General features: G+C 36.3%; 1 protein-coding gene and 1 non-coding gene across 3 annotated transcripts; both read right to left on the bottom strand.

Annotated features, from left to right (window-relative positions):
• Positions 1-39,273: 39,273 nt before the first annotated feature.
• LOC140964352 (2-oxoglutarate and iron-dependent oxygenase domain-containing protein CP2-like) lies at positions 39,274-52,273 on the bottom strand. 2 transcript variants are annotated; one of them, XR_012172876.1, is made up of 10 exons: positions 51,718-52,273; positions 50,725-50,772; positions 49,734-49,910; positions 49,482-49,632; positions 49,309-49,395; positions 48,014-48,138; positions 47,390-47,508; positions 41,004-41,115; positions 40,205-40,434; positions 39,274-39,515 (listed from the first exon to the last, which is right to left on the bottom strand). XR_012172876.1 is itself a non-coding variant. In XM_073424049.1 (9 exons), exons 1-9 carry the CDS (start codon positions 52,090-52,092, stop codon positions 40,396-40,398), a joined length of 1,233 nt encoding a protein of 410 aa, XP_073280150.1. In that variant the 5' UTR covers positions 52,093-52,273; the 3' UTR covers positions 40,152-40,395. The 2 variants fall into 2 exon arrangements, 1 of the variants encoding a protein (XP_073280150.1); XM_073424049.1 differs by lacking the exon at positions 39,274-39,515 and having other exon boundaries at positions 40,152-40,434.
• A 9,900-nt stretch (positions 52,274-62,173) lies between these two features.
• LOC140965351 (small nucleolar RNA R71) lies at positions 62,174-62,280 on the bottom strand. The gene has a single exon (XR_012173045.1). It is a non-coding gene; the product is annotated as a small nucleolar RNA R71 (small nucleolar RNA).
• Positions 62,281-72,089: the final 9,809 nt, after the last annotated feature.

Below are 72,089 nucleotides of genomic sequence, written 5' to 3'. Positions count from 1 at the left end.
AGAAGATGATCTACAAATCAGCTCTATAATTCAAAGTCTGAATCGAAGCTTAAGATACTGATAAATGACGATGAAGCTACTGGTACTGCACAAACTGAAATCAGCTAGACCGATTTCATCACAGCAGTTGAAACTGAACTGAACCAGCAGCTAACCAACTGAACTGAACTGAACCAGCTGCTGACCAACTGAACTGAACTGAACCAGCAGCTGACGAACTGAACTGAACCAGCTGCTGACCAACTCAACTGAATTGAACCAGCAGCTGACCAACTGAACTAGTTGAACTGAACCAGACCAGCTGAAAATGAACCGAACCAGTTGAACTGAATCAGACCAGACCAGCTGAACTGAACCACTTGAGCAGTTGACCACTCGGGAAAAAGTCCAGCAAGGCGAATTTGACCGTTGCAATCTCAGAAACAGTACATAAACTTTCCAAATGGTCATATTCTTGTACCTAACGAATATATCATTGTTGGAGCCTATAAATACAACATATTGAAGATCAACAAGAGCTTTTGAAGAAGATTCAAAGCATGGACAGTCATCATGAAGAAATCAGCTAGTTGAGAGCACAAGCCCTTGTGTGAGGATACATTTGAGATGTACACTGTAACTGATAAATTTCTCACACACAATCACTCACACATATACAAGATATTTGAACTTCAAAGATTAGTTGAGTGATTCTTGCACAAAGACAATATACTTGTGTATGTAGTCTTTGCATATGAGACCTTAAACAATATGCTGATTGTGAGGTGCTGCCTACAATCTTGAGAGCTAGGAGTTCAGTTAGGCAGTAGTGTAAGTCTTAAGCTGAGTGGGTTTGTACAAAGAGTTGTATAAATCAAAAGCTTATAATGAATCCTTCCCAAGGGGAAGAAAGGGTGATGTAGGAGCATTTGAAGTCTCCGAACATCCATAAACAAATTCGTGTCTATTTTTTTTATTGCATTTACTCATCATTTCCATTTCTTTTAAAGATGCATTTTTAAGCATTTTATGTGTTCTTCAAATACCAAATTATTGCATACCAAGTGTTTGATAAAATGCTTCAATTAAAATATTTTTACTCATTCAACTTGCATATATTTTAAATTCTTTCCAAAATATTTAATCGGTTTCTACGAAATATTATTTCGAGTGTATTCCGCTTGGTTTGAACACCAAACTCGATTTAATTCATCGGTGTTCAATATTTCAAGACCCAAGCTATTGTAGCTCAACGATTTTCTGCCTAACAAACGATCTTTCAACTGGTATCAGAGCTAGTTGTTCTAAGAAGAACATTTGAAGAAAACTGTGTTTTAAAATTTTTTTTAAAATGCTTTTTAAAAGTATTTAATACTATTTTCAAAACTATTTGAAAATATTTATATCGCTCTTTAGTAAAGAGTTGAGAAGATTTGCACTGGAACTAACATTGTCGCCACTTCTCTAAACTCTTAGCTTTTGGGTTTTAATCAGTCTGCTGGGTACCGAGCTTCGTCTGCCAAGATGTACAGTTAAATTTTTCAGTGAACAAGATTTCAGTTGCAAGCCAACCAGTTCAGCTGACTTACAAACGAAGCTTAGCCATGCTGGGATGTTGGATGATTAGAGCGAAGGTTAATCATCAACAATATTTCGTCGTTTCATTGATATATCATATAAATGCGGTTCAACATCAGTTGAGTTAATTTGAGTCTGCTCGACCAGTTTGCCTGCGAAGAAATCAAGTTCAAGGCAGTTTAACTCGTTTCTCTAGCGAATTGAACTCACAACCATGCAGCTATTCAAATGATAAATGCAACCAGTTGCTGAAGTATTCAGTTCTGTCTACACAAACTGACTGATAACCGATGTTATTTAAAAAGCCATTGTAATTTTCTTTTCAATAGATGTATTGAAATGTAAAACTCATTTTATCTGTATAAATAAACATCATGTTTATCCAGTTGAGTTTCAATGTGACTTAATTGTTATTTTCAGACTTCTTTCCTACATTATTTGAACGATTGAAATTTGCCAACTGAGCATAATTTTGTTTTTCAAAAGGGGTTTTCAATTCAGTTTTGGAGGGGTTTTTTTTTTTGTGTTTTTCAAACCGTCCTTTATTCAGTTTTAGAGGGGGAGTTTTTGTTTTACCCTCTATCTTTAAATGGTTTTCAAAACTTTTTTAATTCAGTTTTTGAGTGGGAGCTTTTAACGATGTTTGAATGTACCAACCCTTGAAGTGAATATATTTTGCTTAACTGATCAAGTTTTGGGATCATCAAAAAAAGGAAGATTGTTGGAACTTTACAAGTTCGCAATCTTTGTTTTGATGCTAACAAAACTTGTTATTTTGTGTTACTAATTATCTACCTTAAGTGTGCAGAAGCTAGATCAGTTTTGAGGAATCTTAATCGCATCCGAAGACTCAACTGTTCGCACAAACTGAATCAGGCAAACTGATATATCAATCGAGATGTTCAGCTGATCATCCAGGTTATAGGTGGACCAACAGGAGAACCTCAGAAGCCTGGCCAACCGAAGAAGTGTTCAACTTATGTAGAAGTCCAGCTGATCAATCACTCTGAATGAGAGTGAAATCAGTTCAACTGACGAGTCAACTGATTTCCCCAGCCCAACTGAAGATCAGTTCAATTGACTAGTTCGGAGCATCAGTCAGAATCTTTCAGATGTAGATCAAGACAAGCTCAGTCTAGTGGATTCCAGCTATACACAAAGGTACAACGCATTTGTCCAGTCAAAGAACAATAATAGACGTTGCATCAGAACATTAAAGACAAAACGCTTCAGATGGACAGTCGTAAAGTCGAGACACAAAGTCCAAAGAGCAAATTCAAGATGCAACGGATGCAATAATTGAGTCTCACTGTACGATCTAACTTCGCACCTATAAATAGAAGATGAAGATTAGTGAAGACTCAAGACTCTCAACAAGCATCAATGAAAATACAAGAGAGATTGTGGTAAAAGAAAGGGCATGCATATTGCACATCAGTTTTCAGAAGCAATCAGCCCATAGAGAACACTTCAACGTGTTATCTGCTTAGTTTAGAAGCACAATTCTCTCAGTGTGTGAAAACACCTTTCGGGTTATTTTTCAGATATCAGTTCTCACACACACACACCCCACTACCCAAATACAGTCTTGCACAAAGACGTTAAACTTGTGTATGTAGTTTTCTCACATAGACTGCCTTCAGTCTAGACTAGGAGTTCAGTTAGGCAATGGGTAAGTTCTAAGCCGAGTGGGTTTGTACAAGTAGTTGTATAAATCAAAGTCTTCTAGTGGATCCTACCCGAGGTGGTAGAAGGGATGACGTAAGAGCAGTTGAAGTCTCCGAACATCCATAAACATTTCTTGTGTATTTAACTGATTAACTATTGTTTTCAAACTGTTTGGATCAGCAAGAGTATCTGTCAGTTCCGTTGTCACTATAACTGAACTGATGAATGCAAAATCTGATCTAGCCCTTTTCAGTTATTCAGTTTACATAAGATAAATCGTTTTCAAATATAACAGCTTTCTTTACGATGGATTACTTCGAGTATTTTCCACTTGGTCTTAGAACCAAACTCGATTTAATTCATCGGTGTTGACATTCTTAGAACACGAGCTATTGCAGCTCATTGAAGAATATTGTGTTTAAAGCATCTTCGAAAGTGCTAGCACAACCAAACGATCCTTCAAGTGGTATCAGAGCGGGTTGTTCTTCAAAGAACATTGAAACAGATTTTGATGTTTAAAATTCAAAAATTTCAGATTTTTTAAACATATATATGCAAAACTGAATTTTCCTGCAGCTTGTAGCGACCGTAGGAAAAATGGCATATCTCCTTGCTCGAGTGTCCAAATGACAAACTGTTTTTTGCATTGCAAACTAGACTCATAGATATTTATAGCGGTATAAAAGTTGCAGCCTATTTATGCCCGAGAAAAAGAAGTGCATTCGTTGAACGCAAAGCATATGTGCTGTAGCAGAAAATGAGCCATGGAGAAAATTAGTTAGTCACTCCTCTAGTTTTATGAATTTCAAACTTTCAAAAATGTAGGGGGAGAACTCATTATAATTTTAATGGAGAGATTATTTTTAAATAATGAGAGAGAGAAAATTTTGTGCTTAATATTTTTTGAAAATATGATTTTATGATTCACAAAAAAAGAGGAGAAATATGTTAGTTGAATCGATTGTTTATCCAAGTTTTGTGATCATCAAAAAAGGGGAATTGTTGGAACATTTCATGTTTCCAATCTTGATTTTGATGTTAAAACTGGTTATTGTGTTTCTAACATAATTACTCAAGTGTGAAGTTATTGACACAAGAAGAAAACTAAAACTGAATTTTGCACAAACTGAATTTCTAGCAAGCTTCGGTGTTTTGATGATATCTCTCAGCTGGATGATTCAAATGACAATCCGCTAACATGACTGATTAGAAAACTCAATTTGGAACAAGTCGTATTTCATGTCAATTGGGCAAAATCGGATGTTATCAAGTTCTAACTGATCGCTGAAATAACAAACTGATTGCACAAAAACAACAATCAGTTGGGTATGAGCAGTTGCGGTATTTTGGTCATATCTCTCAGCTCGATTTTTGGAATGAAACGATTCAGTATGCGTTAGAAAGATAAGACGATGATCTACAAATAATCTTGATGCTGATAAATGACGATTAAGCTACTGGTTCTGCACAAACTGAAATCAGCTAGACTTATTTCAGCACACCAGCTGAAGTTGAACTGAACCAGCAGCTGACCAACTGAACTGAACTGAACCAGCTGCTGACCAACTGAACTGAACCAGTAGCTGACCAACTGAACTGAACCAGCTGCTGACCAACTCAACTGAGCTGAACCAGCAGCTGACCAACTCAACTGAACTGAACCAGCAACTGACCAACTGAACCAGACCAGTTGAATTGAACCAGTTGAGCAGTTGACCACTCGGGAAAAAGTCCAGCAAGGCGAATTTGACCGTTGCAATCTCAAAAACAGTACAGAACCTTTCCAAACGGTCATATTCTTGTATCTAACGTATATATCATTGTTGGAGCCTATAAATACAACATATTGAAGATCAAACAAGAGCTTTTGAAGAAGATTCAAGGCATGGACAGTTATCATGAAAAAATCAGCTAGTTGAGAGCAAAAGCCCTTGTGTAAGGATACATTTGAGATGTACACTGTAACTGATAAATTCCTCACACACAATCACTCACACATATACAAGAGAGTTGCACTTCAAATATTAGTTGAGTTAGTCTTGCACACAGACAATAAACTTGTGTATGTAGTCTTTGCATACGAGACATTAAACAATATGTTGATTGTGAGGTGCTGCCTACAATCTTGAGAGCTAGGTATTCAGTTAGACAGTAGTGTAAGTCCTAAGCTGAGTGGGTTTGTACAAAGAGTTATATTAATTAAAGTTTTCTAGTGAATCCTTCCCAAGGAGAAGAAGGGGTGACGTAGGAGTATTTGAAGTCTCCGAACATCCATAAACAAATTCGTTTCTATTTGTTTATTGCATTTACTTATCATTTCCATTGCTTTTAAAGATGCATTGTTGAAGTATTTTATGTGTTTTTCAAATACCAAATTATTGCATATCAAGTGTTAGATAAAATGCTTCAACTAAAATATTTTTACTCATTCAACTTGCATATATTTTAAATACTTTATAAAATATTTAATCGGTTTCTACGAAGGGTTATTTTGAGTGTATTCCGCTTGGTTTGAACACCAAACTCGATTTAATTCATCGGTGTTCAATATTTTAAGAATCGAGCTATTGTAGCTCAACGATTTTCTTCCAAACCGATCCAAACAAAAACTAAAAATTATTATTACTACTACTATGTGTGTGTGTGTGTGTGTGTGTGTGTATTTCATATAATAATAAAAACTAAGAGAAGAAGAATAAGAAGAGATTATTCATACCTTAAAAATACATTAAAACATACCATTCAATCACAAGTTTAGCATCACATAAATTGTCTTTTCTGACTCTTGGATGTTGGCCAATTAAATTTCGATAAGAATGGATCTGGTTCATGAATAAATCTTTGCAGTAAATCAATAAGTTTGCCCTCAGTTGTAGTAGAAACTAACATCCTTCGTGAAACTAATGAAATAAATCTTTGTTCCACAACATCATCAAGAAATGATAACAGTTTATCATAATAGTTGTTAACATTTAACAAACCAATTGACTTATGGTGGATATTTAATTGTGTCCAGAAAACAATATGAAATATTTTCTCCAAAATACCGGAACCTCCTGGCAAAGTAATGAAGACATCTGAATGTTCGATCATTTGAGTAATTCGTTCATACACGTTGTCCACTTTCATTTCTTCTCCTATTGTTGGTCTAGTAAGATTGGCTAAAGTAATCAGAATAATGCCTAAGACTTCACTTCCACCTGTATGCGTAGCTTTTGCAACTTTTCTCATGAGACCAACTTCACCACCACCATATACCAAATGAATCTTTTTTTAAGCAAGTATTATTCCAAGCTTTTCTGTTATTCTTCATAAATTGAATCTTTTCTTGCACTAGATCCACAAAATGCACAAAAATTTTAAATTTTACTTAACGTGAACGTTGAAATGTTAAGAAATATGTTTTCTTTAATTGTTATATTACAACATATGAATTTATACGCGTAACTTATCAAAAATCAATATTTGAACATAAAAATAATATTCTTAATAGAAAATAAAAATGACATAAAATGAAAACACATCTATACAGCGTAATTGTGATTGTAGCTCACATCTTCCTCTGATTTTACGTTAAGTAATGGCTTCAACGTCTTTTATGAGTCGATGATATGCTTCTCATCCAATTTTATTATAAAATTGGCAAACAGGTTCTTTTAACGTCATATTCCCAAGACTAAATTGTATATATATAAAATTGGCAAACAGGATCTTTTAACGTTATATTCCCAAGACTACATTTATATATATAAAATTGTATATATTTATATAAAATTGACAAACATGGTCTTTTAAAGTAATATTCCCATCCAATTTTATTATAAAATTGTATTTATTTATTTATTTATCTAAATAGACATGTGTTAGGATCTATGTAAGGCTGATTCCACCGTTCATATTGATATTCCTCACGTTGAAATTGCCACCATAGTTTAAAAAGTTCATTTTGCACGTACCCACTAGAATGTGTATCAAGAACCTCTAGAAAATTATCCAAAAGCTCTTTACTCAGATCATTCTTAATGAATAAAATTTTATCTTCTCTATTCATTGATATCATTCCAACATTTTTCCATTTCCCCTTACAATTCCACCTTGCACATTTATGACATCCACCTATACGTTTAGCTCTTCGCTTTTTGGCATATGTGCTTTTACTGAATCCTGGCATATATCTTATTATTATTTCACTTGCTTCCCAAACCAATTGGACTTTTGCTTCATTATCAAACGGACATCATTCGATATGCCATATGACATCATCAACCTTATTCACTGACATCTAGCTATATAATTTTTTTTCAACGCATTATCAGGTAAACAAGAAAAATATTTACGAAGATTCACACTACAAGCATTCATATTCATATTCATATTATTATTATTATTATTATTATTATTATTATTATTATTATTATTATTATTATTATTTATATTTCAATTATTTTGAGAAAACTGAAGAAACCGAGAAATGAACTAGAGAAATGAACTAGAATCTGCAAAAATAAAATGAAAATATCAAACAACTATTGTGGATCATATAAAGGTATAAATTCATCGTTAATATAATTTCATTTTCTATAAAAAGCTTAAGTCTTTGCCCATTAACTTTAAACATATAATTATTTTTAGGATTTTCAATATCAACAGCACCATGAGGATAAACAAATTTAACTGTCAATGGACCTGACCATCTCGATCTTAGTTTTCCTCAAAATAAATGCAAACGAGAATTATAAAGTAAATTTTTGTCCAATTTCAAATGACTTTCTCATAATATTTTTATCATGAATGGCTTTAGTTTTATCTTTATAAATCTTTGAATTTTCATATGCATCATTTCTTAATTCTTCAAGTTCTTTTAATTGAAATTTTCTTAATTTAAATGTATCATCTAAATTAATATTAAATGCTTTAATTGCCCAATAAGCTTTATGTTCAAGTTCGACGGGTAAATGACAATGCTTATCAAAAACTAACCTATATGGTGACATCTCTAATGATGTTTTAAATACATTTCTATATGCCCATAATACATCAGTTAATCTTAAAGACCAATCTTTTCGATTTGGATTAACTGTTTTTTCTAAAATTTGTTTTATTTCTCTGTTTGCAAGTTCAACTTGACCATTATTTTGAGGATGATATGGGGTAGACTTTTATGTGTAATGCCGTATTTTCTTGCTCTAGGTATTCAAAATTGCCAAAAAATATTTTCTTTTAAAAATTTTATAACAACTTTATGATCATTAGTTCTACATGCAATTGCTTCAATCCATTTTGAAATATAATCAACAATGACTAAAATGTAGGGTAAATCCAAAAGACAATGGAAATGGACCCATAAAATCTATCCCACAACTATAAAAAAATTTCAATAATTATGATTGGATTTAAAGGCTTCATGTTTCATTTTGAAATTGATCTCATTTTCTGACAGTTTTCACAAGATTTGCAAAATAAATGTGTATGTTTGAATAAAGACGGCTAATAAAATCAACAATGTAAGATTTTTGTAGCTGTTTTATTCGATGAAAAATGACCTTCACATGCTTCAGAATGACAAAATTTAATAACATTACTTACTTCATTTCGAGTATGCATCGTAGAAAAATTTAGTAAGGACAATACTTAAACAAGTAAAGATCATCGCAATAAAAATTTTTTACTTCTATCAAAAATTTATTCTTATCCTGTGAATTTCAATGAGAAAGCATTTTATTTGTCACAAGAAAATTTACAATGTTAGCAAACCATGGCATAATAGTAGCATAAAACAACAGATCATCCGAAAATTTTTCATTTATTGGTATTTTATTATGAGATGATTTAGTCATTATTCTAGATAAATGATCGGCTACAACATTTTTTTTTCTTTTTTTATCTTCAATTATAATATCAAATTTTTATAACAATAAGATCCACCGTATTAATCTTGGCTTAGTATCTTGTTTATTTGATAAATATTTTACGGTAGAATGATCAATGTAAACAATATTAGTAGAACCAATTAAATAAGATCGAAACTTATCTAATGCAAATACTACTGAAAGTAATTCTTTTTCAGTAATTGAATAATTTATTTGGGCACTATTTAATGTTCTACTAGCATAATAGATTGCACAAGTTTTTCCTTCTTTTCTTTGTCCTAACACAGCTCCTATAGCATAATCAGTTGCATCACACATTAATTCAAATTGTAAATACCAATCTGGAGGTTGTAAAATAGGTGATGTAATCAAAAGATTAATTATTTTTTTAAAAGCACTTTCACATTTCTGAGTCCATTCACATCTTTTGTTAAAAGATTTAAAATTGGTTTAGATATTATGCTGAAATTTTTTATAAACCTTCTATAAAATCCTGCATGACCCAAGAATAATCGAACTTCTTTGATCGTTTTTTGTGATGTTAAATTAGCAATAACATCAACTTTGGCTTTATCAAGTTCAATTCATTTTTCATATATCACATGTCCTAAAACAATCCCAGATTTAACCATATAATGACATTTTTTCCAATTTAAAACAAGATTTGTTTCTTCACATCTTTTTAATATTTCTTCTAGGTTTTTAAAACAATTTTCAAATGAATTTTCAAAAACAATTATATAATCCATAAAAACTTCTACAAATTCTTCAGTTATATCGCTGAAAATACTTAACATGCATCTTTGAAAAGTAGCCGAAGCATTACTGAAACGACCTCGATATTTAATTTTTTTTCCATAAATCTTAAATTCGAAAATACTAAATAAAATAACTTAACATTTCTAACAATCATAAAAATTTAACAATTGAAATCTCGAGTGTACCAAATAAAATCCTGAATAATCAACTAACCAAAACTCCAAAATCGACCTTTAAAAAGATCAATTAACAATAAAATAAAACATAAAAATATCTCTAATAAAATCATTAGCATAAATATTTAAATCTTTTATTTATCTAGCTAGTGCGGAAATAAATGGCTCTCGGGTGTGTACTGCAGCACTCGATCCACTCAATCGCTACCGCCTCCCATAAATAATCAAATCCTGCATAATATAAACATAGTGAGTCTAATGACTCAGCACGTTCTAAACATAAGTAGCAAATAATACATATATAATCGCATGCATTAAAAAATCATTCTTTTATTTAAAATAGCTTTTGGACATAAATAAATAATTTAAAATCATTTATAAATAATTTAAGCATAAATAAATCATTTAAAAATCATTTAAGTATAATTAAATCATTTAAAAAGCTTTTAAGCATAAATCATATATCATAAATCATTTTATTCGTAAAGCTTTCAATCTTTTATCATTTTGGGTGAAGTTTCATCCTCGAAAGTGACTAGCATTTATCTTTTGGTCGACTGCACTCTTAGCTCTACATGGTCCATGGGGACAAGCACGAGGCTCCACCGTGGAAATACGGTCGTCGGGGTCCTATGGGACCTTTTCCCATAGACGGGGTCCCTCTGGAGCCTTGGCCCGAATATGGGCTCCCTCTGGGCCTTGGCCCGAACGTCATCTCCACAAAATCATATATCATGTGCTACAGTCAATTCAGATCCCTCAAAATATTTTTCATTTTTTTTTAAAAACATAAATCATCATAACTTTCCAAAAATAACATTTTAGACAGTGAAAATTGCACAGGTTTTACCATAAATCATAAAATATCCATAAATCATAAAATATCATTGTTGAGGATCAGATTGAGTTTAGAAGGGGGGGATTGAATAAACTCAATGGCAAACTTAATCGATTTTTCAGAATAATATGCTAGAGTCCTGTTAGAGATACTAGCAGATTCTTGTTCAAGTTTAAAGACCAGCAGATCACAAGATAATGTGCGGAAACGATCTGTTGGTTAGTGGGTGAAAAATAGTGAAACAGAAAAGCAGTAGATGGTACAAGGTCTGTTTCTGGAAGTTCGAAGATGAATCTTCTACGTCTCACCTTCTTCTGTTTCCAGAAGGTATCACTAAAGGACTTTGGTGAATACAGTACAACAATTGTACACACCCACTTCAACAGGACTTACCCTTCGCCTACTGAAACTCTTAGTTTTACAACTTAACTACTTGAAAGATCTTAAGTTCTGGAAAGAACTCTTTTCAGTTACAAACTCTTCTATTAATGAAGTGAATAGCTTAAGAAGAGATAAAGAAAATAGCTAGCACAAAATGATCTCAAATGATCAAGTGTATGCAATGAAACGTGTGCTGCTTTTTCAGTGTTGAGCTTTTTAGATAACTGAGAGTTCTAGCAATGCCCGAATGATATTCTTTGATTGAGATTCGTTCACTGCATGTTTCTTGAAAAGTGCTCCGTCTTCATATATAGGCTTAAACCAACGTTAAAATCTGAACGGCTCTTTTGACTTTTCAGTGATTCAGCTTTATTGCTGAAAATGGACCCTGCAAAATACATTAAAGCAATCAGTCTCAGTTCATACCAAAAATGGTAAGCCGTCTTAAATGTTCTCGTTCAACATTTAATGGCATTAAATGAAACAATAAATGCTAGTATCATGTTAATAGATTAACGGTAATATTTATCTGCTAGTGTATATTTCGGGTTTGTATTTTTTCTAGTTCTTGTTTTAGCTAAGAAGTCATTTGTTAATTAGATTAAGCAGTACTTGATAAGTGCTGCTACTGGTTTTAGCGCGATACAAGTGCTTCTGGTTTTCTGCTTATTTACATCTACTGGTTTTGTACTAGCATCTCCACAACAAAATTAAGTCTAACAATTTCCCCCTTTGTGGTGATGCCAAAACCTAGATGTCCCTTAGAACGTTAGTAGAATTGATAAAACAGATTGCGAAGCAATTAGTATCCAGAAAATCAAGACAAAGCAATAAAATTAGTTAGTTCCAATATCTCTAAAAATATCTTCATCTGGATTTTGATCCCTTCCAGAAGAATGAGGTCTGCTGCTACTCGCTCCAGTTCTATCTTCAGCAGTTCTATCTTCTTCCCCCTTTTTGGCATCATCGACAATGACCCTGGCAATTAAGTCATCCATTCTCCCAGATAAGTTGTGGCTGCCATTAGTCAACATCTCTAGATATGGAGCCTGATTAGAAACTCGATCATTAAGAATGGTGAGAGATTGAGATTGAGAATCAATCTTGGCATCCATTAAGTCCATGGTGGTGGAGATTGAGCGAAAAAGGCCATCATGCTCGGTGAGTCGGATAAGTATGTCAGATTGAGCAATCGTGAGCTGACTTGAACTTCTGGATATAGCTTGTCTAAAAACAATGGTTTCAGCATACATTTTATGCATAGATTCCGCCGTTTTATTTATTTCCTTGGACATACGGTCTCGGAAGAACTGAGCACCACTGATTTCTGCGGCATTTTCACGAGATAATCGCTTGACTATATCAGAAAGATTATGTAGCTCCTTTTGTAGAGTATCAATCTGAAATTCTAAATCAAATGGTTCCGACACTGGTGAAGCATTTCGTGCAAAGCAAGCGTTGTTTAATATCTTCCATTCTGGCGATGCGCTCAGGAGAAAGCTGAGAAGGGATAGTAAGAGCAGTAGAAGGTGCATCTTCTGTTTGAGTGATAAAAGCTGGTTCTGACTCAGCAGAAGGACCTTTTGAAGCAGTAGATTGATCTGTTGGCCTAGCTTCTGGTTGTTGAAAAGTAGCAGCAGGTTCAGTGGTAGCTTGCGGCTCAACAGCAGAAGATGAAATAGGCAACAGATTTGCCACTTCAGCTTGATGAGCTTCTGAGAAATGCTCAAGCTCTGGAAGAGATGAAGAAGCAGTAATAACAGCAGTAGCAATAGCAATAGCAGTAGCAGTAGCAGTAGCTTCTGGAATGGATTGGACTGGGGGAGGATCAGCAGAAGCAGTAATAACTGGCAGTGTGTCATCTTGTGCTGCTTGAGTTTGCACAATCGATTCAATCGCTTCATCAATCGATGCCAGATCATGAACAGAGATGAGTGATGAACATTGGGTAGGAGCTTCTTCGGGTGCAGGAGTACTAAAGACCTTGACTTCAGAAGAAGCTTTGGCCGGTTCCTCAACTGACTGCATCTTCAATATGGCGGGGACAGTGTTGACACAAAATTTTGGAGGTTGAGAAAAAGTCTTCTCCTTGGTGACTGTGGGGCCCCGGGTCCGATATCAAATACTAATAATTATAATTGTAACAAACCAAATGATCGAGTAAAATACATAATTTGTGGTTCACAAATCCACATGAACATCGTCAAAAAAATTTAATTGTCTCAAATGTTTGAAATATAATTTTCAACATGCCAAAATAAAGAAATCCCAACATCATAAAATAACTCCTTAGACCCGAGAATCCCACTCTAACTCGTATCTCCTCGCCTTGAGCTGGACTTTGGCATCCCAAGCCTCGCCTCACCTACCGTCAAGCACATGAAAACAAGAGGTACCGGACATGCCGGTGAGTATAAACCCAGTATGATACAATCAATAACATATGAGAATTAAAGTGACAAATATTTCATATTAAATTCATAAAGATGCAATATAATGCAATGCATGATCAGAAGCTGTGGGCTATCAATAAATCTCAAGATCAAGTGAATCATCTGGTCATAGGGTACCCAAGGAAAGAGAATCCCCCAGCAACATCCACCGACTCATCCGCTCGAGGTGGGGTGCTGTGTTCTACAATCCCAGGACTATGGTGCGCATATAGAGAGTGTTCAGGCCATAGCAGCGACCTCCGCATACACTATGCCAACTCAACTATAGCCCCATACGTCCAACAAATCAATAAATCAAGGCGACCTCCGCCATATCAAATCTGAATCAACAAGTGGCTCAATATGCAATGTAATGATGCAAATCAATATCATCATTTCGATATTATAATAAACTCATCTCAAGGCCACAATCATCATCAAATCACAAGTAATTCATCGAGCCATAGAATTTTCAATTTAAAATAAAAATGATACTTTTACCTCGTATGTTACCGACCGTAACATACCTTTCAAATATTACCAAAAGAAGATCGAAATGTGTAGGTGAGAAGTCTTGAACCTTCGAAGTCTACTATAACTCAAGAACTCGGATCATTTATCAAAACAGAGCAATTTCTGTACAAAATTCATAATTAATTCAATAATGCTTCGAATCAAGATCCGCAATTTTGATATTCAAGAAAACTCAAATCCCAACAATTGTGTAAAGAAGGAATCCATATCATTTCTTAACCGTAATATGACATAAAAACATTCATTGAATCATTTTGTCAAACACGTGACGTGCGTGCTAAAGAGTTAGCTCCTCTACAATTCCATTTCTTTTCCAAAATATCAATACATACAATACCATCAATCATTATATTAACAACTTTACCTCAACACTCAAACCAAACAACCCATTGTTTTCCCTTCAATCACTAACCCAAGGAAATAAGCTTTCTTACCTTGCTTCTAAACTCTTGAGGAGAAGAACTTCAAATCTCCAAGCAAAGATTAAGGCTTCAATCAAAGATTAATGTCTTGGAAGAAATTGGATTGAAGGAAAAATGAAGAACCCTAGCTCTAAACCGATAGAGAGAAGAGAAGGAGAAGGAAAATGAGTAAAAAAAATGATCACATTCGATTTTATACCTTTCCAAACACCAAAACACGTTTTCTTAACTTGCTGGGTGCTCGGGCGGACATTTTTTTCCGCTCGAGCGCAGAACTCTCGGCCATAAATCCAAAATTTTCGAACAAGGCCCGCCCGGGCGGACATCTTTTTCCGCTTGGGCGCGCTCTGCGCACAGCTACATCAAATATTGCTTCCGAAACGCCTCTTTCCTTCAGAATTAGGAAAAGTGGTAAACAGGAAAGTTGTAGCCCTATGTCTTGGCTTGCATCTCCATTAGCCTCATGGAATTTGGAGGTCTGAGTAAAAAGTTATGTTCAATCTCCCAACATGTGTCATTGTAGGAACGACGATACGCACGACACATTTCGGGGCGCTTTTGGCTCATCTTCACTAATGATTTGAACAAAACTCCAAACATGAAAGTTATAGCCTTATGTCTTATCTTTTTAATGAAAGTGGCCTCACATCAATTGGATCAATATACAAAACATTATGCTAAAAACCTAAACTACTGCCACTTTTTTCATACCGTTTCTGCACTTCCATTATCTATTTAGCTCAAATTCCACCTTTGATTCTACCCATCTATTATCTATTCCATTCTATAACATTCATTGTCATTCATACCATAACATAAAGCCATAAACCATCACAACTACTGCCACAATTTTATTTTTTTCAAAATTCGGGCATTACAGTTACAATTCGCTCAGACAGAATTGTCAGCTGCTCCGACAACATTTGAATGACATTCTGATCAAGAAAAGCAGTAGGACCAGTAGAGTCAAAATTTGACTTCAACGTTTTCAGAATAGCGTCCATCTTCTGCTGTTTGAATTTATCTAGAATGTAGTTTCGGCGATTGATGGCTTCTATCACATTTTGTGTCTTGGCAGCAGCAAAAACCTTTTTCTCATTTTTCACAGTTTTAGCAAAAGCGCCGGGAGTCCTCAAAAAAATGATTGGATGGTAGATTCTTACCTTGAGCCAATCATCAAAGAATTTCATGTCTTCTCTGGTTGAATTATTAATTTTTTTCCAGATGAAGATCGATTGCTGTTTGAATGGTTGATTTGGCTACCGGTGACTGAGACAACTCGGTAATCTTTTCTTTCTCTTTTTCAGAAGTAGCAGGGACTACTGGTTTAAAAGCAGAAGAACCAGTAGCAGATTCTCTAATAACCACTCCAGAAGTTGGTTTGAAAGACTGAGCAGATGAAGGTGCTAATTCAATGGCTTTAGCTTTGGTGGATGGAACAGCAGGTGGAAAAACCTGTCGAAGAGGAACATCTTCTAATTCAGCAAGAGCTGCTGTTTTCTTGATGCGGAGGGTGGTGCGAGACTTCTTTTTGGATGGGGTGGGAGGCAGTGAAGCTTGTTGAGTGGGTGCTGCTGATTCTTCAGATTCTGTTTTCTCAGAATCAGACAAAACTACACCTCTTTTTCTTTTGATTTTCTTCTGCCCCTCAGCCTAAGATTCCCCATTCTCCTTCTTTATAGCCACAAACTCACCAACTGTTGGCTTTGGCCTTAAGGCAAGCACATTATCAGCATCAGTCATGGTGACTGAAGAGCCATCCTCGTCTGTCGTCCTGGAAAAACCAGCATCTTGCAACATTTTACTGATTTGCACAGCAAATCCAGTACCTTTCCTTACAACCATTTCTTTCATAATTCGAAACAGAAAACGACTCCAATCCACTTTCTTTTCGAAAATGATGGCCACCATCACTTGAACTTTCTCTTTGGTTAGTTTGTCGAATGTTCCAGCCTTGACCAGCAAGGCTTTTGCCACGATATCAGCGAGTACCTGGTACTCGATCTTTAATAACTTCTTGAAGCAGGAAGGTGAAAGTTCTTCTCTAGTGGCAGAAAAGTTTGTCAAAGCAATAGACATCTCTTCCTTTGTAATATCAGAAAGCTCGGAGAGTCCAGAAAAAGGTAGAAAAAAAAGTTGAGCCGAGAAGTGCAGCATCAATGGAGATTGATGCATCTCCCTGTGTATAGTTAATCTTTCCTTCGACAACTTCTGCTTTGGCATAGAAATCTAGAAGAGCAGACTTGTAGATAATAGTAGGTGATTCCAAGAATTTGCGAAGTCCAGATTTTTCCAAGAATTTGAACATCTTAACGAGATTCTCATCCTTAATGGTGAGAACAGATGCGAAGTTCACCTGATAAGCATTCAAGGTATAAGCTGCGGCCATTTCTGAGTTGAAAGAAATTAGAGATAGATTAGAAGTAGATGCGAGAAAGCAGTAGATGCAAAATAATGATCTGAATTCGTAAAGTGCAAAAAAAAAATGAACGGTTAAATGAAATGTACAGCCGTCAGTAAACATAGGGACACGTGTCAATATGTTTATGGATGGTAGAGAGAGAAAACAGGAGTGTCAGTTACTCTACTCCTTTCAAAAAAAAATTTTTTAAAAAAATGGCGGGCTGTCCAATGAGTTACTGAAAATAATCAGAAGAGGATTTGTCGTATTATGATAATATCTACTGGAAGTTATAAGGTGCTGAAGTATTGTCAGCATTCTTGACAAAATCCAGTAGATACTTTGTCTTATCGAACAGACCAAACTCTCTTCTGCTTCTGACAAGGCACGAAAATATGAAAGATTACTGTTCCCCCTGAATCTATGCAATAAATACGAAGATACGAAGTTTGAAGGAATAATAAATGATTCTTGGTATCCGTGCAGACAGTGAGCCGTCGCTTCAGCTTCTATAAATACTTGAGACTCTTCAACTTCTTCAATCTTTAAATGTCACCTGCCTATAAGTAATACAACAAGAATGTTAGATAATAACAGTTCGATATGTCTAGTTCAAGCAATTCTGATGCTTGTAGCAATACGCAGGTCATTGTCACAGATGAAATGTTTCCTTATCTGGAAGACTTGAAGAAGACTATTGAAGAATATGTCTTGGTAAAAGTCATGTCTTTATGGTCCAAGATTCAGGATCTCCAGAATTCTTATCAAAATGGTTTGGCATTTACACGTTCACAGAGAGCAGTAGCGAGAAGATACAAACAACAATTTGATGTCAATAATGTTACAGAGCTAGCAACTGATCAAGTTCTTCTGCATGCGATGCTGTGGCAGGAGGGGCATCAGCTAGAGAAGATCTCTTCTGCTGAATCCTTCACTAGTTTAAGAATCCATGAACTGAATAATTGGATAGTTGAGTGGCAGGATTTTGTAGGTTCTGAACTGGCTGCTGTAACATGGCATAGATTATTTCCTCAATAAAATTTCAGTAGATGTAATTTTGTCTTCTTATTCTTCTGCAAACATTCTATTGTTAAATTTTGGACAAATAACAATTAAGTTAAATCAATTAAACCATGTACATTTCGAAAGTAAGAAAACTTATTCTCAGGCAGAGGTTTTGTAAAGATATCTGCTACTTGTTGATCAGTCGGAACGTATTCCAGACGAATATCCTTCTTCTATACATGATCTCTGATAAAATGATGTCTGATATCTATGTGTTTCGTTCTGGAATGAAGTACTGGATTTTGCGTGATTGCAATGGCACTGCTATTGTCACAGAAGATGGGTGATTCAGAGGCTTGAACTCCATAATCTTTGAGTTGTTGCTGTATCCACAGTATTTGAGATCAGCAACTTCCAGCAGCAAGATACTCTGCTTCTGCAGTAGACGTGGCTATGGAAGTCTGCTTTTTACTGAACTAGGAGATCAACTTGTCACCAAGAAATTGACAAAAACCACTAGTTCTTTTCCTATCCAGTTTGCATCCTGCATAGTCAGCATCTGAATATCCAATAAGATTGAATGATGAGTCCTTGGGATACCATAGGCCGACATTCTGAGTACCCTTTATGTATTTTAGAATATGTTTAGCAGCAATAAAATGAGATTGCTTAGGGTTAGTCTGAAATCTTGCGCAAATACAAACAGCAAACATGATATCAGGTCTGCTGGCTGTGAGATATAGCAATGAGCCAATAAGACCACGATACTGAGTTACCTCTACTGAGTTTCCATTTTCATCTTTGTCAAGTTTAGTAGATGAGCTCATTGGAGTGGAAGCAGCAGTGCATGCTTCCATCCCAAACTTTTTCAGTAGTTCCTTTGTATACTTAGCCTGATTTATGAAGATCCCTGTTTCCAGTTGCTTGACTTGCAGTCCTAGGAAGAATGTTAATTCTCCCATCAAACTCATCTCAAATTTATCCTGCATCATCTTAGCAAACGTTTCATATAGTTTGGGGTTAGTTGACCCAAAGATAATGTCATCAGCATAAATTTGTACTAACAAAATGTGCTTGTTCTTAACAAACGTGAATAAAATCTTATCTACTGTGCCAATGGTGAAATCCTGATTAACAAGGAATTGTGATAGAGTGTCATACCATGCTCTAGGTGCCTGTTTCATACCATATAGAGCTTTGTGTAATTTGAAAACATGATTTGGCAGAAAATGATCGATGAAACCTGGAGGTTGTTCGACGTAAACTTCTTCTTACAGTAAACCATTTAGGAAGGCACTTTTCACATCCATCTGATAAACTTTAAAGTTTTTAAAAGTAGCAAAGGCTAAGAATATTCTGATGGCTTCAAGCCTTGCTACTGGTGCAAAGGTCTCATCATAGTCTATTCCTTCTTCTTGCCTGAAACCCTGAGCCACCAGTCTTGCTTTGTTTCTAACTACATTTCCTTCTTCATTCAACTTGTTTCTGAATACCCACAGAGTTCCAATGACTGCTTGATGAGTTGGTCTAGGTACAAGAAACCATACTTCATTTCTCTTAAATTGATTCAGCTCTTCTTGCATTGCTTCAATCCAACTAGGATCCAGAAGAGCTTCTTCAAGCTTCTTTGGTTCAACCTGAGAAATAAAAGCAGCATGCATATATTCATTAAGAATTTGTCTTCTTGTCCTTAAAGGAGCTGCTGGATTTCCGATAACCAAGGATGGAGGATGTGATTTTCTCCAGATAAAAGGGTTTAGACGGATTTCTTCCTGGTTTGATGGATTTGGACCAAGCTCAAGTGAGGTGTCAATAGATTCTGGAGTGTCAACTACTGGTTTTGGTGCATCCTGTGTCTGTCTTGCTGGTTCTACTATAGGGATGTCTGGTTCTGGATTTTGTGCATCGTTGACACGTGGCTCTGTATCATCTTCACTATCCAGTTCTAGATGAATGTTGTCCAACCTGTTACTCAGATTTGAAGTGTTAGTAATTTCATGAGCATTGCTGTCTTCATCGAAAACAACATGAATGGATTCTTCAACATTAAGAGTTCTATTATTGAAGATTCTGAAGGCTTTGCTCAGTGCTGAATATCCAAGAAATAGTCCAGCATCTGATTTCGAATCAAATGCAGTCAAATAGTTTTTACCGTTATTATGCACGAAACATTAGCAACCAAATACATGAAAATAAGATACATTAGGCTTACTCCCTTTCCATATCTCATAAGGAGTCTTATTACGTCTCTTGTTGATCATGGTTCTGTTTTGTGTATAGCATGCAGTGTTGATTGCTTCTGCCCAGAAGCGCTGAGAGATGTTAGCATCTGCTAGCATTGTTCTAGCGGCTTCTTTAAGAGTTCTGTTTCTCCTTTCAGCTACTCCGTTTTGTTGAGGCGTTCTGGCGGCTGAATACTCATGATGAATGCCATGTTCATCCAAATATAACTCAAGTACCTTGTTAGTAAACTCAGTACCTCGATCGCTTCTGATTTTAATAACAGAAATTGATTTTTCATTTTGAATTTTCTTCAGAAGTTTGATCAGAAGGCCACTGGTCTGGTCTTTTCCAGCAAGAAATATTACCCAAGTAAGTCTGGAAAAATCATCAATAATAACAAGAGTGTATCTCATTCCCCCTAAACTTATGATAGGGATTGGACCAAATAAGTCCATATGCAATAATTCCAAACATCTTGAAGTTGATTTACTACCTTTGTTCTTGAAGCTAGATCTTATCTGTTTACCAAGTTGACATGCATAACATACGTGATTTTTAACGAAATTAATATCAGGCAAACCGTCAACTATGTTCTGTTTTTTGAGAATATTGATTGACTTAAAGTTTAGGTGATTCAATCTCTTCTGCCATAACCAATGTTTATCACTGAGAGATGCAACTAAACACGTAGGAACATTAATATGATCTACATTCCAAGAAACTCTGTATGTATTTCCTTCTCTTTTCCCGGTTAAGATTGCATATCCATCCACATTTTTAATTATGCATAAGTGCTTCTGAAAAACTACTGAATATCCATTGTCACATAATTGACTGATACTGATCAGATTATAACATAGGTTTTCAACCAAAAGTACATCATTTATAGTAATGTTACCATGAGTAATCTTACCCTTACCCATGGTTTTACCTTTTGAGTTGTCCCCAAAAGTTATCTTTGGTCTAGTACAACTTATCACTTCTGATAGTATATTCTTTTGTCCAGTCATGTGTCTGGAGCATCCACTGTCCAGATACCATATGGAGTTGCTAATTTTGACTTTGTTCTGTTCCTGCAAGCACAAGTTTTAGTAAATAGTACGCAGTCTATTTGGGTCCAAGCCTTATCAGTCCCTTTGGAACCCACATCTGTACAATTCTTGGTGACTTTGTACTTCGGGTATCCACCTTTGTTTGTGCAACAGAAGGTCTAGTATTCTTAACATAATGCATCTTTGCATGTTGTTCTTCCCTTCTATTCTTGGTTTCTGGTCTGTATCTCTTTTGAACAGGTATACTATTATAGTACTGGTAGTTTTTAACCCTCATAGAGAGTTGTCCTTCTGGGTTGAATCCTCTTCTGGATCCAGCACTTTGATGGACTCTACTCTCAGGTTTAACATAACCAAGATCATAATGGTTTCTTTTGTCCGTCTGATTTACAAACTTTTCACCTTGAACAGTCGGTACTACAGGTTCATGTACCATACTGGATTTAACGAAGTAAATGAATTTTCCTTTGCCTTTATCCAGTATTGGTTTCGTACTAGTTTCTGAAGTGCTTTCATTGTTACTGAAACCGAGACCACGTCTGTCTCCAGATTGTTTCTGTAACTCATGCATCTTCTCCAAAGAAACAGAAGACTTGTTCCATGCATTTACCAGTAGTGATAGCTTCTGATTTTCAGATCTCATTGTCTGGTATTCTGCGTTTACTCTCTCATTCTCAATTTTCAACTTACTTATCTCAACTTTCAGATCACTCCAGCTGTTCTCTTGCAAGCAAGTAAACTTACTGATTTGATCCTTTAAATTTTGATTTCCAGCCTTAACTTCCTCGAATGACTGAGAAAGTCTTGAGTACTCTTCTACCATGTCATGCAGTGCGTTAACCAAATCAGTTCGTGTAAATTCATTTGAGTTAAAATCAAATACCTCTCCAGATGTTGAGGTTGATTCGGTGTCTGCCATAAGGCATTTGACTTCTTCTGCATCACTGTCGCTTGAATGATCATCTGAGTCAGAAGACTCAGAGCTAGAATCTGCCCACTTGGACTTATTTTCTTCAGCAACCATTGCTTTGCGATCTCTTCTGGATTTCTTATCATTCCTCTTGTACTCATTTTTCTTCTTTTCGTCCTTTTTGGGCTTTGGGCAATCAGCAATAAAGTGATCAATTTTTCCACAGTTAAAACATGCCATATCACCGGATGGTGATTTCTTCTTAAAATTTCGGTTAGGATTCTGATACGTTCTGTTGTTCTTCTTTATGAATCTAGAGAATTTCTTCACAAACAAAGATATTGCATCATTGCTGATCTGTTCAGCAGTTCTATCAGATGTGCTTTCAGTAGTAGTAGTAGGTGATATATTTGGAACAACTGTAACAGGCGCAACAGCGGTAGCAGCAAGAGCCTTGGTAGGTGTACTAGATGATGGCTCTTCTCCACTTCGTATTTCCATTTCAAATTCATATGCTTTCAAGCCTGCAAATAGATCATGCAGTTCTAATTTGTTCAGATCTCTAGATACTCTCATGGCCATAGTTTTTACGTTCCATTCCTTAGGCAATGCTCTCATTACTTTGAGCGCTATTTCTCTGTTGCCATAGTCTTTGCCAAAAGCTGTTAGCTCATTAACCAGACTACTGAAACGTTCATCAAACTCATTTAGAGTTTCTCCGGCCTTCGTTTTCAGATTTTCAAATTTTTGCATGGCCACGGACAACTTGTTTTCTTTAGTCTGCTCATTTCCTTCAAAGATTTGAATGAGCTTTTTCCATATTTCTTTTGCAGTTAAACACATCTTGATCTTGCTGAAGGTGTTCTTATCAAGAGTTTTATAGAGTGTGTCCTTTGCGACATTATCCAGATTGGCTTTTTTTTATCTTCACTAGTCCATTCGCTTCTTGGTTTTTCAACCATTTGCGGCGCACCATCAGTGATAGCAACGACTGTATTAGGCTTTGAGATCTTTAATGGACCATCTGTGATGACGAACCACATGTCGTCATCTTGAGCTGCTAGATGAGCTTGCATACGGATCTTCCAGTCATCGAACTCTTCTTTTGAGAACATGGGAACCTTGCTAAAATGTGTCATCTGTTGTAGATTTTCAAGAACAAGAATAACACTGCTCTGATACCACTTGTTGAGGATTGGATTGAGTTTAGAAGGGGGGTTGAATAAACTCAATGGCAAACTTAATCGATTTTTCAGAATAATGTGCTAGAGTCCTGTTAGAGATACTAGCAGATTCTTGTTCAAGTTTAAAGACCAGCAGATCACAAGATAATGTACGGAAACGATCTGTTGGTTAGTGGGTGAAAAATAGTGAAACAGAAAAGCAGTAGATGGCACAAGGTTTGTTTCTGGAAGTTCGAAGATGAATCTTCTACGTCTCCCCTTCTTCTGTTTCCAGAAGGTATCACTAAAAGACTTTGGTGAATACAATACAACAATTGTACACACCAACTTCAACAGGACTTACCCTTCGCCTACTGAAACTCTTAGTTTTACAACTTAACTACTTGAAAGATCTTAAGTTCTGGAAAGAACTCTTTTCAGTTACAAACTCTTCTATTAATGAAGTGAATAGCTTAAGAAGAGATAAAGAAAATAGCTAGCACAAAATGATCTCAAATGATCAAGTGTATGCAATGAAGCGTGTGCTGCTTTTTCAGTGTTGAGCTTTTTAGATAACTGAGAGTTCTAGCAATGCTCGAATGATATTCTTTGATTGAGATTCGTTCACTGCATGTTTCTTGAAAAGTGCTCCGTCTTCATATATAGGCTTAAACCAACGTTAAAATCTGAACGGCTCTTTTGACTTTTCAGTGATTCAGCTTTATTGCTGAAAATGGACCCTGCAAAATACATTAAAGCAATCAGTCTCAGTTCATACCAAAAATGGTAAGCCGTCTTAAATGTTCTCGTACAACATTTAATGACATTAAATGAAACAATAAATGCTAGTATCATGTTAATAGATTAACGGTAATATTTATCTGCTAGTGTATATTTGGGGTTGTATTTCTTCTAGTTCTGGTTTTAGCTAAGAAGTCATTTGTTAATTAGATTAAGCAGTACTTGATAAGTGCTGCTACTTGTTTTAGCGCGATACAAGTACTTCTGGTTTTCTACTTATTTACATCTACTGGTTTTGTACTAGCATCTCCACAACAAAATTAAGTCTAACAATCATATTTTCATAAAAATCATCACTTTAAATAATAAAATATTATTTAACATGCGTTATGATCCTTCGGGACGCTGCCAAGCTTTTACGTATTTTCCAAGTGTAAAATTATCGTTTTGCCCCTATACGTAAAAATTCTCGATTTTATCTTTTTCTTGCTTTTAATGACATGAGTTTATTCCAAATAATTAATTATGCTTAAATATAATTTTTTATAATTTTATTAAGCTTAAATCTAGGCGTTTCAATTTATTCTTTAATTAATTATTCAATAGGCGATTAAATACCGTATAAATTCAAAACTCCATATTTTGATACCAAATTTTAAACATAAAATTTTTATTACCTAAACTACCCTTGTGAGCCATGAACCACACTCGTGGACACATGGTTCAAATTTTAGTTCATTAAATTCGAAATATGACCCTCACTCGAACACACCGAGCCATCTCCTTATTTACTCGAGCCATGGTCGAGCCACCTCGAGCCAAACCTGAGCTAACCCATCAAAGAACCCTCTTGACCAGCTCTGACCCTTGGACCTAGCCCCTAACTCACGCAAAAGCCCAGCAATCGAAGGCACAAAGCTGCACGCAAGCTTCCTTCTTCACTTAGGACTCTTGATCGAACTAGGACTCTTTTAGCCACTTAACCAGCGACCATCTCGGACCCTCACTGACCCTGGACTACGCTCAGCTTCATCCCAAACCAGCCCCTAACCCACGCAACTCCCCCTGCGCACGACAAAGACCCACACGGCTGCTGCTAACTCACGCTTAAAGACTCCTAACCAACCTAGGACACTTCTAGTGGAGCCACCACCGAGCCCACCTGACCCTAACCAACACTGGACCACGCCCAGACCCAACCAAGCCCAGCCCAAACCCTTGAACCCCTGCAGCAAACCACCTGAAACCAGAACAAGCTGCGCCCCTCTCAATTCTCGTTGCTGCTGCCAACTTTGTGAGGAGGCTTCTACCCAGGCCACCACCGAGCCCAGCCCTCACTGGACCATCCTTGGTAGGGGTGTCAATCTGGTCGGGTGGATCGAGTTTCGGGTCAACCCGCGAAATTTTTTTATTTTTTTCCCAACCGAACCCGAAGCAACCCGAAAACCCCCCAACCCGAACACGAACCCGTCTAACCCGACTCAACCCTTCTAACCCGCCTAACCCGAATTTTTTTTATTTTTAAAAAAAAATTAATGAAAAAAAATTCGAAAAAATAAAAAAATAATAGTAATATTTTAATTTAAACACATAATAACAAAATTTTTGATTTAAATTTGAAAGTTTAATTGTAGAAAATTAAAAGTATATTTACTAAAACAAATAAACAATTGTTAAAAAAATACAAATAAATATTAAATGATGAAAATTTATCATATAAATATACAATAAATTTTGTTCAAACATACAATAAATAAAAATATAGATAATATTTTCAAAAAAAAAAAACAGTTTTCGGGTCAACCCGTGACCCAACCCGACCCAACCCGAAACCCGTCTAACCTGACACTAACCCGAACCCACCCAACCCTAACACGAAAAACCCCAACCCGAACCTGATTTTTTTCGTGTTGGGTCGTGTCGCATTTTGACACCCCTAATCCTTGGCCACCGTCCAGACCACCTAGCCCATCCTTCTCTCAAGTTTTTCTCTGAAAGCTCTAGGCCAACAAGAACATCCTACGAGAAGAGTCCTATCAACTGAGGCATGCGCCCTAGTCGAGCCCATAAAATTCAAGCAAAACCCAACACCCTTGGCTTCGCCCTTGGTTTCTTCTCACGGTTTCCATCTTGTTATTACCGTTAATTTTTACATGTTTTAACCATAATTCAATCATATAACGACCTATGTTGGCAGCGTGTCCATGGGATTCATAACGTTTTTCAAAACTGGCGTAAAATCATAAAAACGTTGAAATTTCGTATCATACCGTAAAATTAATCGAACCCCTATACTTTTTTTCATGCGTAATCAATTAAACACACATATTATGATTTGTATGATGTTTTAAAAAGTTTAGGAACGTGTTTTTGAGTTTATAATGCTCGAATAGACGATCATTGGCGAGGGTGCGACGTTGGACGACCGGACGACGAAGAACATAAGCCTTTTCTTTCCTTTATATTTTTGAAATTCTTGTTTGTGTGTGCTATGAGATTTCGGCTGCCAAAAGGTTTAATTGTGGTGTTTTGAAAGCCTAAGTGTCCTATTTATAAATTAATTAACATGTTAATGTGTTTTGGTTTTGGGCTTGCAAGCTTTGGGCCTATTTAATATAATTATGAGCCCAATAACTCTTATTTAATTAAATAATAAAATTTTATAAAATTAGTTTCCCAAAAATAATATTTTTGATCTTTTAAAACTCCTTGTTTGCCCAAAATCGGCTTCCCGGGAAAAATCGAGTTCGACTCGTAAAATGATTCAAAATTTAACATTTTTAGAAAAATTAAATCATTTTTAATCATATTAGGAAGCCTTGTAATTATTCATTGAAAATTAATTATTCTTGTCTTGGTCGTCCCGGGTCTCCTTTCCCCTGCCTATTATCGAATATTCAGGTAAAATTCTTAATTTCATATAATCATGTCATATAATATTTTAATCATGTAATCATACTTTTAATCAATTAATAAATATCATGCAAGCTTTTAAAAACAATTAAATAAAATAATTAAGCAATTAAAATAATTTTGCATGCATGTGGTTTACGTAGGTTTGATTTTTCGGACGTTACAATTACATAAATCAAATGGCATTCTTTTAAATGCAAAAGTTCCAAAACGGCAAGTGAAAGTAGTTTTTTTTTATTTTTATCTTCTGATGATATAGGTATTTGATAATATAACGAATACCTATCAAGAAAATAGTAATAAGAATTACATGCTATTTTTTCTAGAATTTGTTCTAAAAATGGTAGTGGAAATGATCTTTCTAGTTGCATCATTTAATTTTCTATAATCAATACACATACGCCAACTAAGTGAAATCATAGCTTGTAATAAATCTCCATTTTCATTTTTTTATAACAGTGATGCCTTATTTTTTAGGTACTACTTGTGTTGGACTTATCTATTTACTATCTGAGATTGGATAGATAATTCCAGCATCTAATAGTTTTAATACTTCATTCTTAACACCTTCCTTCATATGTGGATTTAACCTTCTTTGTGGTTGTTGATATGTTTCAGCATTTTCTTCCAAGTGAATTTTTTATGTGAAAACTAAAGGATTTATACCTTTTATATCTTTCAAAGTCCATCTAATTATATTTTTATATTTTTTAATGAATCGACCCTGCATATTTTCTAGACCATGCATAATTAATTCTTCATAAATAATCAAATAAATGAATTCCATAATATCTAAACCATTCATGCGGAATAAGTAAATAAAGCAATAAAAGTCTAAAATTTTACTCAATAAATTCTAGCATCCTAACAGTCTATAAATAAAAATGGTAATCCATAAATCATCAAAAATTCTTTGATATATGCGGAATTTCTAGGTACTCGGGTATGCATTGCGCCATCCGGATGACTTGATAGTTCGCACCTCACGACTAACATTGTCATTACATGCAACTATTCAAACCTAGTGAGTTGCTCAAACCTAATATAGCAAATACGTAGATATACACTCACATGCATAAAAATTATTTTTACTAAAAATATATATTTCCATGCAATCATGAAACCTTCAAAATATGAAACTTTTTAAACCATGCATAGATATGAACATTTTTCATTTAAAATCATCCTTTTTGTGTGAATTCCGATCCTCAAAAGTGACAATTTTGATTTGATTGATCAATATATAACTAGGCCGCCAGGTTCAACGTCCACTTTTTCGATGATCTCACTGACTACCATAAAAATAACTTCACCGTTCACTTTTTCAATTGATCCATTATCATTGAGATTCTCACCCCCGTTTTCAACAGTTCACTCCCTTTTCATTGCAAGTTCACTGTTCTCGTTTTCAAAGGATCCCGTACTACTTTTTCATCACAATCAATTCATATTCTTCAAAAATATTTTCCTTTATTTTATCATATAAAACATTCATAACTTTACATATTCTTTAAAATTTCCCAAAAAAATGCTTTAAATCATTCATATACGCCGAGATTGCTGAAATTAGCACATACGTGCAAAATACGTTAAACTTCTAAAAATAGCATATATCATGCATATACTTTAAAAGTTCTAAAAATATCATTTAACATGCTATGAAATTGTTTTAGGAAGTTGTAAACCGCCCTCGACTTTCCTCAGACCGACCGCACACGTTTCAACACTATACGTACCCGGACGACCTTAAACTTTGACTCAAGGAGACGACTCGATTTTAAAACTTTAAAAACACCCAAAAAAATACAGTAGCTTGCTGGAAATTAAATCAAAGGACATATGTTTCAAAAAAGACTCAATTCTCTTACCGGATGGCTTATTTACCACCATTTTCGCGTTTTTGGTTAAACAAATTATCAAACTACTATTCCGACTTTAACCACCCCAAGACCAGACCTTTCTTAACATCCTAAGACACCATTTAAGCTGCTGGAAGTCCCCGATCCCAAGCCAAAACCAAAAACATGGAATAACATTTTAACCTAGTCTCACTTCACCCTTTTTTTGACACGTTCGGGCAATTTACGACTCCAAACGAACCACAGCTCGAAACAACCCCGAACCAGGCCCTATACCCCTTCCTTAGACACTAAATAAGACCATGATCAAGCCCTTTCCAACACAGACCCGACGCCCCATGCCCTAGACCCCTCGCAACAGCAGCCCTCCGCACGCGTCTCTTGCGCAGCAGCTATTCTCTCAAGTCCAGCAGCTGTCCTAGCCCTTTTGTTCGACTCTTGGCTCTCACCACCCCCTCACCAGGAACCTAATGCACTTCCCTAGTCCTTGTACAGCCCTTAAACCAATCCCTTAGCCCATAGAACCATGACACACCAAAAAAGCCCCCACGAGTGTAAGTTCTGGAGTTTTGGTTCCAGCCCTAAACCAGCCCGTCCAAGCATAGCCAAACCCATCCTAGACCTTCCTAGGACCCTTACCCTTCCATAAATACCATGTCTAGGGTCTCATGCAGCCACCATGGCTAATAGAACCCCAAGCCGCACCACCCTATCTTGCCCTCACGTCCAGCACGCGTTTACACACCCTCGTTTACCTCGGTTTGGATCCCCCTTCGAAAATTTGCAAAACGTTAAGAGTTCTTTGGAAAACATGAGATGCACATTGTTAGGATCGCTTGGGAGTGAAAAAGTGTTTAGAAAGGGGTTGAATAAACACTTTACAATTTTCACAACTTCTTCGATTTATGAATCAGTTTAGTGATAAACTGAATTCGCGAATCTTGTTGTCAATGTCAATCAGTTAACTTGATAAAAGTGCGGAAATAACTGAAAGACAGAAAGAATAAAACTGATAAGGAAAGAACATAAGATTTCTAGATGTTCGGAGATTTCATATACTCCTACATCACCCCTTCTATCTCGAAGATAGGATATTCACTAAAAGACTTTGATCTATACAATGAATTGTACAAACCAACTTCAGTTTGGACTTAACACTGCCAAGACTGAAACTCTTAGTATTAAATACAACTTATCAGTACTTAACTGATATGTAACTTCCTTAGCACAATTGATCTCTACAAGATCTAATAATATAACAATAAGTGTTTTTGCTTTAAGCTCAAAGTATAGCCTGAAAGCTATGAATGTGAATAATAAGCATGAGCTTTTGAGAGCTTTTAAACTTGAAAGAATATACGTAGAGAGGTTGAATGTACTGCTTGATAACTTTGTTTCTTTGTTACTGTGCTTCAGTTGATCTTCTCAGCTATTTATAGGCTCTGCTTCCAACGGTAACAATGAATGCACTTTGAATCTTTATATCAGTTGTATACACACATCAACATACTTCAAACAATCATACACTGTAGCTTTTTCTGAAATGCGGTGTTCCCACTACAAGTTGCAGTCTACTCTTGTACAATTGAAGGTTGATAGCTAAGTTCTTTAACTGATGACGTGTCAAACTGATTCATCAATTGACATAGCCGATAGAATTAACTGGTTAATGTGTAACTGATCAGTCTTAACTGATTGTCCAGTTGACTACATAGTTCAGTTAGCTTTGTTTAGTTCAGTTTCCTTTGATTATATACGCATTAATCTTCAGTTCGGGCAACTATCAGTTTACAAATCTTCAGTTCAGTTACTTTCAGTTTTCTCGATCACTTGTTCAAACTTTTCACGCTTTAATTCAGTTACTTTCAGTTTTCTTGATCACTTGTTCAAACTTTTCACACTTTAATTTGTCAAACTCCGAAATTAAGATTTCAACAATTTTTCTCATTTTTGGTGTTTGAAAAAACTTAGAATTTATGAACTCACCAAACTTAACTTCTCATAGATAAAATAATCATTTATTGATTATTCATTCAGTGTACAGATTCGTACAAGAATAAAAGAATGGAAGAATTTTTGAATAAAAGAATCTCCTACTAATTGACTGAAAATCTGCCAAAAACTCTCAACTGAATATAAATATTGTCTTCTAACTGATCTGGACTTCTTTATTTCTTTGCTCTCTTATCAGCTGGTCCTTGATCAGTTGGTTGACTTGGTCTTTTCTTAGATAGCTATTGTTGTTCCTCTTCCCCCTTTTTGTCAAATCAATCAACTTTGCTGGATAATGCACGGACTTCCGAGGTGACATTAGATATAGCATTCATTAATTGTTCTTGTATCAGATCCATTCTCTTTGTCACTATTGTTTCCAAAAATTCAATGCAATTTTTAAACATGTCTTGAGTCTGGAAATGTCTTGAACTGTCACTCAGTTTTTCTTCAATTGATCTAGTTGGAGAAATAAGGAAGTGATATCCTTTGTAACTTGGTGTAGGTTCTTCATTGTATTCTCCTTCATAGAGTCCATCTTTAATGTGTGCAGCAATTGGGTTGACTTTATATCATAAATAAATGAAATCAGATGATGAAGGTTGAACTGAATGTCTTCTATCATAGTATCAGTAGCCATTGGTATCTGAGGAGACATAGCTTCAGATGATTCTGGTTCTTGCTCCTTTTCTGCTTCATTAAAAACTACCAAGGCCCTATTTGATTTAGTCTCAACCATTTCTGAAACTATTTCTTCAACTAATTTTTATTGAGGTTCTTGAGAAGAAGTGGGAATCTAAACCGCAGTTGAACCGGTAGGCTCATCAGTTGGTTTGGCAGCTGATACTTCAGTGGGCTCTTCAGTTGGCACTTCTTCAGTTGGTTCTAATTGCAACTGAGCCACTTCAATTTTAGTTTGGACTTCTTGTTCAGTAGTGGCAGGCGACTAAACTGTTGTTTCAACTTCTAGTATTGCAGCCTCTGAGGCTAGTTGTTCAGTTTTTCTCAGGTCTTCAACTGATTCTTCAGTTAGCACATTCAGCTAGATGTCATCAGCAACTGACTGTATTACTTCATCGATATTTGCCAGTGACAACTCAGCATCGGTATAGAGTTGAAGACCTTCCGGAGGAGATTGAAGAGCAAAAATTATTGGTTGAGCATCCTTTGAAGAAGAAACAGTTACTTACTCAGTTTGTTCAGCAACTGCTTCTTGGGATGGCTCTGGCTGATGAGTTTATGGTTCAGCCTGCTCTTCTGAGGAAGAACTTTGGGAATTTGTTGGAATAGTTAATTTTTGACTCATTTCTCAATCTTTGATCTTCATCTGCAATGATATGAGATCCATTTCCAACTTGTCATAAATATATTGGGAATGTTTTAAATTACAACACTAATATTAAATTAATTTTTTAATTGGGCCTAGATTAGCAAACATTTAACTGCATGCAAATCTAGTCCAAAATATGATGATGTAATCCAACTGCATACAAATCTAGGAAAAATAGAAAATGACTAATTAAATATTTTTAATGGCATGAATTAATTATGATATGCATGTTAACATGTTTAAAATGTAGTTTTATTTAAAATGCATGAAAATGTGTTTTAAAGCTTATTTGAGACGCAATCGAGGAACGAAGACCGAGTGTTGAAAAAAAAAAGAAAATGTTTTTATTAAATAATTATTTTTAATTATTCAAAAGATTGTATATGTTACATGGTATTTTCGAAAATGGTGTGTTTTGAGGTGATTTTATACGTCGAGATGTATTTTTAAACTGTATTTGATTTTCGACGAAAATGTGAACTTTTTGAAAACTCGGCTAATATATTCACGAACTTCTGTAAAAAAAATATTTTAAATATTGTTTAATGGGCTTAATGGGCCCAATATGTCATGTTAATGGGTCTATGCTTGCACACATGATTTAATGAACAAATAAAAAGCCCTCAACGCCACCCCAAAACCCTAAAACACACGCACACCACACACAACACACATAAGAATCCTCCTAGCAGCAAACACATGCACACACATGAGAATTTGAAAATGGAGAGTCACGGCTTTGAGGAAGAATTCATCCTAGGGTTTCTACGTCGTCGTTATTCGCATCGCCATTTCGTTTTTGTGCGTAATAAATGCAAAGACATGCCTTAACTTTTTTTCAAACATCTTTCACACCATATTATGTATATTTGATTAACCTTGCATGAAAAATATGTGGCACAAGTTTTATTTTCGCTTTTAGGGGCATACATGTATATAACTCATGTTTTGATGATATAAAACTCATGTATATGATGCATAAAAGGGCTGACATCCTAGGACAATAAAAAGAGATGAATTTCAGAGGGTTTAAGGGACTAGGCAAGGCTGGACAAGGGCTGGACCATAGGCAAACCATGGAGGAACAAAAACTTGCATGTTGGTGCATTAGGATCTCGGCTAGGAAGAAACATGGCGTGCGGCTCGACCAGGGCTTGACCAGTGCTTGGGTTGGATGTGGTTAGGTGTGAGGAAGAGTCTTAGTGTGGCTAGGACTCATGCGCAGCGGCTAGGGAAGAGTCCATACGCAATGGGACTCTTCCCATGTAATCGAGGGACACTGTTGTGCATAAAGGAGTCACCGCTTGGCCCGGGGGTCCAAGCTAGGTCTGAGGATAGTCCAATGAGGGTCATGAGGGTTCGAGCTCGGGTGGTGGCTCAAGTGAAGGGTCCTCGGCGAGTTGGGAGTCCTATGGTGCGTTATAGGCCGCGGCTCGTGCTGGACATATGGAGTGGGCTAGGGCTGCTTAAATGGGTCAGGGCTGGTCAGTATGGTCCCTAGGTGGTCTAGGCAGGGGTTGGTTCGAGGTGGTTTGGGAGTGGCTCGAAGAAAACGTAAGATGGCTCGAGGGGAAACTAGCTAGGGTTCGGGTTTTTGAAGTGATGGTAAGGGGTCGAACCATGGTCCACCGAGGTCGGTTTATGGTTCAAGAGGGTAATTTAGGTATGAAAATTTCATGATAAAAGTTTGGTATTAAAATATTAACGTTTGAATTAATTCGGAATTAAACGCTTTACGAATTAATAAATAGAAAATTAAATCAAAAGCCTCGAATTTAATCTAAATAAAAATATTAAAAATTTAATTTAAGCTTAAATAATCATTTGAGATGGTCTAGAGTCAATTAAAGTAATAAAAAATTCAAATTCAAGAAATTCTAAGTCCAAGGGTAAAATGATCATTTTACACCTGAAAAATGATTAGACATTCTGAAAGTGTCCTGAATGCTATAAATAATTTTAATATGTTTATTTTAAATGTTTATGAAATTATATGATGAAACGTTAATGCTAAAAGACATGTTTCATGCTTGGTTTAAAAGAAAAATGATTTATATGCGCATGAATTTTTATCAGTGATGAAAATATGAAAAGTTGAAGGAGGTGAAGTGATTGTAACTAATACGATACGATGATTATGATGATACAATGATATGTAAGACCAAGGCATAGTTGACGGGTGAGAGTGTCGCTGATGTCCTCGCCGCCCATTACTGTGGCTACACGTAGATGGATTCATCGACCTTCAGCTGATACGAAAGTCACAATTAACAATCCAAATTCAATAAAAGGAAAACATATACGTATATGATTAAAAGAGAAATGTATATGATGAAAGAAAAAATGTTTAAGTTATGCATGTTTATGAAAGCTATTTTAAGTAAAAATATTTTCACCGTTGCATGTGATTGTATATGTATTACTCGTTATCATGGTTAAGGTTTGCTGAGTCAATAGACTCACTGGGTGTGATCGATGCAGGTGAGCTTGATATTGATGTTAACGAGGGACTTGATGGTTGATCTTGCTGGACTGAAGGTGCACACAACCCGAGGACCAACGCTAGTTTTTTCGCATTTATGACTTATGTTAATGATTTAAATACTTTAAGGATTTTTATGATTATGAATGCTTTTGAGAGGGTTTTGAGAGGATGTTAGAGTTAAGTCTACTTTTGAAATATATTAAGTTAGGTTGGTTGACGTTTTATGATTTTATGTTTTGAATTACGTTCTTTTAGATTTTTCAAATGATAGTTGGTGGATTTATTTTAAGTGGTGCAAAAGTATTTTAAAAATATATATATGTATGTATGTTGAAATTTCGACCGAATGTCTTAGTAGGAAAAAAATTTTCTAGTACTTTTTAAGAAAAAACGTGTAGTGGACGTTTCAGTTGGTATCAGAGCAATGTTCCTACAAAGGGTTGTGCTACCACCAGTTCCGGAAAGCTCAGTCGTCAAACCTCAAGTCTGTAAGTTTAAATGTTTTACATGATTTTTATGATGATACCTGCATGTTTACATGGTTTATACGTTTATGTTACATGTTTAGAAGCTTTTTGAGTTTGAACGTTATGTATGTTTAAAATTGCTTGAAAAGGGGATTAGTATATGTTGCATTGTTAGAAACTTAGATTTAAATGTATGTTGGTTACGTCTAGAATTTGGAAAACTTTCAAATGTAATGTCTCCTAGACGCGCACCTAAAACTGATAGGCAAGCTGAGAATACCGAGGATCGTCAAGGGAATGCACCCCCAACTCCTAATGGGGATGCTGCTATTCATGCACTGGAAGGCATGTCGCTCTTCTTTGAGCAGTTTCAGCAGGCTCCGGGGCCACAGCTTGACGTTTATGATCAGTTCCGGAGGCTAGGTCCGAAGGAATTTTCTGGCACCACTGACCCATTTGCTGCTGAGGGTTGGATTCGATCACTTGAAATGCACGTATATGGGAGACGCTGACCGTGTTTGGTGTGCCATGTATATGCTTAGAGATTATGCTTCCCTTTGGTGGGAAGGGACGGGACATGAAATTGATTTGGCTATACTTTCTTGGGTTCGATTCAAGGAAATATTCTATGAGAAATACTTCAATGCCAATGTCCGAGGACGCTTGAAGAGAGAATTCATGAGTCTCCGTCAGGGGGACACGACTGTGGTTGAGTTTGTGAGGAAGTTTGATAGGGGTAGTCATTTTTGTTGGATCTCGGTTTTTTACGTGCCCAAACACAGCGGAAGTTTAAAATTTTTATTTTATTTTTAAAACAAAATAATTCTTTTGGACACTCGTATGGTTTTCAGGAATTAAACATGCATAGAATGTTTAAAAATTATACCTTTGTGAATTAAATCACTGGACTCCAACTGATCCGGTATAAACGGATTAGCTCTTGTTGATTCCCTACGAACTTTCTTCGATGAAATCCTCCTATCAAGTCCACGACTGGATGGTTTATTCCTCTTCCAATTTACACTAGAAAATATGGAAGAAGTTTTGCGTAGGAGAGAAATTGATCGAGAGATGACCCAAATTTTCTTTCAAAAAAATTGTGGCCGATTTTTTTCTTTGAAAGTGAAAGTCTAGAAAGACTTTTGTTGTGGTAGGCTAGGGTTTTAATTAACATGTGTTATTTATAATTAAATAATAGCCTAATGACATAATTAACATTAATGGGCTTGATTTAATTAATTGGGCTAGTCCAACTAGTTTAATTAATTTAATCAAAGCCTATTAAAACTTTAATTATTTATTATGATGGACTTGTACTCTTACAAGCCCATTAAACATACCCACCTTATTTAATTTATTAATTAATAAACTCAATTTTTGAGCTTAATAAATTAAATACATTATAAATTCAACATTTGAATTTATTATTTAAATTATAAATTCAGCTCCTTGAATTTTTATCACTTCCAAAATTTAATATTTAATAAACCCAACATTTGAGTTTAATAATTCAAATTCTCAAATTTTATAAATTCAACTACTTGAATTTATTCTCTCAAAATTTAATTATCATAAATTCAACTCCTTGAATTTACTATATAATATAAATTCAACTTCTTGAATTTATTCTCTCAACGGGAACAAACAATCCAATACTTGTGTGACCCTCAATGGTTCAGGGATACAGCTAGCCGTGGGTTCACAACTCTTTGTGATTCAGGACATAATCCTTTATTCGGGCTTACCCTAGTTAGCCCCATTTTTTTCATCAACATTTTGATCAAGATTGTCAGAACTCATTTCTGATTGCACCCATCGGATCATGGTAAGAGCGTCTAGTAGCATCGCCCCATGATCCCCTAGGTATCACTGATAGTGCCTGCAAGTACCAGTCGATTATGATTAACGTACATTACGGTCCCTTCATCTCATATATCCCGATCGAATCTGCAACCATTGGTTCATCGAGGGTTGCATATTAATTCTTTAACTATGTGACAACTATAAATAGTGGCATCGCATGTACCGTTCGAGAACTCCTTCTCTAACGTACATCTCATACTCTGGCCAGAGATTCCATGCACTATAATTTCATCAGATCACATAGGATATCCACACCCGCAGGTGAGCGGTGAATCCCCGACTACAATGCACTGGCTCCTATATGTTTCGCAATTGTACCCAACCTCGCCACCTGATGGCTCTCCTGGAGCCAGTAAACGAGTCAAAGCACAGCCCTAGCATATAGAGCCTCAGTGTTGTCCCGGGTCGTAAGGACTAATGGTGTACAATCATAACCACGGACTTATCCTCTCGATGAATGATAACCACTTGAAAAGTCCGAGGGAGGGTTGTTCGGTATAATCATCATATGACTACCCATCTGTATGTTTGGACATCTCTATGCCCATACCAAGAAACGCAGTACACAACATCACAGATGCTAGTCTCGAGCTCAAGCGACGTTTATCCATGTTTTAGGCGGCTGAATCGACTAGGAACGAATTTAGATCATACAGTGTTTACAAATGAGTTTCAACATCGAATTACGATTCATTTGCATTAAAGTATAATCAAGTTCTTTATCTATGTTTGATGACATGGGTATACAGATAAAGAAATAACAAACCATGAAATAATGAATTATATTAAAATAAAGATTGTTNGAGCTCAAGCGACGTTTATCCATGTTTTAGGCGGCTGAATCGACTAGGAACGAATTTAGATCATACAGTGTTTACAAATGAGTTTCAACATCGAATTACGATTCATTTGCATTAAAGTATAATCAAGTTCTTTATCTATGTTTGATGACATGGGTATACAGATAAAGAAATAACAAACCATGAAATAATGAATTATATTAAAATAAATATTGTTAATTACAATTGAGTCAATAAAATCCCTAGCCAACAGTTGGCTTGCAGGGCATCTACTCTAACAATTTTGTACACCTCATTGCAAGAGATGTTGCGGAGAAATTAAGGCACTTCATGGATGGCCTTCGACCTACTATACGCCGTGATGTGATGATGATGCGACCGACGGAGTATGCAGCTGCCACTGCCTAAGCATTCCAATTTGAGCAAGCCCTGAAAGATATTTATTATGAGATGCAGCGCAAGAGGCAGCAACACCAGTAGAACTCCCAGCCGAATAAAAAGCAATTCACGGGACCTCCTAGAGCTCAAGGGCAACAGAAGCCCCAAGGGCAAGTGAAGAAGCTGGGACAACCAAAGCCACCACAACCTGGAGCACCAAAACCTGTAGAGATACCACTGTGCAAAGAGTGCAATCGTTCACATTTTGGCAAGTGTATGTGGAGGACATACAAATTCTTCATATGCAAAGAAGAAGGACATAAAGCTATTGATTGCCCGAAGAAGAAAGGACTTACTGTGGGTAGAGCTTATGTGATGCATGCTGAGGAGGATCCAGACACGACCCTAATGTGAATGTTATGTATATGTACTCGGTATAACGTTTATGATGTGTTGAGTCTTTAGACTTACTAGATGTGAATGATACAGGTGAGCATATCGACGAGGAGACTGGAGGCGCGAAGACTGATTAGGCTGGGATGGATATGCGCACACTAACCCGAGGACCTTATTTTTCCGCACATCATGTTTATGATTTAGGAGAGATCATGGATATTTTCATACGGTGTCATTTTTATATGTTGATGGTGGTCACGAGTTTTGCATGTTTGATGTTTTGTCGTATTTTCTTTTACTGCAGCGTTTTTATTGTTAGTTGAATACTTTTATTTTAAAATGTGTAAATTTCAATTGTTATCGCATTGCATGCATAAAATGTTTATTTCGAAATTTAACTTTAAAAAAAAAAAAGAAATTAGTAAACGTTTCACCGGGTCTTAATAGCATCAAATTCACAAGGACCACCGGCAACTCCAAAACTAGATGCAGCAGGAAAATCACTCGCCATGAAACGGGAGAGGGCTATCTTTGGGTTGACCAAGATTAAAACGCAAACGGCCGGCTACCGATTAACCAACCACCCTCTTAGAGTATCTTTTTACAACAAAACAGTGAGTGAAACAGCACAAACAAGTCAACACACCCCCTTTTTTATTCCAATGACTCCCAACAAAAGCAACAAATGTAAAGAACAATCAATCAACTGAAAACAAAAACAGCACGTCACGAGTACTCTGCTCAATTCAATTCCAAGGATAAATCGATGAATATAATCCCCAACTTCCTCCACAATTGAATCTACACTTTACCTCCCGCCAAATAAGGCTCCGATCTCCTCGTCAATTAATTCAGCGTTTCCTCAATGATATGATGGTACGAGTAGAATCTTCACGAGACCTACATAATCAATAAAAGAGAATTAATGGAATGAGATTTGAAATTTCATTTGTAGTTAGTCAAGTGAGATCCTATTTTTAAAAAACTAGGCTTACCTCTAAAGATACTACATTACCAATCACACGCGTGATCACGATCAAGTTTTGCTGTGAATTAAAAATGAAGTTTCAAACTGAAATCCATGAACTTACAATTCCAAAATCTCTAATTTGTGAGGTTAAGTTTTAAATATTAAAAAAATAATCGAGAATCATAACAGAAGAAAAAATTATCTAATTTTTAAAATATATAAATATTTTAAATTATTTCAAAATAATTTTTTGAATGATACATAAAATATATTTAAAATATTAGTTTTTTAAAAATATATTAGCGTATTCATATAATCTAAATCCTACAAAATCTTGTGAAATCTGGCCATTTTTGTAAAAATGTTATTTAATTATATCAAATCACAACAAATATCAATCCGTTATGAAATTCTATTATACAAAACACACAAAATGAGATTTATAACTCCAAATCTCACCAAATTCCATGAAATCCATGGAACCACACGCTGTCAGGGAATTTGGAGAACCAAATATCATTCCCCTAATAATAATAATAAATTTTAAAAAAGAAGCTTAAAAACTGTAGAACAATTAAGAGTTTATAAAGAATAGTCAAATATGATAGCTTTCTCTTACTCTAGGATCAACACATGAATCCATGCCAGAATTCTTCATAACCTACTGGTTTTCATGTACAGCTATGCTCAAATTACAAAGAACACACATCAGTCGCCCCTTTAAATGTTAATAGCAAGTCCGTTTGTCCTGTCCGAATATCTTGAGCAATATAATACAGTAAGTTAGAAAGCGAAGATGTGTCCAAGAGCTCAAGTAGCAGTTTCCCCTGCCTCTCTCCTCAGCAATTCCTGAGAAGCCAAAGAAACATTTAACTTCGCTAATTCCAATCAATTATTTATGAGGATGACACGAGTGAGCAAGCAGGATGCAGTATATGTAGGAACACTTTTTCGATGACATGGGTAGGTGTGCATGGTTGGAGAGCAGAGTAATTTCCTCTCTCAGTAAATTGTGAAATATGGGCAGTTGCTATTTCATGTTTTCTTCATTTTCTCGAGCAAACAAATATCCAATTTTCTCCTAATAGCATTTCAATCACCTAGCCATACTGATGTCTAGCAAACTAACTGAACATTATACAAGTAACCACGTCATTTTTTATATCTAGGTTTTCAATAACTGTGTGAGCATAACAATGTTTGGCCTAACTGCCTAAGTTGGTAACAAACTATGTATTATTAACTAAAAAATACCTGATTATTTAGCTCATTGATAAATATACACATATGATGGAAGTAATGTAATGGTTATGATTGTCGATGGTTTCAGTGCGGGGAAGCTCTGAAGATTATCTTGTTCAAGGCAGGCAGAGGAAGCACTGCCTTCTAAAGAGTTCACCCTTAAAATTTTGGCATACCAGTTTGATAGCCGATACGGACTGGCGTTGCCTTTCTTTCTTCTCACGTTCACACTCCGAACACCAGTTGGAGAAATCTTTCTGATACTTCCTCAACTCTCTAAATACAGAACTGCAGGAAGAAGGTATTAAAATCCAGAATATAAATTGCGAATTTGTGATCTTATGCAAGCTCTCTAAGAAAAGACAATAATTTTGAGATTACCAACTTAAAAAATGCCTGGGTATTTAAACTTGAAAGAAATAATTAGAAATAAAGAGAAGTTATAATGGAAGGAATAAATCAGTAGAATCACTATAGCTCAAATAAATGTAACCTCGTCCAAATTTATATCTTAGAAGGACATACCATATACTCGTACCAGAACTTGACAGCGTTAATAAACTCTTCTAATTATCATCATTTTTCACCCAATCACACTGACAACACAAATCCTAAAAAATTCCTTCCGGAAAAGCCTTATGTTTTACTAGGGGAAGAGTGTAGCAACCACAATAAGAAATGCACAAAGATATTGGAATGGAATATAAACCAAATGTATTCTGATGAAATAAAAAGAACTCCCAGGAACTCCCAGAGAAACGTCTCTTGACAACCTTAGCTCTTCCCAGTACTTGACACTCAAGAAATGTAAATAACTCTCCACCAGCAATATTCTTTTCCATATATATACTCTCCCCTCCCCTTCTCATGTGTGTGTGTCATCTATTTTCTTCTAGAACAAACAAATTTAATTATGGGCTTTTCACCCACCATGTGACTCTCCTCGTTTTGGCCCACAACAATACCCCCTTCACTAGAAGCAGTCTTGTCGTTAAGGCTGGATGTGGGAAATCACAAAGCAAGGGCAGTGACCTCTTCCCAAGTAGCTTCTTCTATAGGCCCGTCCTTCCACCGGATCAGCACTTGTTGCACTTTTTCTCCACCTATCTGCTTCAGTCTTCGAGCCACAACTTGCTCTGGCTCAAAATTCTACAGTCAACTCTGACTCTATAACTTTTGATAAAGGTTGCACAGACACTGCACTTCCCACCGCCTTTTTTAGACAGGGACATAGAACACTGGATGAATTCTGGACCCAGCAGATAACTGCAACTTGTAAGACACATTGCCACTTTTCGCAGCACCCTAAAAGGTCCGTAATATCTAGGAGTCAGCTTCTGATAAACCCTTCGACAGACCGATTGTTGTTTATGAGGTCTTAAACTTCAGAAACACCATGTCATCCTCTCGAAAAGAAACATCTTTCCGTTGAGCATTTGCTTGTTTAGTCATCCTCTCTTGTTCTCTGTGTAGTTTATACTTAAGTTGCCTCAGTAGTTCATCCCTGTCTTAAAGCTCTTGAGATAACGCTGCCACTGCTGTTACATGGGCCCAAAATTGTGTAATTTTTGGTGGTTTCCTTCCATAGACGATCTCAAAAGGTGTCATACCTGCAGCAGTATGATATGATGTATTATACCAGAATTCGTCCCAATGGATTCACACTGCCCATGTTATCGGTTGCTCCAATGCAAAACATCGCAAATAAGTTTCCAAACACCAGTTCAATAACTTGGTTTGCCCATCTGTTTCCGGAGGAACTCATCTCAAGTAAAGTTCCCTGCAATCTGAAAAAACTCGGTTCAGAATTGGCTCATGAAAACTGGATCTCTATCACTCACAATTGATTTTGGAGTCCCGTGAAGAAGTAAAATCTCTTTTGTGAACAACTCTGCTACCACTTTTGCTGTAAATGGATGTTTAAGCATTACAAGATGCTCATATTTTGATAACCGATCTACCACCACCGCGATCACCTCAAACCCCCTCGATTTAGGTAAGCCAACAACGAAGTCCATCAATATATCTTCCCAAATTGCACTGGAAACAGGTAATGGCTGTAACAATCCTGATGGTTTAGTTGCCTCATATTTTTGCCTTTGAAACACTGCACACTCCGCAACATATCATGCCACATCCTTCCTCATCCTCGCCAAACAAAACAGCTGGAAATTCTACTAATTGTCCTCAAGTCCCCAAATGACCCCCCATTGGTGTAGCATGTGATTCTTCCATAATTTTTTAATTCATTCAGAACCCTTGGGAATCAATATCTTCCCCTTGTGCAACAAGAACCCATTGACCATTGAATACACCCCACTACCCTCTATACCTTGACTTTATTAATTAAAATTTGTAACTTAGGATCATTCCCCACTGCTTCCCTTAATTCTTCAGCTTCTAACCGCACCGGTATTGATATACTTTTGAGATCCACTTCCTCTATCTTTCTTGAAAGAGCATCAGCCGCTCCATTACTACTTCCAGATTTGTATTTAATCTCGAATTCGTACCCCATCAATTTGGGCAACCAATGTTGTTGGTCCGGAGTCGAAATAAGTTGTAACAAACTTTTTAGTGCTTTGTGGTCCGTCATGACAGTGAATTTCATTCCCAGAAATTACGGTCTTCAATGTTGGATAGCAAATACTAAGGCCATCAATTTCTTCTCATATGTGGATTTGGATAATGCTCTGTCGGCTAAATGCTTTCTAAAGAAAGCTATAGGCCGCTCTTGAGCTAACACTGCCCCAAGCGCCCTACCTAATGCATCACAATCAATAACAAATTATATAGAGAAATATGACGTTATCAAAATTGGAGCCAAACTCACCACCCTTTTTAACTCCTCAAACGCTCATTGCGCCCCTTGACTCCAAAGAAACTGTTTTTACGCAATTAATCAGTCAAAGGCTTGAGTATTTTGCCATAATCACGAATAAATTTACAATGATATCCGGTTAACCCCAAAAAGCCCACCCCTTCCTTAATTTCGGTAGGCACCGGCCAAGCTCTTACTCCCTCAATCTTCTTAGGGTCCACTGTTAGCCCCTCATACGAGATCATGTGCCCTACATACTCCACCTCCTTAAGCCCAAATTAGCATTCTTTTTTTGTTCAGCAACAGTTGGTGCTTCAACAAAACACCAAAAATGTCCGCGGATGTCCCAGGTGTTCTACTCACATCTTGCTAAACAACAGAATCATCATAGCACATTCCCGCTAATTACAGGATCGACCACATGCATATTAGTTCTTCAAACTAATCGATTTTCCCACGTCATCTTTTAAATCAAGATCTAAAATATCCTCCTTAACCACCTTTATCCAAGTTTCAATGACTTACCCCTCATTCTACTCCTTCCATTAACCTGCCAACCTAAGATATGTCGGATTGAAACCATATTTGGTCTCCTCTTCAAATGACCAAACCATGTTAGACGTTTCTCCATAATCGTATACTCATGATGTCATCCTATATTTCATCCATCTGCTTTAATCTTATGTCTATATCATTTCTAATGTCCCAAGTTTTTGGATAATAGAACCTAAATGGCGAAAAGCTTCACACTTTGGGACTTCTCAACCTTCAATCTCTATTGGGCTACCGATTCGTCAAGATTCGGGACCAAAGTTACAAGCTAAATATTCCGTTTTCAAACGACTAATTCTAAAACATTTACTCTCAAGAGTTTTATGTCATCTATCTAATTTTTTATTTACACCTTTAGTTTCATCTATGAGGACATTATCATCTACAAACAACGTTAATCAAGGTACCTCATCCTAAATATGTCCTGTCAGCTCATCCATAACTAAAGCAAAAAAGTAAGGGCTTAAAACTGATCATTGATGAAGTCCTACTGCCACAAGAAATTCACATGACATCCCTCCAACGGACCTAACATTACGGCACCTTCGTACATATCTTTAATGATCTTGAGGTAGCATTGAGACGCGTGCTTCCTTCTAAGTATTCAGCTGATTAATTCTCTAAGCACTCTATCATAGGCTTTCTCTAAGTCAATAAATATCATATGCAGGCTCTTCTGTTGTTCTCTATATTTCTCAATCATTTGTCTAATCAAGAAAATAGCTTTCATTGTAGATCTACCCTACATAAAACCAAATCGGTTATCTGATACAGTAGTGATACTCGTAAGTCTCCGCTCTATCCCTCGCTCCCATAGCTTCATTGTATGGCTCATAAGTTTAATCTCTCTATAGTTTGAGCAGTCACGTATATCTCATTTATTCTTATAAATAAATCGGTACTACAATACTATGCTCCAACATATTGGCATTTTCCAAGTATCTAGAATCCTATTAACGAGCCTAGTCAACCATTGTATCCCAACTTCCCATGGACAATTCCATACTTCAATTGGTATCTCATCCGGTCCAACTGTCTTCCCCGGTTTCATCCTCTTCAGTCTCTATTGCTTCCTTATCACTAGCTCTACGATAGAACACTAGATGTCTTACTTCACGCACAAATTTTTTCAAATATGGCTTGAATACCTCATTCGTGGTGGATTGAAACGTGGCGGTCATGAGTCTCGAATGCTGTCTTTTGATCGTCTTCTTGCTTCATTCTAATTTGATGATCCGGACTTTAAATCCAGTTAGGTAAACCACACAAGCCCCATTTAATTCATCCAGTAATTCCTCGATCACGGGTATCGGATACTTTTCCGCAATAGTTATGTCATTTAATAAAGCCCGGTAATCTACACAAAAAAGCCAACTTCCATCTTTTTCTTCAACCAAAATGAAAGGGCTAGAGTAAAGGCTGCAACTAGGCTGTATAACTCCCGCTTGAAACATTTCGGCCACCAATCTTTCTATCTCATCCTTTTGAAGATGTGCATACCTGTATGGTCTTACTTGCACTGGCCCACTCCCTTCTGTAATTTTGATAGAATGATCTTGTATTCTTTGTGGTGGCAGACCCTGTGGGGGTTCAAATAAGCTGCCATACACCACAAGAATATCCTCTAACTCCACTTGTTGTTTTACCACTTTGTCTCACTGTCTCTTCCAAATCCTTTCCCTCCTCATCTGCAATAATAATCACTTTCATAGACTTATAAGTGCACTTGTGAAAGGGCTCCCTACACTTGAAACAAAGCCCTTTTTCTTTACGGCTAAACACTCTTGATGGGAAATGATTTTCCATCCCTAGCTCTCTGACCAGGAACGTGGTTTACTACTCCCCTCGCTTGACCACTGTCCCCCTGAAGAAACCGATCGGAAATTTTGGACAGTACTTTTGGCTCTGGGTTCAATGCAACGAATTTTCACCCAAAGCGTCAGTGCATGACATATTCCTGGTAAATGGGCTGGATCGGTGTATTTCTGTCATTGTTTCGGGCCCGAGCGTTACCCCTGTGAGTTCCCACCCCTCTTTTCCAATTTAGAGCCCGTTGTAAGGTTATTTCCATGATGGAATAGGGTATCCAAATAAAATTCTTCTTCAATCATTCGGGCCAAGTCCATGGCCCGTATTATGGTTTTGGGCTCATAAGTTCTCAGCCTCTTCACATCATCTCTCAACCCACTGAGAAAACACCCTAATCTTTGTCGCTCAGGTAATTTTCCGATTTGTGCCATGAGAACTTCAAACTTTTCAATATAGGCTTCCACTCTCTGATTCTCCTGCTTCAACAATGCCAAAAGCTCAAATGTGTTCACGGCTTTCCTTCCACTATATCTCCGGATAAGCTCCTGTGCAAACAGGTCCCAAATCATGTTCGGGAACTGCGAGTTCATCCATCGGAACCAGTGTACTGCCAGCCCTTCCATACACATGTGCTCAATTTTTAGGCAGTTACCGGAGCAGTGCCTTGCAACTCGAATATTGCTCCACCTTCCCCAACCAACCCAAAGGATCAAACCCAGGTAACTCAACTCTCCGTATCACCTGTTTCACTTTCATTCATCTCAAATCTGTCCATGTTTCCCTTCACAGACCCCCTCCCATCAGAAAGATTTTCCTGATAAGGAAGATCCCCATTTCCCTCTATTTGTTGTGGCTGATCACCCACTTGTCGATCTGATACCTCTTTCCCTTTCGCTTTGTCCATCTGCTCCACCATTGTCATGAGGTTTGGTATCTCACTCACTACTATGGTTTCCTGCATCAACAACATCATTTTCTTCATGACCTCCACTCTTGCTTCAATCCTGATCTCTGAACGCGTGGTTTCCATCGCCGCTTTCTTCTCCATCGAAGATCCGGCGGGTCGGACCAAATGTTGCAACCACAATAAGAAATGCAAAAGCTATTGGAACGGAATATAAACAGAATGTATTGTGATGAAATAAAATGAACTCTCAGAGAAATGTCTATGCACAACTCTAGCTTTCGCTAGTACTGACACTTAAGAAAAGTAAAATACTAACTCTCCTCCAGCAATATTCATTTCCATAAATACTCTCCCCGCCTCTTCTCACGTGTGTGTGTGTGTGTGTGTGTCATCTATTTTCTTTTAATTATGGGCTTTTCATCCACTATGTGACTCTTTTTTTTTGCCAACAACAAAGAGGCGGTGTTTTTTACCTTCTGCACCATAACAACAAGTTAGTCCTGTTCCCTGATGTGGTAGCCCTAGCACCATGCCGATGACGGCCACGATGAAGAACTGCACGGCCCGGAACATGCACATAGTCGAATATTTCCTGGACAATTGTCACAAAAGCCAAAAAAACCGTCAAACATAATTACAAATCTATTATATTAGCAAAATTTCTGCCTCCAAAGTTTGAGAGACAACATGAATTCAGAGAGTTAATAATCCAGAACCAAGGGCTAATAGAATTCAAAATGTTGTTATTCTCCTCAACAACTTAAAAGGTCAAAAGGTAACTCGAAGGCTAGTACCAGTCCAATTTACTGCAAGTACTAAATGGGACTTTTTGAACTCTTGTAGAACAAGACAAAACATTTAAAACAAACAACCCTATTTATTTTGATCTTGGTTTAACTTGGAAATGGGTCACTATTTTGAAGCCCCAACAAAAAACACGATGCCTACCATATTATTGATATGGCGCATGATCATGCAAACATTTGGTAACACTCAATAATAATTGAGAAAATAGTGTCGATGCTAATTCCATCAAAAGAAATTAACTATTTTCTAGAGAGACCTATTATAAGGGGGGCAAATATGAAAAGACTCACCTCTGACTGTATTTCTGTATTTACATGATTTTCACATCGCACTCCACGAAGATAGAGTTCACCACCAGAAAATTGTTTACCTAAGCAGACATTCAAGGTGACTTCTGCATCATCCACGTGAAAACCTATGAAGATGGTTCCAAGAAAACAACTTTTAGCGAGAAGTTACCCACAACTGGCCATCAGTGTCAAACTAAAATGATACTGCCCAGAAACCTTTCTATACTCACAATAGAGGGGGTCTTAAAGAAACATAAGTATGATACCACGATTACATAAGCACACTTCAGTATTAACAAGATGATTAACCAAATTCCTAGCAATGAAACAATTGAACAATGTACGTACAAGATAGAATAACTGAAAGTATTGGCATCCAAGTTTAGACAAGAGAACCATGAGAACATATGGCTTCATTGGGACAAGTTCTTATATGGCTTCATTGGGACAAGTTCTTATAAAACGTATTAATAAAAGTGTTTTTTACAAAAATTTTAAAAATTGTTTTAAAAATTGTTTTAAGAATTAATATGTATTTAAACAAATATTCTGAAAAAATGTTTTTCCAGTTAAACAATTTGAACAACTTTCTCTATATTCAAAAAACATCTCTCAGTTATTCTTTAAAAACTATACTCTGAGAACAACATTTAGAAAAACATTTTCATAAACTTTTTAAAAATCTTGTTCAAACACATGCTTAAGTTTTTTTCACTTATAAAACACTAAAAAGGTTTTTATAGCACTCGTCCAAACGGAACTTGTAAGTTGATAAGTATAACTATTCCTACTTGAATCATAATATAATAAAGAACACCCAAATGAACCCGGTTAAAGAGCTGTATCTATCATTACATGATATCTCAGACCAAAAACTTTCACCATCAAGGATCTAAAGTTCTAAAAATCAATAATATTTTCAATTCTCTACATTATCTCTAAGACAGTAAACCATACATGATGTCCTATTCAGAGTCCATTAGGACGTAAGGAGACTACACTCACCAACTAAATAAGATTACAGTTTGCCTCTGACATTAGCAGTATTTTATCGACAATAGCATTTGCCATAAATTGTTGGAGCACAAAATTACAAGTTAGATTACTTAATTCAAGTTGTCCGGTGGTAGGCAACCAAGTATACCAATGCTTAAAAGCGATTCTAGCAACCTGTAACCAAAATAGGATGAGATGATATAGCATTGTCGAAAGAACTGCATTACAATGTTCATAATCTTTCAAAATATAGAATGATCCAGAGTTAAGAAAAAACCACTGGGACAGAAATCACGCACCCAAATCCACATCTCTATCCATCCCATATTGAACAACGAAACCATGATGAGCATCAAGCGTTGATCCACCAACCTCAGGAAAGAAAACTACAAAATATATTCATCAGAGTTGATTAATACTGAAATCATATTAATTCAGACAAAATCATTAGTATAGGAAGAAGAATGGTCACCTTTTGATATTGGGCGTATGAAATCTTCCATGACCTTATCAAGAATGGTTTCCATACCAAAATCATCAAGAACAACACCATACTTATTCATTGTATTAGGTCTCATTATCCTGAATTTAGTCTCGTGGACCCACTTTTCAAAATTTTCGACCTAAGCAATCAGAACCTGATAAGAGAACATAAAACCAAAACTACTAGGAAAACTTAATTAGAAAGTCGAAACTTGAAAGATGACTGAAAACAAAAAATTACCTCCGCCAGTAACATTTCACACAATCTCGGTTGCACCATTTCAAAGGTGAAAACCCCAGGAGAGGGCTCAGACATAATATTTCTGAACCCCGTCTCAGTGTTCTCGTTAATTGCCTTGAGAAATGAAGGAACAAAGAAGTCTGCAGCATGCATGGTATAAAGTTCCCTGTGCAGACGCTGATAAGACCAAGCCAATTACAATAAATGTTCGTGAATTTATTTGTGTATCATGATATCGGGAAAAAGGGGAAAGAGAGAAGTTGAGGATCCGGATTTTGATGCATACCGCGATAACAATTATTTGTATTGACTAACAATTATTTTTACCGAGATCTTTTCTGCCATAAAGCACACTTTCAAGCTAGTATTTGTTTATCTAAAGTGACCCTAAATGCCAATACATACAAATAAGACAAATGTAACTCTCGTTCACGTCATAGGCTAGATTAATCTACATACGACAAATATTAAAGATCATGCAAAGTGGACCACCATAGCATCAACTTCTCAAGAACTGAACAATATTGTGATCCTATGTTGACTGTCCGAGAAATTGTGGAGTTGGTAACAATATTTGGAGGTTCTCCAATCCAGAAGACTGATTATTATGGTTCTTAGATCCATTGCCTAACATTCTAGTGAAGGAAATATATCCTCCAACCCATAAGCATGAATGTTCCCAGCCCATGGTGGAGGCAAAACTCATTCAGGTATCGTTTCTCAGAAATTCATCAACGTCCTAAAAAATAGAAAAATTGATATGAAAATATTGGAGGACAAGAGATTGATAAACTTTTCATTGATACCTACTGCCACACAAAAGGGTTCAACTTCATTTTTAAATTTTTCTAATACAATGGTTGGTAGCATTGAAAATGTTCGACAAAATATGAAATACCAACTACAAAAAAATCTTTATAAACGTTAAGATAACCCTTAATAATACTAATTACACACTCAGCAGCAATTACAAGTGTCATACACGCCATACCTGATAGTTGGATATAATCTTCTGCCTATACTCTCTGTGCTTCTGAAGCTGTTCAAACACAACAGTCATGGATTCTCAATCAGCATTTAACAACATGCAGAGATACATTACACAGAGAGAGAGAGAGAGAGAGTTCCAATAAAGCAGAATGCCAAGCATGCAATACATTAAACTGCATAAATTCACGTGGTAAAGGACAGATGGGAACTCGATCTAAGCTTTTCATGAAGCTAACCGAGGGATAAAATCAGAAACCCCAACCCCTGAAATGCTCATTGACACAATTTTACTCCACGGAAATATATACTCACAGTTTCATGCAAGTGAAACATGTACAATTCCACACTTCCACGTGCAAAAATCAAGGTCCGGTCCACAAGATGCCCAATCACTTTATCCTTTAGATAAGATCCCCCATAATCCAAATTTTCATTAAAAACTACCCTGGCATCATTTCCCATTCATCAACTTATCAACCTTATTCAACATTGAATGCAACCCACTACCAATCCGTAAGTACATATTCAAGTCCTTCTACACACACGTAAGTGAACCCAACTCAAATCTCCTGCTAAACCAGATGTTGTGGCTATCCTGAGCAATTGCAATCACCGGGTTACCAAATGTGCGAATCATGAGCATATACAACAATGGTAAATCGTGAGACACATGGCAATAGTTTCAGCTACTGTATCAGAAACAGTAGTTTACATTTGAATAGGAAAATCACATATTCGTCCCAAAATAGTGCAAAATGGGTAATTATCACATGCATCGATTTTACATTCTCGGAGTAGGAAAACTCGAATAGGTTACCTAACCCAGGGAAAGAAGTGCATGTATTTTACGGACCTTTCTCCTATCATACAACTTGAAACGATCTTTACTAAAAAAAAGGTTTCTTCCTCCACAATAATAAATACAACACAAACAAACCGACGTCATCTCATTCAAGTGAAAAAACGCAAACAATGTATAGGTAATCGTGTTTACCCTAACGCGCTCGTTTTCAGGGTAGTAACGTACGAGTATATCTCGCATGTACGAAACCTTCACATCCCGCGTCTGGAGGATGAGATTCGGCGGTAGGTACCTCTCCAACGAGCTGAAAACCAACGGGCTAAAATCCAGGTCTAAATCCTCATAATTCTCGGGCTTGTGATCAGAATAAGGGTTCAACCTCAGCCTATGCGTCGCATACAGTGGCACCACCGCTAGCGCGTCCGCCTGACTAATGCCGTTGACGCTGCCGTTGTTTCCGTTGGAATGTAACACTTGGGAGCCACCGGAGGGATTTTCGGGTGGTAGTGGGTTCGCATCAGCCCCACGTTCCTGGGACGCCGGCGCGGCTGCCCCGTCGAGAGACATGGGAAACGTTATTATTATTATACAGAAATGAAGGGTTAATCGGTATAAAATAAAATTAAAAAAGGATAAATTAAAGCAGCATTTTGTCGTTGAATTGAAGAAATGGGGAATTAGGGTTTTCAGAGCTTGTGCAGGGGTGTCCGCAGTAAACGTGACAGAAAGGTGACTCAGGAAACTGCACCTATCAGAGCACCCGCATTGGTGGGTGTTATAACAACTACCACCTCATCAAAAATCATGAGGATCACATGTCACATACACATTACATTAACACATCCATTCTCCTACATTCATTTTAACATTCACACTCATTATTTGTAGGTCCCGATGTCCACTCATTCATCTTATTCTTATTTTACATTAAATAAATTCAATTTCAAATTTTTTAAGAAAATTAAATTATTATTATTTTATATTAATAATAATTTGTTTTTATATATAATTTGTTATAATTAAAATAATTCAAAACATGTGAGGTCCGCGTCGCTAATAGCGACGGTTTTTCAAAAACCGTCACTACGTGTGCAATTTTTAAAAAAAAATGAACTGACATAGGGGCGTTCATACATATGAACGCCCCTGACCCTCTCTCATGTGAGTGGGCGTTTTGGAGAGTGGGTGTTAAAGGGATGTTATATGGGTGCCCTCAGTATATTTGTAAAACTTTCATATCTAAAATTCAAAATAATACTTTAAAAAAAATTCAAAATAATGTTTTCATAAAATTTATCCATAAAATAATTTAATAAGAGATTTTACCTTAAAATATATTAGAACAAATTAAGATGTGTTACAGTTTGTTTCCAACTTCATATTTAAACTTTTTCATAATTCGGTTATGTCTTTTGAAAATAATGAGTGTATCATAATATATTTCATAATGGGCTCGAAAGGATATTTAGAATCTTGATATCTTAAATCATAGTGTTATAAGGGATGTTAATCAAGAGTATTATAGGATGAATCAATATTAATCTTGAAAATCTAAGAATTAGTAGTTGTGTTTGGGATTTTATGGTTAAAATATGAAAGGTCGATGAACATTTTGGGTATAATATAAGGAAAATAATATACGATAAGTGTGGTCATCCATTTTGAATATTGGAAATGATAGGAAAAGTTGAAATTCGAGATTATAGAAAATGGAACTAGGTCACCATCGGTCGTCGTAAGTTGGGTTTTACAAACGAGGATTTAGAAGGTAGATTTAAATGGGATTGAGAAGACATAAGGACACCCTAAGATTTATTATCAGAATAGCGCAGTGGAAGCGTGGACTTTTGAGATACTAGAACTAAGACTAACTTTGGGTTATCAAGGATAAATGAATTTCGGGGACGAAATTCAATTTAAGGGGCAGAGAATTGTAACGTCCGAAAAACCAACCTACGTAAACCACATGTATGCAAAATTATTTTAATTGCTTTGTTGTTTTATTTAATTATTTTTAAATGTTTGCATGATATTTATTATATGATTAAATGATTATGTGACATGTTTTCATAAAATTAACGATTTAACCCGAATATTCGATAATAAGTAGGGGAAAGGAGACAGAGGACGACCAAGACAAGAATACGTATTTTTATTTAAATAATGGCAAGGCTTCCTAATAAGATTAAAAATGATTTAATTTTTTCTAAAAATGTTAGAGTTCGAATTATTTTACGAGTCGAGCTCGATTTTTCCCTGGAAGCCGGTTTTGTGCAAATAAGGAGTATTAAAAGATCAAAAATATTATTTTATGGAAACTAATTTTATAAAATTTTATTATTAAATTAATTAAGTGTTATTGGACCCAATTTAATTAATTTAAGTAGTTCCAATTACCCTTAAACATGCAAGCTCAAAACCAAAGCCCATTTAATATGTTAATTAAATTATAAATAAGTATTTTAGGTCTTCTAAACCTCATAAAACACCTACTACCAGCCGTGTAACACACACACACAAACTTCAGAATTTTCGGAAAAATAGGAGGAAGGAAAAGCTTGTGTTTTTCGTCGTCCGGTCGTCCAATTGGTGACCTGATGACAGGGGAGCCGGCGACCGAAGCCCCGGTGAACGGCGGCCGTAACTATAACGGTCCTAAGGTAGCGAAATTCCTTGTCGGGTAAGTTCCGACCCGCACGAAAGGCGTAACGATCTGGGCACTGTCTCGGAGAGAGGCTCGGTGAAATAGATATGTCTGTGAAGATGCGGACTATGAAGCTTCTCACTGTTCCCCGGGATTGGGTTTGGTCAAAATCGGATTCAATTGTCAACTGCCCACCCTCGCCGAAGATCGAATAATCGAGCGTTATAAATGCAAAGGCACGATTCCTAAACCTTTTTCTAACATCATACAAATCATAATATGTGTGTGTTTATGGATTATGCATGAAAAATAATGGTGTTCGATTATTTTACAATACGTTACGTATTTTCAAAGTTTTATCAATTTCACGCTTGTTTTGAAATCGTTTTCGATTCCAACGGACACGCTGCCAATACATGATAAAATATGATTAATTTATGAACAAAACATGATAATTATTGAAGGAAATAAGCTGGAAACGTATGAGAAATTTCAGAAAAGAAGAAATGTGGTTTGTGTGCATATTGTGTTTAAAGGGCTCGATTGGTTGCATGGGGTCATGGGGCTCGTCCAAGAGCAGTGGTGGTCTCGGTCTAGGGCTGGTTTGGGTCCTAGGGTGGCTAAGGTTCGAGCCATGGGCTGGGGGAAGAGTCCACATGAAGTGGGAATCTCCCCCACGCTCATGTATGTGCAGCAGCGGCCATGGGGGCTCGCTGCTAGGGCACGGTGGCTCAGGGTAGGTCCATCAGGGTCCAAGGGACATGGGCAAGGGTCGGTCCAGTGGCTGGAATGGACAGGCTGGGCGCTGGCTCGAGAGATCGAGAGGGAAGCACAAAGCGCGCAGGTTCTGGTGTGGCTGATAAAGGGGGCTTGCGGCTCGCCTAGGGGCGATCCAGGTGGGTCTTATAGGGTCTAAAGAAGTTGGGTAAGGGCTGGGCTAGGGGCTGGGGTGGCTGGGTCACTACTGGCTCGAGGGAAACGATGGAAACGTGAGGGAACTGAAGTGCAGGCAAGGAAGTGCGCGCGAGGCTGCTGTCTGCGTTCTGGGCTTCGTGCGTGGCTCAGGGGCTTGGGCTAGGGGTGGCTCGGGTCTGGGACTGATCTAGGGTCAGTAAGGGTCAAGGGTGGTCAAGTGGTTAGAGGCTTGATGAGTCCTAAGGCAACTAGGAAACCTTACATAGCTAGGACATCTCGCGCCCACACACACATGCATTTGGTCTACTGTCCAGCAGGGTTTGAGTGAGTTAGGGGCTAGGCCCAGGGGCCAGGGCTGGTCAGGAGGGTTCCTAGGTGGGTTGTCTTGGGTTTGGCTCGAGGTGGCTTGGGTGTGGCTCGAGTAATTTAGGAGATGGCTCGGTGTGTCCTTATATGTGTCAATTTCGAAAATTAAAGAACAAAAATTGAATGCATGGGTCCACAGGTGTGACTCATGACTTGGAAGGGTGGAATAAATACTAAAAATGTTATGTTTAAAATTTGGGATCAAAATAATGAGTTTTGGATTTATCCGGGATTTTATCGCCGCACGGAACGCTAATTAAAGAATTAATTGAAAAGCCTAGTTTTAAGCTTCATAAAATTATGGAAAATTATATTTAAGCTTAAATAAATATTTAGAATAATCCCATATCATTAAAAGTGAGAAAAAAATAATTTCGAGAATTTTTACGTCCAGTGGCAAAACGGTTTTTTTACACTTAGGAAAATACAAAAACGCTTGGCAGCGTTCCGAAAGATCATAACGCATGTTAAATGATATTATATGATTTAAAATGATGATTTTGATGATAATATGTATTTTTATGATTTATGGTAAAGCTGTGCAATTTTTATTATTTAAAATGCTATTTTTGGAAAGCTGTCTTATTTTATGATTTTTAAAAGAAAAGGAAAAATATTTTGAGGAATGTGAATTGACTGTGACAAATAATATGATATATGATATATGATTTTGTGGAGATGACGTGAGGACCAAGACCCTAGAGGGAACCCATATTCGGGCCAAGGCCCTAGAGGGATCCCGTTTACGGGCCAAGACCCAAGAGGGACCCCGTCTATGGGAAAAGGCCTCAGAGGATCCCGACGATCGTATTTCCATGGTGGAGCCTAGTGCCCACCCCCATGGACTATGTGGAGCTAAGACTACAGTCGACCAAAAGATAAAAGCTAGTCACTTTCAAGGATCAAACTTCACCCAAAATGATATATGATTGAAAGCTTATGATAAAAATGATTTTATCATATATGACTTACGATGAGGATTAAAGCTATTTTTAAAAATGATTTTATTATATATGATTTACAATGAGGATTAAAGCTATTTTTAAAATGATTTAATTATGCTTAAAGCTTATTTTAAATGATTTTTAAACGATTTATTTATGCTTAAAGTTATTTTAAATAATTTTACGATTTATAATTTAATTATGCTAAAATGATTTTATATGGTTTATTTATGTTCAAAAGCTATTTTAAATAAAAGTACGATTTTAATGCATGTGATTGTGTATGTATTATTTGTTATCCATGTTTAGAACGTGTTGAGTTTTTAGACTCACTAGGTTTGTATGATACATGATTTGATGATTTATGGGAAGCGGTGAAAATTGAGGGGATCGAGTGCACACCCGAGGGCCGTTATGTTTCCGCACTAGCTAGATAGATAAATGATTTAAGGATTATGTTAAAGATTTTTATTAGAGATATTTTTATACTTAATTTTATTGTTAGCCGATCTTTTTAAATGTCGATTTAGGAATTTTGGTTAGTCGATGATTTAGAATTTTATTTCATGCACTTGAGATTTCATATGTTAAATTTATTATGATTGTTAGAAAAGTTAAGTTATTTTATTTAGTTAGTATTTTCAAGTTTAGGATTTATGCTTTAGTATTTAAAAAAAAAATCGAGGTCGTTTCACTAGCGCTTAGTGTTTAGATCGTCTAGGAGGAGATTAGACACGGTTATACGGATTCATAGTATCAACATATTAAAATATAGTTTGGTGTATTAGTACAACTCAACCAATTGCATTTCTTGTTAAACTTTGATTTAGACTTTTAAAAAATAACTTTTCAATTTTCTAATTAGATTTTTAACTTGAATTCAATGCCCAAAAAAATTTCAGGAAAAATCTCAAAAACATTAATTTTCGGTTATCTAGGTGGCCACCTGAGTCCGCCAAATTCCGCCTAGCCGCCTAGACTGACCGACTGGTACTTTTTCGGTGTCGTTGGTCGATGCATAGGCGATGCTTATATTGATTTTTTGAACACCGACTAAAAGTATTATAAAACAGTATTCTTTTGTAAAATTTTTGTATATAGTACACATAAATTAAGTGGATTGGATAAAGATTGTTAGTATACAAAATATGCAGGAACAATAAGTGAACTTTGCAACCTATCAGTTCAAAGGTGCGGCTTCTAGTTGGTGGAGGGTCATGATCACAAGTGGGCAAGGAATTATAGTACCTTGGAACTTGGGCTAATTTACATACAAGAATTTGAGAGTAATTTTACAAGTTAAGTGATAATTAACACTTGAGAATGAGAATATATGCATCTACTCCAAGGTCCCATGACAATGGAATAATAAGAGTTAGAGTTTCACTATTTGATTCAACATTGAAGATGAGGTAAGAAACACAAAGAAATTTGTGCAAGGTTTGAACTTGGATAGTTGTGTTAGAGCAAGCGACCAACAAATCAACTTGTGGTTTAGACTTATTGACTCTTATGTAAAAAAAAAATTATAATAATAATATTTTACGATTTTTTCAATTATAACATTTATTTTATTTTTATACTACGCAAGTTTCATATATAAAGTCATTGAACATACTATAGTACCATGAGGTCACAAGTAATGTTGATCATGAAATTCATTAGATGTGTAATGTATATTCTTAACTTGTTCATAATCAATTCATCGGCCTAAAATAAGTATAAAGGTCACTCGAACTTGAAATTATCATCTATTATGTTAACGCCATGATTCATTGGTATGGGCTTAAAGATGTCTAAGCATAATTATGGGTGATCATATGATGATTTGAATAACTCTCCGTTGGACTTTTCAAGTGGTTATCACTTATCGAGTGGATTAACACACGTTTATGGTTATACATCATTATTTCTTTAACATAGAGGTTCTTCGTACTAGTGCTACATTTTGACTCGTTTACCGACTCCAGGAGGGTCTTCAGGTGACGAGGTTGGGTGTAGTCCCGACATACGTAGGTTACGATGCATTGTAAACGGGGATTCACTGCTCACCTATGGGTATGAATATCCTATGTAATCTGATAAGTTAATGATGCAAGTAATATCTGACGAGAGCAAGAAATGTGATTTAAGGAAAAGTGGTTCTCTAGTTGCATATACAATGTCACTATGATTACTCAAAAATGCATCACATCGTTATCGAATTTATTTGCAACTATCGACATACCAATGGTTGCAGATTCAATCATGATATATGTGTTGATGGGACCGTACTATACGCTAACCATAATCTATTGGGTCTTACAGTTACTATCAGTGATATATAGGATATCATTAAGTGATGCTACTAGAAGCTTTTACCATGATCTGATGGGTGTAATTAGACTTGAGTTTATGACATTCTTGTGATCAAGGGATTGATGCACAAAATTTGTGGGTAATTAGGGTAAGTCCATAAAACAGATATGTGTTGTCTCGAATCACTCAACCAAATCACATTTCACTAGTTTTGGTGCAATGTCAGCGTAGATGGACTAAGGAGTCAACTTGGGAACTAAAGAACGTAGGGATGGAAATTTTCTCTGAACCCATTGGAGAATCCGATACTTACCGAATGGAGGAGGATATGGAGGGATATTTTGGACCCAATCAAATAATCGGGTATGGAGATTTTTGTGTTTTGGAAGGAGGTGAGTCTCATAAAATCCTACCCATATCCATTTTGAATACCCGACTAATATATATACACACACATATATTTATTTATATTTTTTAAAACAAATAATAAGTATATATTGTTGGATTTGGCTTCCTATCGTCATTTTGGAGGACATTAATGAAATTTACTTTTAGTTTTGAAAATATCTTGTTTGCATCTTGGATGATGATGTTTAAATATGATTAAATTAGAAGTAACACATATATTTCTAATATGTTTTGTGGAATTATGTTTTTTGGATATGATGATAATGCTAATTTTTTGTCGAATGATGATAGTTGTATATAATGGAAAAAAATTATTTAGGATAAATTTTTTATATTATTTTGAAATATCTTTTATGATCTTTAATTTGCTAATTTTTATAATTACTTTTTTTCTTATTTTTCTCTTAACAAGTTGGTAATATTCATAGTTTCAACAAAATAATTCAAATTTTATATAATGCAATTGTAGATGGTAATATAATATTTGGATAGGATGTGGATATCCGACAATCCGATGAGCATTAGGATGCAGACGAAAGTTGAATACCCGATAGAGATGGTGATGGGGATGAGAATGGAGATATGAAATTATACCCGAATTCGACTCATTTTTGTACTTAGAAAGCCGCATGCGGGAGGAGTACCTCATTTGTTCTTAATTGTACAACATATTTTAGATTTACCCAAAAAAAAAAATGAGATTTCGAGGACAAAATCTTCTGGGGGAAGGGGAAGAATGTAATAACCTGACACTTTAAAAATACGGAGCCTCCAAAATATTTTTGAACCCAATTCAGAACTTCTGAACCTAGAACATAACTTCCGATATCCCTATCCAGATAATGCCATAAGAGCATGACACATAGAAATGTGATCAGAGCTTTCAAACCCATTTCGGAACTTCCGAACTACCTCATATAAAGAGATCCAGCCTGGCCAATGAAAAAATTAACGCGTACTAGATAAGCTGATTCGAACCTTCCGACCCTAAGTTTGGACCTAATGAACTCCACGTATTTCAGACTATAAATAGACGATAAGTTAATTCAAAATTCTGCACTCTTTCATCTCATTTCATATGTAGATTTTTAAGGCATTTTTGGCCAACTTCTTTAGGCTAGTCAAGTCGGAAAGTGCTCTAGGAGAAAGAGACAACTCCAGGATCAGTTGGAAAGTTAGCGTACCCAAGGGGCTAACAACAAATGAATGTATAACCCTGAACACTTTTAGAGTATTTTGAAAATTTAATATAGAGCATGTGATAAGGGCATATTTTTTCACGTATATTACCCAATTAATAGGCATGAATTGTGTTAGTTTCGAATGAAATTATGCGTTTTTGGGTTGTTTTGAGTGTAACTACAGGAAGTGACAAAATGGTGTACACGCATAAAAAGAACTGCACAGACAGAGGCGCACACAGTAGCGTCGGATCACGCGCAGCCACGCGTGCAGAGTGGTAGCACAAAGGCAGAAGGGCACGCACGGCCATGCCAGATCACGCGCACCCGCGCACGCAGAAGGTGGACACAACTCCAGAAGCATGCACGAGGCCACCGCACCAGATCTCGCGCACCCGCGTGCAGAAACACACTTTTAACCTCCACGTATGTATAAAAAAGAAGGTACCCTAGAACAAGACAGAGATAGCCGCAAAGAAAGAAAAGAGAGTCACAACCACACACAAAATCTAGAGAGCGAGAACGAGGAACGGAAGAAACTCGAAAAACATGAATTTGTTTTAATATTTTTCTGTTATGAACTAATTTCTTTAATCTAGAGGACGACGTAGCTTGGCCAAATCTTTACTTATGAATTCTTAACTTATATATGTGAATTTATTCTTGTTTATGTATATTTTCTATATTTTTTTGCGTCCAATTACTTGATCAATAATGTAATCGTCATATTTATTTGAGATCTATCAATTAGGAGAGGGGGTTTCGAATAAGACCGTATGAAAATATATCGTTGGTGTTTATAGGGTTCGGAAGGCCGATAACTCCAACGAATCCATTAAAAGAATTATTGTGCAATTGAAATTATTTAATGTTTGATTTTTTATAAGGATATTGAAATTGAATTTAGATAATTGATTTCTACGCACCACTTAGGAAATGGAGTAGAAATAGTCGAGAATTATTGACGTTTGCATCTTTAATTAAGAATTATTGATATCAATGATAATTTAATATAGTGAAGACCAAGTGAAATCGTACATCTAGATTCTTATTCTCTCTGATTTAAAAACGTTTGCATGCTTTCATTAATTTTAGTTCATAATTAACAAAAAAAACAGCCTAGTGAAGTTTCTAAATAAAGTCTGATTATTTCAATTGTGGTAATTAATTTATAATTAAATTGCACTCCCTGTGAGATAGACATCTGTGCTCCACCGAGTACTTAAAACCTAATACCGTACACTTGCGGGTAGCAAATACAGCAACAAGTTTTTGACTCCGTTTTCTGAGACTGCTCTAATTGATTTTAATATAAATACCGCCACCAATTAGTCTAGACTTTAATTTAGATTTTTTATTTATTCATTCACTATTCTGGTTCTTCTCTATGTAGTTTATGCAAAGATCATAGAGTCTTGACTTGCTTATATTTGATCCTGAAATAGAAAAATCAGCTAGGAGATTGAGAAAATCGAGGCGACGGAAAGTTAAAACAATGGCTAATAACATAAAGAATAATACAAATCAACCTCATCCGGTAGTGCCAATCTGATATCAGTGATCAATACTCATTTTTTTGGGATAGCTCAGGGGACTATAAATGAAAACAATTTTGAGCAGAAGCTTGCACTGATAAATATGATTCAGTAGAACCAATTTGGGGGAGTAGCTACTGTAGATCCTCATATGCATCTCAGAACATTCCTGGAGATTACGAGCACGGTAAAGGTAAATGGTGTTTCTGAAGATATTATTAGATTGCGCTTGTTTCCATTTTCACTCAGGGATAATGTGAGGAGTTGCTGCAAAGTTTACCTTTGGGAAGCATAACTACTTGGGAGGACTTGGCTACAAAGTTTCTGGAAAAATACTTTCCGCTATCCAAGTATGCTCAACTCAAGATCGATATCAGCAACTTTAGACAGAATGAGTTTGAACAACCTTATGAAGCTTGGAAGAGGTATAAGGAGCTGCTCAGAAAATGCCCAAACCATGGTTTTGAAGATTGGGTGCACGTTGAATTATTTTACAATGGTTTGAATAGGCAAACACAAGGGACTGTGGATGCAGCAGCTGGTGGCACAATCTTTGACAAATCTCCTGATCAAGCTTATGACTTGCTTGAGCATATGACTATTAATAGCTACCAATGGCCGTCTGAGAGATCTGAAGAACAGAAGATAGTTGGAGTTAATGTTGTGGATCTTATTACATCATTGATTGTGCAAGTATCTTCACTGGCTACATAGATGGCTGCATTGAATAAAGTGAGCACATCAGATACTGAAGGTCCTTTGATTGTTGTTGAAGAAACTCATCATGAAACGACCTCGACACATTTTTATTTATTTTTTTAAATCCTAAACTCGAAAATAATAAGTAAAATAACTTAACATATCATAAATCATAATAATTTAACATTTGAAATCTCGAGTGCACAAAAATCTCTAAATCGTCAACTAACCAAAATCCTACCTTGACCTTAAAAGATCAACTAACAATAAAATAAAGCATAAAACTCTCTAATAAAATCGTTAACATAAATCTTTAAATCTTTTATCTAACAAGCTAATGAGGAAAATAAAAGTCCATCGAGAGTGTACTGCCGCACTCGATCCACTCAAGCATCAGTGCCTCCTCAAATCATCAAATCCTGCATCATTCAAACCTAGTGGATCTAATGACTCAGCAAGTTCTAAACATGAATAGCAAATAATACATATAAATTCACATACATTAAAAATCATACTTTTATTTAAAATAATTTTAAACATAAATAAATCTTAAATCGTAAAATCATATAATCGTAAAACTTTGCATCCTTTTATCATTTTTGGTGAAGTTTGATCCTTGAAAGTGACTAGTTTTTATCCTCTAGTCGACTGATCAGTCTTCAGCTCCACAAGGCCCATGGGGACGGGCACTAGGCACCGCCATGGAAATACGATTATCGGGCTCCCTCTAGGGCTTTCTCCCATGGACGGACTCTTTCTGGGGCCTTCTCCCATAAATGGGCTCTTTCTGGGACCTTTTCCCTCACGATATCTCCACAAAATTGTAAGTTCACTGTTCTTTCTTAAAAGGATCCCCCACATATCATATATCATTTGTCACAGTCAATTCACATCCATCAAAATATTTTTCTTTTATTTTAAAAGCATAAAATATCATAACTTTCCAAAAATAACATTTTTAACTGTAAAAATTGCACAGCTTTACCATAAATCATAAAATATCATATTTTCCTCAAAATCATCGTTTTAAATAATTTTACATGCATTATGATCCTTCGGGACGTTGCCAAGCTTTTACGTAATTCCCAAGTGTAAAATTATCGTTTTGTCCCTAGATGTAAATTTCTCGATTTCGACTTTTTCTTACTTTTAATGACATGGGCTTATCCCAAATAATTATTTAAGTTTAAATATAATTTTCACAATTTTATTCAGCATAATTCGAGGATTTTCATTTAATTATTTAATTAATAAATCGTGAGGCGTTTAATTCCCGAACAAATTCAAAACTTAATATTTTCTTCCAAACTTTAAACATAAACTTTTTATTTCCTAAAATACCCTTGTGAGCCATGAACCACCCCGTAGACCCAAGGTTCCAATTTTATTCATTAAATTCGTAATAATGACCTTTAATTAATCACACCGAGCCATCTCCTAATTTAATCGAGCCACGGTCGAGCCTCCTCAAGCCAGACCCTAGCCAATCCATCTAGGTACCCTCCTCACCAACCCTGCCCTTAGAAATTGACCCTAGCTCGCACACGAGCCCTGCAACCGGGACCCAAAATCTGCGCGTGAGCTTCCCACCTTCACTAGGACTCTTAGCAGATTAAGACTCTCCTACTCGAGCCACCACCGAGCCCACCTGACCCTCACCGACCCTGGACCGTGCCCAAACCCAGCCGAACCCAGTCCAAGCCCCTGAACCCACACACAAAGGCGCTGCAAGCCCTGCCATCAGAACATGAACCGCGCGCCTCTCCTAGTCTCGGCCCTTATTCTCTCGAGCCACCACGAACCTTGGCTGCACCAGACCATGTTCCGAACCCTACTCCTCTACCCTGGACCCTACTTGACCAGCTTGGCCAGGCCCTAGCCACACTGCGATCCCTCCCGAAACACACCAGCCGCGAGCATGCATGAGGAGAGTCCTTGTGTGTGTGGACTCTTCCCTCTTACTGCTGCCGCATCCAGACCTTCCTAGACACCTCCTAGCCCCTCGCCCCAAGCCCCGCTCAGGCCCTGGAACACGCCCTAGGCATGGCCCTCCCATAACCGAGCCCCCAAGCCAAATCTCATAAGGAAAAACCCTAACCTCAAGCCTCCATCATGCATGTTTCCTACAGCTCTTGCCCAGCCCTCGTTACCCCTTAAATCATTCATGTTTAATCCATAAATCATCCCTAGTTGACAGCCTATCCTTTGGAATCATAACGTTTTTCATATAAGCGTAAAATCATCGTATTTTTGAAAATAATCGTTCTACCGTAGAAATAATCAAGCACCTATATTTATCATGCATAAACAATTATAACATGCATAATATGATTTGAATTATGCATAAAAGAGTTTAGAAAATTTGCCTTTTCGTTTAAAATGCTCGATTATTCAATCGTTGGCGAGGGTGTGAAGATGGACGACCGGACGACGAAAAACCCTTGCTTTTCTTCCTCTTGATATTTTCGAAATTTATGTGTGTTCAAGTGTGCGTTTTTCGGCTGATTGTGGTGTTTTGATGCACCAAGTTAACTTATTTATAGATTTAATTGCATGATAATGGGCTTTGGTTTTAGGCCTTAAAGTATATGAGCAATTGGGCCTACTCAATTTAGTAAGTTGGGTACAATAACTCTTATTTAATTAAAACGTAAATGTTCATAAATTTAAGTTTCCAAAAATAATATTTTTGATTTTTTAAAACTCCTTGTGTGCCCAAAACCGGCTTTCCGGGAAAAATCAAGCTCGACTCGTAAAATAATTTGAACTCCAATATTTTTAGAAAAATTAAATCATTTTAATCATATTTAGAAGCCTTGAAAATATTTAAAGAAAAATAAATATTCTTGTCTTGGTCTTCATCGGTCTCCTTTCCCCTGCCTATTATCGAATATTCGGGTAAAATCCCTCAATTTCATGAAAACATGCCATATAATTATTTAATCATGCAATCATACCTTTATTCATTTAATAAATAGCATGCAAGCATTTAAAATTAATTCAATAAAACAATTAATAAATTCAAATAATTTGCATGCATGTGGTTTATGTAGGTTGGTTTTTCGAACGTTACACATCCTTCAGAAGAAGCTCAGTACATCAATAACAGAGGCTTTGGTGGCTATGGAGGATATCGAGGTAACCCTCCCCCTAATAGTTATCATATCCTGGTTTAAGAAATCATGAGAATTTCTCATATACAAATAATAAGAACGTGTTGAATACTCCACAGGGGTCAATATACAAAAGGGGGAAGATAAGCCATCATTTGAGGATCTGGTAGAGACATTTGTGGCTACGTGTGGTAAGAGAATGGCTACAACTGAGTCTCGTTTTGATAGTATGGAGACACACATGGGCAATATTGGTGCCACGATGAAGTCCTTGGAAACACAGATTGGGCAACTGGCAAATGCATTGAAAGATCAAAACAAGGGTCAGTTTCCTAGTAACGCTGAAGTGAATCCAGGAGAGTAGTGCAAGGCAGTCATTTTGAGGAGTGGAAAAGAAATTGGGGTTGAGAAACCCAAATTTTCAGTTGAGAAAGACAAGATAGTAGAAAGTGTTGGAATTGAGGATAACAAAATTGATGAGAAAAAGACTGAAGAGACCAAGAGTGAACTTGAATAAAAACATGTGGTGAAACCGACTCTCCCATATCATCAAATATTCAAGAAGAAAACTTTGGATAATCAGTTTGCTAAATTCCTAAAGATTTTTAAGAAGATTCACATCAACATACCATTTACTGATGCTCTGGAGCAAATGCCAAACTATACAAAATTCATTAAGGATGTGATGTCGAAGATGTAACAAACCGTACTTCCTTATACTACTTAAAATATGAGGAAATAAAAAATTTTCTTACTTAATAAATACTTACTAGCTAAATAAACTATAATTTTCAAAACATTAAAAATAATAAAAACTACATCTTAAATATTTTAGATGCAAACAAATTAACTAAAGTCAATGCAATAAAAATACTAATCCGAAATCATCCAATAAACATTCAAGAGCTTAAAAAAATAAATTTGTTTGCCAACAATCTAAAAATAATCATAATATTTTAATATTTTATCATGCATAAAAAAAACATTTCATAAACTGAGCGGCCCTCGGGTTTGCTCTGCACAAATTCCAAGCCTGCTCACTGGTCATCGCCTCCAGTCTCCTCATCAGCATCGTCTGTAGCAATCAAGTCTAGTGAGTCTAAAGACTCAGCATGCATAAACCGCGCGTGAATAACAAATAATACATAATAAAAATCATGCACTTAAACATAATTGTACTTAAAATAACTTGTGCATGAATAAATATGACGTGATTTTCATGCATAAAATATCTTCATAAAACATGCTCGTGCTAACATAACTTAAACTTAAACATTTTGCGTTGAGTTTCTGTTCATTGAAATGTGGCATCATAACATAATTCGTTTGATCAAACTAAACCACAGTACTGGGCCGATAGAGATCACCACAGCCCTTAAATTGGATGTCCGCTCTCTAACATAACATAAATCCTGTGAAGAGGTTGGAGAGGTCCCCAAACATGTTCTCCGGCTTCAAAACCTATAAACATAATTTGGCCACAAGACAACTTACATAGCTCTAAAATATTATTCCTTTACACGTCATACTTACTTACAAAAGTCGAGAACCTCGTTGGATCGCCCCTAGACACGCTGCCACGATATCTAAAATAAACAACCAAAACAGCCCCTAAACTTGCATATTACCTGTACGACTCTCGAATTAAATAAAACGACTTACGACTTACCAAATGACTTGGGACTCGATGCACACTTATAAAACATGCTAGCCCATGACTCTGACTCGTGAACCACCCCTGGACCATGGCCGAACCGCTAGCCCAAGCCATGCAACCCATGGTTCGAACACAAGGAAACAAGGAAACCCATTCGCACACATGCACTCCAACTTATCCGAACCAATCATGCACCCAAACCAGACCCGAACCAACTACACCAGGCTCATCCTAGGACCCTAAGACACTGTCCAGACCCTAGCCACGAGCCCTAGCCCAGCCCCTGCCATAAACCAATGGACCAAACACAAATAGCCCCTCATGGTCGCATGCAGACAGTCTGCGTCTCCCACGGTTCCATGCTCGACCAGGCGACCTCCTACTCTTCAAGGAGTGCTAAATAGCATCTAAACACATCCTAAGATATGTCCACACACAGCAAAAACAGCTCAGACGATCCACACGAAGCCTGCAACCAAAAACTTGAAGAAAACATGCACATAATTTTCACAGGTTGTGCTGTTTTACAATAAAAATCATATCTCCCTCGTTTCTTATCAAAAAATTGCGAATTTGCTATCAAATTGAAGATAATACAGAGTAATACAAATCATATGTCGAAAACGTTTCCATAAAACTAAACTATAAATCGCAGAAATCGAAATAACAGAAGATGATGTGTTTTGTGACAGAAAATTTTCAGGAAATCATTTAAATCATAATCAAACTTTGCATATAACCAACGTTTTTCATGCGTATTTTACATCAAATAAACAAATATGAAATGATCGATGCGTCAAGAAGGTTTAGAACACGCCTTTGCGTCTAAACGCTCGAATAAATGAATACCGACGCGAAGGTACGTGGTGGATGAACGGAGGACGATTCCTTGACGCTTTTCTTGACAAAAACTTACCAAAATCTACAGAATATTACTAAGATCAGTGCTCAAGAGGCTGCTGCTAGATGGAGACACAACCCTAGCTTCTTAGGTGAGTTTTAGTGCGTGCACAAGTGTGAGTGTGTGTGTGTGAGTTTTTCTTTTCTTTTATTTTTTTACTTTTAATTAAATTAATTAATTAGCTAAACTACTAGTTAGGCTAAATAATTAAGCCCACAAAATTTATAAAATAATAAACCATAAATTAAAGAATTAACTCCTAATTTTTTAAAATTGCAAATAAAATGCAAAATATTTTAATTCATCTAATAAATTAAATTTGACCTTAAAATGTTATATTTCATAAATAGTTAAAAATAAATAATTTCTTAACTTAAAATAAAATATAACATTTAATTTTATCGCCTTAATCGTCTCCAGTCTCATATCCCCAGCCAAGAATCGATTATTCACCTGAAAAATTCAAAATCAAGAAAATATTTAATTTTGCATAAACAAAGGGCATATAAACACATAAAAATAATTTATATATGTTACATGCATCATATAAATCATTTTAAATTAATTAAATAAGTTAACAAATTTAATCATACATAAGGTTTACGTGTACTGGTTTTTGGACACTACATAAGAAGAAGAGGCTACAGGAGTATGAGACAGTGAAGCTGACTGAAGAGTGTAGTGACATCCTCCAAAAGAAGCTACCATAGAAATCAAAAGATCCAGAGAGTTTTACTATTCCTTGCTTTATTGGTGGTACTCAATATAGTAGAGCTTTATGTGATTTAGAAGCAAATATTAATTTGATGTCATTTTCTATTTACAGGGTGTTGAAGCTTGAGAAGGTTAAACCAACCACTATAACCTTGCAGCTGGCGGACAAAAGTCTCACGTATCTACGTAGGATCGTTGAGGATGTACTGGTAAAAGTGGATAAATTTATTTTTGCCTGCTCACTTTGTAATTTTAGATATGGAAGAAGATCATGATGCTCCATTAATCTTTGGGAGACCTTTCCTAGCGACTGGAAGAACATTGATAAACGTGCATAAGAGAGAACTCACCTTAAGAGTTGGTGGAGAAGCAGTTATTTTTAATATCTATCATGCCATGAAGGGAACGAACGAGGTAAGTACGTGTAAAAGAATTGATATTATAGACTCATGTTTGTCTATTGATTGTGCAGGAACTAGGGATCTTTTGGAGAGATGTTTGGTTAGTACTACTGGAACTGTTGAGGAAGATGATTGAGAAGTGAAAGAGCAACTTGTGGCTCTTGATGGGTTGCAAAAAAATAAAATAAGGATGCACCGCTTGAGGATTCGAAAGTAGAAGATATAACAGAGGTAATACCAAATTCTCCTAATTTGAAGGAATTTCCAAGCTAGCTTTGCTATGCATTCTTAAGTAAGAAGTCAGCATGTCTGGTAATCATCTTGTAATATCCAAAAATTTAATTCACGTAACGAGAATGCATGCAATATAAAATTTTTATTTAAATTATGTGTTTAATTATTTTTACGTATTTTATGCATAATTCATGCATAGTAGTAATTATTTCACAAAATTTTAGAAGTTCATGCATTAGTGCTTCTAGTTTCATTTCGCGCTCAAATGAGGATCGAAGATCGGAGAATTTTCAGGAAAATTATTTTATTACATGGGTAATTTTTATTACTTAATATAAGATGTTTTAAAGGTATTTTTTCAAGAAATGGGATTTTTGGCGTATTTTACCCGCAGGATTCTAAATTTTTACGTTGCGTAAATTTTATCTAATCGGAGGAATTTTTGAAGGTTCGGCTAATATTTTCAAAAACTTTTCAACACGAAATATTTTTCGGGAGTGTGTTTGGAATTAATGGGACAAATTTTAAGCTTATTGGGCTTAAATATCTTTTTAAACTTTTAATTAAACAATTAGGCCCATTATCTACTAATTAATCATTTAAATATTTTACTAGTGTTACCCTACACCTATTATTCTTCAGCAACCGACACACCCCTTCCCCTATCAGTCTCTCTTTATTTCAGCAGCTTCTCAACAGCCAAGCTTCGACCAAGCTTCATTTTTGCAAAGAAAATCTCTCCGGTGCCCTCCCTCGCGCGATCGTTCAAAGTTTTGATTCATTATATTTCAAGGCACGCTCTACACCATTATTCTTGCATCACACATGTTATATATTGCTGTTAAGTGTGCATTTCGTGTAGGAAATTCTCGATCCATCAGGGAGAAGGAAGGATTTTCGGTTTTGTTTCTTACCATGCATTTCTTTTATTTTGTACTCACGTTTTCTGAATTGTGGTGCAAGGGGCTGCTGTGTTAGGAGGGCAAGGGGCTGTACAGATCGTGATATATGAGGCTTAGGTGCTGGTTGTGAAGCTGGGTAGAGATCTGTGAGTTTGAAGGGGGGCCGATTGGATTTTTGTGGTTTGTGCGAGATGGGGCGCTCGATCGTGTTTCTCGTGCTTCAGCTGCGCGAGGGCCATCTCCAGCCCTGGACGAGAACCTGGTGGGTCTGAGTTAGGGTCTGGAATAGCTCGAACCCTGCTGGAAACGAGGGAACGAATGATCGAGCTAGGGAGAGACGAGTTGGTCTCGGTAGGGCCTTGTGGGTGTTTCTCAGTTCCTAGCTGTTAGTAAAGTGCATGGGGCTGATGGCTTGGTTTTGATGGGTGCCTTAGGGTCTGGTCTAGGTCCTAGATGGATTGGTTCGTGGTTGGTGCGAGTTGGTGCGAGCCTAGAGGTGCTAAAGGGCGAATGGTGCCTTGTGGGTTTGAGGAGAGAAATTTCAGATTTTTCAGCAACTGTGGGGAGCTTGTTTTCATGAGTTTAGGTGTCTGAATTGTTGGGTTTTAGGAAGTATAGGTGTTGTTAAGGTATGGTAAAAAGTTGGGAACATTTTGGTTAAGTTTCGAGTCGATTCAGATTAAAACTGGGACCCCGGTCTAAGTTTTAAAACGAATCGATTAAGTTTTGAAACGGACTCGAGTTTACATTAAATAATGCTTTTAAATATGTTTTGGGACATTTTAAGGAGTTTGGTAAGCTTCGGGTCAAAATAATGAGTTTTGGATTTATCTAGGATTTAATCGTCGCACGAAACTTTGATTAAAGAATTAATTCAAACGCATAGATTTAAGCTTAATAAAATTATGGAAAATAATATTTAAGCTCAGATAATTATTAGAAGTCTAAGTTTTTAATTTGAGAATTTTATGTTAAGGTTTGGTTTAATTCGGGATTAAAACGCATTAATATGTTATATTTAAATATTAATTTAAAAGTCATCGATTTAAGCCAAATAAAAATATGAGAAAATTCATGTTGGCTTATATAATTATTTGAGACATGTTAGAGTCAATGGAATTAAGAAAATGTCAACAATGTGAAATTTTACGTCTAGAGGCAAAACGGTAATTTTTGGGTTTCCAGAGGCAAAATGACTATTTTGCACCCGGGGTGAGATTTTGGTCATGGCAGCGCCCTGAGCATATTTTATCATGATTTAAATGTTTATGCATCACGTTCATGATTTTTACGTAATTACGATAAATACGTTGCATGCTTGGTTTAAAGGAAAAATTACGTATATGCATGTTTTTATGAAGTGGTTAATATGATGATGTTTTTGAAGGATGGATGTTGGTTGTGACTGACGATGTATATGTATACGATGACATGAGATATGATGAGCTGAGGCCAAGGCTCAGTGGACGGGTAATGCTGTCGCTGATGTCCCCGCCGTCGGGTACCACGGTTTTATAGATGGATCCATCGAATAGAGCTGATACGATAGAACTGTTACGAAAGTCACAACTAATGAACTGAATTCAATTAAAAGAAAATGTATACGTTTATGATGACATGAGATGATATGATTTAACACATATAAGCTGATA

Source organism: Primulina huaijiensis, chromosome 18 (genome assembly GCF_012295235.1).
Source record: "Primulina huaijiensis isolate GDHJ02 chromosome 18, ASM1229523v2, whole genome shotgun sequence".
NCBI classification, from domain to species: Eukaryota; Viridiplantae; Streptophyta; class Magnoliopsida; order Lamiales; family Gesneriaceae; genus Primulina; species Primulina huaijiensis.
The sequence above is the reverse complement of the archived record's forward strand: the minus strand, read 5'-3'. Positions and strand labels throughout refer to the sequence as shown.

Bases quoted from the DNA above. Each gene is read 5' to 3' on its own strand.
- LOC140964352 (XM_073424049.1), bottom strand. From the start codon at position 52,092: ATGTCTCTCGACGGGGCAGCCGCGCCGGCGTCCCAGGAACGTGGGGCT. The intron at 49,911-50,724 runs GTATGGCGTGTA...TGGTCTTATCAG, and splicing joins AGATTATATCCAACTATCAG to CGTCTGCACAGGGAACTTTA. The intron at 48,139-49,308 runs GTGCGTGATTTC...CCATCTTCATAG, and splicing joins GGATAGAGATGTGGATTTGG to GTTTTCACGTGGATGATGCA.